The following is a 72,089-nucleotide window of genomic DNA, read 5'->3' on the forward strand; positions in this document are numbered from 1 at the left end:
GGGTTAATGTGAATGGATATTAAGTTATATATGATAAAGTTGGATCAAGTGGGAGAATGTTAGTTCGAATTTTATTCTGAATTAATTTCATGTTGATATTAATCCAATCTGGATTAAAACTTAATAAAGTGGTTCATGATTTTATCTAATGGAATTCTAAATTAACTCTAATTGGTACTTTGGATAATGATCTACTTAAATTTTAAGTTGAATTAATCTTTTGATGGTAAGGATTATATATAGTACAACACCAGGGGTTTCCAATCTAATGTTTTCGAGAATACCCAGCCCCATCAACGGGAGAGAACGGAAGAGATTGGAGGAGCCCTTGGTTTCTTCAAATGCAGATCTTAGTCCCTTCGTTTGTCTTGTTTGATTTACTATGGGTGGAGATAAGTGATCCTACTTCCGCTACATATTAATTACTTAATTAATCTGATATATTAGATGTCATACTCTGGTTTTATAATATGACATATTTACATGCTTAGATATCGTATGTAGTACTCTGATTAAAATTCTAACACCAATTTCTTAACATTTTTGGATTTTTTGAAATAAATTTGCCTACTTAATTATTGTGAATATATTATTTCCTAACTTATCTATGTTATTATTTTTCTTATTCCCATATCTTCCCGTGCTATTTCTTTTTTCCACAAACAAAGGAAGTGATTAGAAATTTGGAAAATAGGTTTCTATGAAAAAAAAACTATTTTAAATATTCAAATGTGTGAAATTTATTTATTGGAGGACATAAAAAATAACAAGAAAATAGGTGGGATAAAATGTTTAATATAGAAAAAGAGTAACATACCAAGGAATATTATATTAAATTTTTAAATTAATTTTTGGTGTGTAAATTGTAATAAATTTATTCCAATTTATTCCAACACCCTCAATCAAGATTTCATTTTAATACGTTCAAATAAAATAAATACATAAAAAGGAATCAAGAAATTCAGTTCCTTTTTTAAGAGTCAATAATCTACAAATTACTGAAAATTTATAGTCCTATATATCTATGGAAAGTAATTTTTATGATATATTTGGTCTGATCCTTATAAAAATCATATTATTTATTAGATCCTATAAATTTTAAGATTAGCGTATTTGGAGAATTAATTAGCATATGATTTATGCTATATAAATCCATTTTAACCCTTTCTAGCTCTCATTCTTTTTTGGTCATAGACACCGGGATTCCCTCTCTCATCCTAGGCCAAATCTCTCCCCCTCTTTTCAAAGGTTAGGTCTTTATTTATTTATTTATTTATTTTGCATATTAACAGTTTGAAAATTTTTAAATTTCTTGTTTTACCTTTTTATTATGAGCATTATTTGTGTGTGTATATATGGTGTTATTTTTATTATTTCTATTTATTCTTTTGAAAATGTTTTCTTGTGTGTATATATATATATATATATATGTATATTTAAAATTCAGTCTTTTGTGGAGTTAAATAAAACAACTAAAAGGATTGGTCTTTATGTGGTTAGGTTGCTTATACAGATACAAGACGTAGGTTGAAAAAATCTATTATATTATAAGACTCTAAGTATCTTACATAAGATTAATTTAGATATCATACCTTTTAGAAATACAGTGACAAATTCTATGTTTTTTTGGTAATATATGAAGAAGTATGTGATTATGAGATTCTATAATCGTATTTATGGAAATGCCATATTTTGGGAAGGTATATATAAGTATTATTAAAACTCATCATATTTTGGCAAACGTATTCATGTAAAATCTTAGTTTTATATAGGTATAAAATTATGAAAAATTTCCTCAAAATTTATTCAAGTATAAGTTTTTTGTCCTCTTCCAAATTGTGGTTTCCCTCTCAAATAACCACGAGGGAGTTCGAACTTTTTTCTTAATCTTACGGAAAATTTCATTTTAATCTCTAATTAAATATATATATATATATATATATTATTTTCATCCCTAATCAACACAAAAACATTTATGTTATTTTTTTAAAATTTAGTTCATTTATATTTGTCGATAAAATCTTTAATTTTAGCTTTAAATTTCATTATATATAACCAAAATATTTAATTATTTTAATCCCAAAATTTTTCATATAAGTCCCTGAACTTTTTAAAAATACATTTGTTCTCTAAACCACACAAAAATATTTACTATGATTTTTTAAAAATTTTTATTTTATTCATTAATAAGGCATATTTAATTTAAATTTTTTCCCAAAAATAAACATATTTATATAATAAAATGTTCAATATAATAATTAAATAATCTTTTATATACTTTTATTAATATATATATATATATATTAATAATAATATTTAAATAGAATTAGTAGTCAAAATGATATGAATGTTTAGTGTCATTCACTTAAATTTTTTTAATAAAAAATTTAATTTTCATTTATCATCTAAACAAACAAACAAACACAAGCTTCTATCCCGTTTTATAATGTGTCGCTATAATTGTTCTCAGGCTTTTTTCTTAGAGTCATCAATGGATTCCGGCAAGCTCCCTGGCCGGAAAAACAAGGTCATCTTCATCATGGGCGCCACTGGCACTGGCAAAACAAAGCTTGCCGTCGATCTCGCCCTCCACTTCAATGGCGAGATCATCAACTCCGACAAGATGCAAGTCTACGATGGTCTTGACATCATCACTAACAAAGCAACCCTCACCGAGCGCGCTGGCGTCCCCCATCACCTCCTCGGCGGTGTCCCTCAGACCGCTGACTTCTCCGCAGAGGACTTCCGCCGTGACGCCATCCTCGCAGTCGATTCCATAATCTCCCGGGGAAAACTCCCCATTATTGCTGGCGGCTCCAACAGTTTCATCCAAGCTTTAGTCGACGGCCACGATGGCCTCTTTCGCGCCAAATTTGAATTATGTTTCATTTGGATCGACGTAGAGTTGTTGGTTCTATTTCAGTTTACCGGACATAGAGTCGACAAAATGGTTGAGCTTGGGTTGGTTGAGGAAGCAAGAGGAGTGTTCAATATCAAAGACGATGATTATACGAGAGGAGTTCGGAGAGCTATCGGTGTGTCGGAGTTTGATAAGTATTTCAGGGAGGAAAATAGGGTAACTGATGATCAAAAAGCCGGGATTTTGGCAGAAGCTATTGAGCAAGTGAAGGTGAATGCTTGTAAGCTTGTGACTTCACAGTTGATGAAGATAGAGAGGTTGAGGGTGGAGTCAGGGTGGGATGTTAAAAGGTTGGATGCCACCGGAGTTTTCTTGAAAAGGGGATCGCCGGAGTTTGAGGGAGCTTGGATGGAGATGGTGGTGAAGCCGGCTTTGGATATAGTGAGCAGGTTCTTGGATGGTGAGAGTGAGGACATTAAAGACTTTTAGGGTTTTAGAATGAAGTTATTATTCTTTGGGGGCTATAGTTTTCGTTGTGGAGGTGAACTGTTTTGTTAATTTTGTGTGTTGTTTGGGGGTTATTCTAAAAATGGAAGGGAGACGATATTAATATATAGATATTATAATATGTGTGATTCCAATAATGAGATATTATTATATATACTAGGATAATTCCTTTCTCTCTCCTCTCAAGATTTTTGCAATTTTAATAGTTTTAAAATATGTATGTTTGTGTAGAATTAAAATTGATGATAATTTTCAATTATAATAAAGTAAGTGAATACAAAATTAATGTTTACATTATGTTCATGTAAATACAAAAAACATACTTGGGGAGGAATGATGTAATAGTTAAATATCGCTCATTTAACTTCATATCAAGTTCTAAAAGCATTTCAATTAGAAGATCTTCAATGTCATGGCCCATGTCCATTAAAGTTTATCTATTCAAAACAATTGTAGTTAGATATATATTATGTGTATACCATTACGTTATTTGAAATTATGCAACATACCTGTAGATATTATGGTTGTATAATATTTGCATTAAATTTGTTAGTATAAAATCAAGGTTGAAATGAGCATATGCAACCCTATTCGACTAATTAAGCTCGAGTCTTCCATAAAGGACGTGAAGCCCATCATCCTATTCATGTTCCAATAATTAGTAACATGAAGTAAAAAATTGAAATAAAAGGTTCTTTAATTATGATTAAAGAAATATACAGAGGGATATACAATGTTAATTGGGAAGAACTTTGAATGTTTCTTAACAAATTTCCTCTCCCTATCCAAGGTTAACTAATTGTTAGTAAGCAGCTAAAAACGGGAACAAACTTGGGCATATATGGACAGTATAGTTTACTTCGATGATCCAAATTTCATAAGTTTTGAATTGATTTTTCATTTTGAATGTACGTATGATCTGTCAAATACTTATCTGAATTAGCTAGTGATTAAATCCTTTCATCATCCATAAAATTAAAGAAGTGACATGGAAAAGGTGGTGGATCATCTATTGATCGAACAACTTTACTGAATCTATTTAGGAAAATAACCAGATCTCTATCAACAATCAAATGCCTAATTGTTGGCTTCGCAATTCAAATCTTCATGAAAATATAAATTCGTCATTTTTTACAAAATTCTGGTGCATCGATTTCTTGTATATGCATGTGAATTGTTAACCCTATTAAAAGAAACAATGATAAGAAAATAAGCAATGGAATAATATGGGATTCCAAATAAGTATAAACTAAGTGATGTTGAGCATAGTTTTCATATATATATTTTTTATAATCACTTATATCAAAGTTTATTCCAACAAAAGCCAAACCGATAATTTGTGCGAGATTTGGAATAAAATAATCTCAAAGTCTTATGATTCAAAGCTTCGCTAGTTGATTTAGCATGCCTTCAACCAATTTTGAAATTTTTTTTGTACACATTCTTGATCAAAATATAAATGAGTACAAAACTCAATTTTCTGCTTTTAAATTTGACAATATGAATTTACAAAACATTTGGTAGAACACTTGGTTTTTCACTATTTACAAATTTATCTAAATATGAACATATATGATATATGTGATATTTGCAACAAAAGGAACACAACCAAAAAACAAATGAATGAACAATCAAATTATAAAAGATACAAAACTATGACAAACTAAATAGTAACTGTTAGTGCAACCGCACTATTTATTGGCATGATTTGACACCTAGACCAAGTGACGTGGCAACTAAGGTGACAAAGCATAATTGATGATGTGGCAAGCATTGTGACATGGCAAGGAGGCTTGGAGTGCAAGGCAAACATCTTGAAGATCTTGGTGGAGCTATTTTTAGTAAGTCTATAACATGGAGGCAGATATCTTGAAGATCATGGTGAAGCTATCTTAAAGATCTTGGTGGAGTTATTTTTGGCAATGCATTACATTTTGAAAACAAGATCATATCAAGACCATACTTAGAGAGATATGATTGAAGAATAAATATGGTGGAGCTTAATTAAAGAAAGATCTATTCATGGTGTGAATGAAGACTAATTGAAGATATGATTTGAAGAATCCTTGATGAAGATTGATTGAAGTCTATTGAAGGCAAGATTTGAGGACCAAACTTGGGTGAATTAAAGATCAAGTTTGGAGAATCTTTGAAGACCAAATTTAGGTAGATTGAAGACTAAGTTTGGCAAGTTTCATGAAGACGCACAAGGACGTGCACCCCTTGCGAGGAGATTGCGTGATGAGGAACTGAGGAGGAAGGCTAGTTGCCGGCAGTCGGGATCGGGAGATTTGGCTGCATCGACTCGGACTAAGCATGACCGGGAGGTTGATGGGTCTTGTGGTCATCCGCAATGTAACCAGAACTCAGTCAAGTCAGCATTTAGGGCCATGTTGCAATTCATGTTACAACAGGAGTTGCAACAGCTAATTTCGGCATGTTTTTAAATTAGTAGCCGCGAAGATTCTAAAAGAGGTATGAGCTATATTTGGGACGTTGAGGCGTCTATATAAGCTACCTTGCTCGTAGATTGTAAGTGTGACTCTTGGGTGTCTCTTGGAGGAGAGTGAGTGAGCACTAGGCAATTTAGAGAGGGTAGTGATCTTCATTGTTGAAAGTGTGAGTGACAAGTGTTTGTACTCATATATTTTTACCTCTTTTAGTGGATTGTTTATCTCTGGGCTTGGCCCCCCAGACGTAGGCGAGTGGATGCCGAACTGGGTTACCAACGTTGTGTGTCTCCTTGTGTTTATTTGTGTGTCTCTTTCTTTGTTGGTTTGTGTGAGACTTCTATGAGTGCTTGAGTGTTACCTAATACCCACAAACCACACCGAAGGAACTAACAAGTGGTATCAGAGACTTGGTCACCGTGTTATAGCTTTGGGTTCAAAGTCGGCGAGGTCCTAACGAGTTCCATTGATGGCCGGAAAAGAAGGAGCTTCCGTCACACGACCACCGTTGCTAAATGGATCCAACTATCCATATTGGGAGGCACGCATGAAGGCGTTTATCAAATCCATAGATGAGAGTGCATGGATTGCCGTAGAAGAAGGATGGACTCTTCCTACTCTAGTTGATGAAGACAAGAACGTGATCATGAAGAAGAAAAACAGTTGGAGTGTCGAAGACACGCGCAAAGCTAATGCCAATGGGAAAGCTCTCAATGCAATCTTTGGAGGAGTTGATGAGAACCAGTTCAAGTATATTGCAACATGCGAGTGTGCCAAGAAAGCTTGGGAGATTCTTCAAACCATACATGAAGGTACCAACTTGGTAAGAGAATCCAAACTTCAAATGTTAACAACTATGTTCGAAAATCTCAGGATAGGAGAAGATGAGACGATAGCCATGTTCAATGCCAAATTGATGGACATTACAAATCAAGCCTACCAACTCGACAAGGAGTACTCGGATAAAAAGCTAGTCCGGAAGACTCTTAGATCACTCCCAAGAAGATTTGATGCAAAAATCTCGGCAATAGAAGAAGCAAGAGATATTTCAACTATAAAACTGTATGAGCTGATAGGGTCTTTGCAAGCATATGAGATGAACCTTAGCCTTGAAGGTTGAAGCAATAAAACAGAATGAGTTACAACATGCTGTTATAACAGAAGATGAAAATAAAGAGGATAGAGAAATTGTTTTCTTGTCAAGAAAGATGCATGACATGCTCAGAAGATACAAGACACAAGGCAAGAAATTTCAAAGAAAAGATGGTTTAAATAAAGAAAAGGAAGAAGTCGAAGATCATCACAAAAAGGAAGAAATTGAAGATCGTCTCATGAAGATCAAGTGTAGAGAATGTAGAGCCTTTGGGCACTATCAAGCCGATTGTGCTAATACTCTCAGGAAAAAAGGAAAATCACTGAATGCTAGATGGAGTGATGACTCAGATGGTAGCAATGAAGAAGACGATGAAGGAAGTCTGAGCAACCATCATATGTCCTTTCCTGCTGTGATGAATGGATCCACGCCTGTTGCAGAATATGTTGCAACATCAGCTACAACATCCACTAAAACTGACAAGTTGAGTATATGTAAAGAAAAGCTGTGCAATGCTGAGAAGACCTTGGACTCCATGAACAAGGGTACTGCCAAGCTTGACGAGATTCTATCAGTTGGAAGAACTAGTAAAGCTCGACATGGTATTGGGTATATTGGAGAAAGCTCAAGTGTCAAGACATAAGGTTCAGGAGTTGTGTTTGTCAAGTCAACTGCCCAACAAAACAATAAAGAAAAACAAGTCAAAGTAAGGAAAGAACCAAAAGGTGAAGTGCCTACATGCTTTCATTGTGGAGAGACTGGCCATATAAGACCCAAGTGCATCAAATTAAAAGAAGACTTGAAAAGTGGAAGAATAGTTGGACATGTACAAGCCGTTATCAAAAGGAAAGTCAGAGGGAAGACCATAGTAATCAAGAAATTATGGATCCAAAAGAACAAAAAGCCAAGAGACGATGTAGAGGTCTCCAATTCTGATCTGAAGATGGTGAAAGTTGGACAGCTACAACATTATGTTACAACCAGCAAAGTGTTGACCGTGGTCCTATGAAGTCAACAAGCAAAACACTGCAACGAGTGAAAATCTCTTGATGTCTCTCAAAGTTTTAAAAATAATAATAATAAAAAACAAAAAAAAAGGAAATAAAAAGGAGGGAAAATAAAAATAATATTCAAAAAAAAGAAAGGTATTATTTTTTGAAATAAGATTTTTGAAATGTGAAAGGGTGCCTTGGAAGTTATAACTAATTAAAGGGGTATAAAAAACCCTAAAATCCTAATTTGTTTCCACAGATTGTTTTTGAAATCAGGAGAAAGAGAAGAAGAAGACGAAGACAGTGAGAAAAGATGAGGACAAAGAGGATGGCCCGCCGTGCTCCAGCGACCCCACAAGAAATCGCTGCCCGAATTGCAGAAGTAAGGATGAGAGAGACCGATTCTGGTGGGAGTCCATCAAGAGGAGAAGAACCAGAAGATTTGTCAAAAACTATCGTCCCCCTTGTCTCTCCTCAGGATGCTGGCAAAGTAGTAGAAGCAGGAACATATTCACAGGATGTGCCCACAGGTGTTAAGGACATAGATGATCTCCTAAGATGGGTGCGTGAGTCATTCCCAGGAGCTTATGTTCAGAGAACAGAAGAAGATGAACAGGAGGGCTCCATTACTGTTCCAGATGTAGAAGGTTCGGGAAATAACCAGGTTGGGGGTGAAGATGCTGCAGAAAAAGAAGCAAACCCACCACAAGCAGAAGAAACTGTTGGAGAAAGAAGTACAGATGCTCCCACTAGTGCTGAAGAAGAGGCTACTACTATTCTAAGTGAGGTTTTGGAAGATCTACACCGACATGCTGAAGCACCTATAGAAACAGAACATGTCATAGCACCTGTTATAACATCTTCTGCAACATCTGACAGTTCACATAGTTCTGATGAGATCCCACTCAAAGATCGTGTTGCCCAGATTGCTAAAGGGAAGAAGATAGTGTCTAGAAAGAAGGCCCTGTCAAGGAAGAAAACCCAGAAGAAGGAGAAGGTTAGCAAGTCCAAGAGGAAGTCTTTCTCAGATGTAGAAGTAGAAGTCTCTCCAAGGCTCAAGAGGAAGTGTACTGAAGCTACAAAACAGGGGGAGAAACCATCAGTAAGTTCTAAGAAAGAAAAGAAGAAGAAGGCAACTCAACAGGCAAAAGATGGTGATGAAGACAGACTCCTTGATAAAGCATCCAAGAAGAAGTTTGAATCTGTTGAAGAGAGAGGTATTGTGGTTGAAAGAATGATTGATGAGATTGCATTTGAGAAGTTTGGGCTGACCAAGTTATTGCAAGAAAGAAGTCTGTACAAGTCTGCAACATTTCCAGAAAGTTACAGTTTGTCTCTAGTGCAAGAATTTTACAGTAATTTGCTGTCATCTGACAAAGGTATCACGAGAGTCTATGTTCGAGGTAAGTGGATTCCTTTTACTCCCGCTTGTCTGAACAGATTCCTGGAGTTTAAATCTGAGGTGAAAGGTAACTATGAAGAAGGGTTTGAGTTGAATGAAGAGGTTTTGAAAGAAATTACTAGAGGAAGGACAGAGTCATGGGGAGAAGAAACAAGGCTACCGGCTTCCATCCTCACAGCCAAGTACAATGTTCTGTTTAAACTTGGCATTCAGAATTGGTTCCAGCCCCACACAACTCCAGCATAGTAAAGGAGCTCGCGCTTTTATTATTTGCTATTGGAACTGGAAAAAAGTTCAATCTGGGAAGGCTGATCTTCCAGAATATTGTGAAAGAAGCTGATTGTACAAGCTCCTCAACATCACTTGGGTATCATGCACTGCTGTCACAGTATTTGTTACAACATGAAGTATAACTCAGGAAGGGCGAAGCAGTCATAGTAGTGAAGAAGCTGAAGATTTCTCAGAAGCTGTTCATCCTAGGTAAAAAGATTGATTTACCTGTAGGAAGGGTGTCTCCACCACCAATGCCTGAAGATGAAGAAGAAGCAAATCTATTGGATGAAGAAGAATATGAGAAGATGTTGAAAAAGCAACTAGAAGATGAGGAGAGAAGGCAACGAGCATTATTTGCAGAATTGTTCATCATTGCCCGACAGAAGCAGAAGATTCTATCTCGCCTGGAAATTCTTGAGAAGAAGAAGAAGAGAGAAGATGATGGCCACGATTCAGGGGGAGATGAAGACCAGGAAGCCTGAAGAAAGGGGGAGCTTCCGGAGAAGGTGTAACAAGTCTTGCAACAATTCATGAAGACTTCGGCATCAATTATGTCACAAAGGGGGAGAAGTGTGCTTGCACCAGACTGACTAGTTATTTTTTTCATTTCTTGGACATTTGAAACATTTAGTCTTATTGTGTTGAACACTGTTATGTTTGTCAGTTCATTATGCTTAATCGTATTTTGTCTCACTAGTTGCAGTTTGTAAAATTTTCACAGCTCTTGTAAGCAACTAGTTGAAATCTTGTGTCAGTCCTGGTTTTTGTTCTCCAGTTAATGTTGTAACTAAAAGTTGTAAAATTTTCACAGTTCAATTTTCGCCCCGATCCACCCCGAACGGGATGGTTTTTTTAAAAAAATCGAGGCACGGGGCAGGGCGAGCGGGTTTGGTTTTTCCTTTGCCCCGCCCCGCCCCATTAATAATTCAATTGATTAATAAATATCATATATTACATTATTACAGGGGTTAAACCGTTAAATGGTTAATGATTTTTTAAAAATTTAAAAACTATAAAAAAAATCCTTAAAGAAAAACAAAAGCAAAACTTTTGTTTCTCTGTTGCTATCGTGCGGTGGACTTGTGTACCGGACTGGGTAAAGAATCGAGCTCCGAAGTAGATCTCGGCGAACGAGCTTGGAGGGCCGGCCATCACTGCATAAGTAGATCTCCTCAGCACTTCAATCAGCAATGCCCTGCTCCCTCAACCATCGATCCCTTGGCTGGCCAGCAGTGACTCCTTGCCAGATCTACTCAGCACCTCCATCGATTCAGCAAATCTCCTCAACACCTCCATCAGCAGCAGATCGGTAGATAAATAGTCACCCTTCCAACTTCCGTTGCTTCCAGAGTGTCACCATTCCAAGCTTCACCGCTTTTAGGTATCTATTCAATCTTATACGCAGAGTTTCAGACCTTTGATCTAATTTGCTCACCGGCAACGTGTTCTGATGAATGTTTTTCCATATCTTATGAATTGTTGTTGTTTGGGACTATTGTGTCTAAAAAATTTGATTTTGATCATCTTGAGAAAAATTTATATGCTAACTATTGAATCTGATGGAATTTTAATTTTCTTGTTAGAATGTTAGAAAAATGGATATATTTGGTGAAATGAATTGTGAGATGCTCAATTAGAAGAAGGATTAGATGCATTTACAAATATTTTGTGTTTTATTTGTTTTGATGCATTAAGAATGTGGTTCTTTGCTTTCTTTTACTATTTGATTTCTTTGCTTTCATTTTGGTTTTCACTTTCATGACAAACATGATCTGATATTGGTTTCACTTTCATGACAAACCTGGTGTTTGTTTATAGAACTATTTGTCATGGAAGGTGAATCTCAATCTTCAACACCAATTGAAAAGATCAATGAAAAATCAACTTTTACTCTTTTATCAATGGATGTGCCTGGTGCAACTGCAACTCCAATTTCAACACCTTCAGTGGATAATATTTCCATGTACAACCCAAAAAAATGAAATCAGTTGTGTGGGAACATTTCACAAGAGAACAAATTAATGGGGAATGGAAAGCAATATACAATTATTGCAAAAGGATGCTTGGTGGAAATTCAAAGAATGGAACCACTCATTTGCATGACCATGTGAAGAGATGTCCAAAGCTAGCACACAAAGATGTTAAACCACAACTTCTATCCATAAAGCAAACCAAAGAAGATGGACCAAAGCTTGCCGATTATGCCGTTGACCAAGCCTTGGTAAGGAAAGAGCTTGCTTAAATGATAATAGTTCATGAATATCCTTTATCCATGGTTGATCATGTGGGGTTTAGGAAGTATTCATCTCTTCTCCAACCATTGTTTAATGTTCCTAGCCGAAACATAATAAAAAATGATATCCTCAAAATTTACAAAGAGAATAAGTTGAAAACAATGAAGATGATAGAGATGAATAATAGTAGAATTGCAATTATGACTGATATGTGGACAGCAAATCACCAAAAGAAAAGGTACATGGCTCTCACTGCTCACTTCATTGATAGCTCTTGGACTTTGCAAAAACGTATCTTGAGGTATATATATTATCATTGCCCAACACTTTTATTCTTATAAATTGTTATTTGGTGATATGTATATTTAGGTATTGTTATGTTCCTACACCACACACAAAAGAAGTCATTGCAAATGAGTTGATGACAATTATTTTGGATTGGGGGCTTAACAAAAGGTTATCCACTATTACTTTGGATAATTGTTCAGTTAATGATAGAGTTGTGAACCTTTTGCTTGATAGACTTCATCCAGATTCACTTATTCTTGGAGGTGATTTCTTCCATATGCGTTGTTGTACTGATATATTAAATTTGATTGTGAAGGATGGGTTGAATGTTATTAGTGATGGTATTCATAGAATTCATGAAAGTGTTCAATTTTGGACATTTACTGCAAAACGAATGGAAAAGTTTGAAGAGTCTGCTCGACAATTGCGTGTTCCAACTACAAAAAAGTTGTGCCTTAATTGCAAAACAAGATGGAACTCGACATACTTGATGATTGAGATAGCTTTATTCTACAAAGATGTGTTCACCGAGTGCAAAGTTAAGAGATCCAATGTGCAAGATTTGTCCAACAAGGAAGATTAGGAAATGGCAAAATTACTTGTCGAAAAGCTACGATTATTTTATGAGGTAACTGAGATATTTTCTGGTTCTAAATACCCAACTGCAAATACTTATTTCCCGAAGATTTGTGAGATCAAATTGGCTTTGTCTGAATGGTCGTCTGATTCTAATATGACTATTGCATTAATGTCTACAAAGATGCTTGAAAATTTTGGTAAATATTGGACTACAGTTCATGGATTAATGGCGATAACCACAATGTTTGATCCAAGGTACAAGAAATGTATGTTGGAATATCACTTTTCCAATATTTATGGAGATGATTGTGATATTGAAATAGACAAAACTACAAGATTTGCCATAAACTTATTGTTGAGTATAAAAACAAGTTTTCAAACCTTGGAGTTGAGAAAAACATTGCTTCCACTTTGGTTCAGAAAAAAAGTATCACTGATGGATATAAAGAATTTGTCATGAAGAAGAAAAGTAAAATTACACATGTGAGGTCGGAATTTGACTTATATTTGGAAGAAGATGTTATCCCAAGATCTTCTAATTTTGACATTTTGCAATAGTGGAAGACGGCTGGTATAAAGTATCACATAATGCAAAAGATAGCTAAAGATATATTTGCTATACCTGTATCTACAATGGCTTCAGAGTCTGCATTTAGTACCGGTGGTCGATTGTTGAGTCCATTTCGGAGTAGATTTCATCCAACCATGGTGGAAGCATTGACTTATGCCCAAAATTGGTTATCAAATCAAGCATAAGGTAAATTTAATAATTTTAACTTTCTATTGTAAACTTGATCAATAACTTAGCTTTTTTAAAAAAAAAAAGAATTATTACTTAGATCCCAGTTCAATTTGATCAAATATTGCTTCAACTTGTGAAGAGAAAGATGATATTGATTCCATTATTCTTGATTTGGTATGGTGTATTATTATTTATTTATCTTCTATTTAGCCATCATAAAATTCTTATAGTATTTTTTTAACATTATTTCTTTTGATGATGTTCTCATAGGATTGATCATTAGAGTTGAGTATTCACATTTAAAGGAGAAAGTTGGAGACTTGGAGACTTGGCCCTTGGAGCTTCATTATATAAGAGGATTCTAAACAGCTTTATGATCTTTGTTTGATATTTTTCCAGTTGTGGCTTCACTAAAGAAACTAAGTCTTTTTTGTGTTTGTTTACCTTGTGATCTTAGTTTGTTTGCTTGACTGTTTGTGATGATTTAACAATTTTTTGGATTGATCATTAGTGTTATGATCATTAGCTTTATGATCTTTGTTTGATGCTTTTTTGGATTGATCATTGGTGTTATGCTATTTTAATTTTTTTGACTTGCTTATAGAGGATGTTACTGGAACAATATCTAATAATTTTTATTGGATTGATCATTAGTGCTATGCTAATTGATGATGATGATGTTGATGAGGATCAGGATATTCGTAATGCTTCTGCTGTTCATAGAACAAGTCATAATGAAATACATAATCCCCCTGGTGATGTTCCTTTTGAATGACAGAATTATGCATTAACATTTTTATTAACTTGGGCATGTTGGTAAGTGCTTAATTGTTTGTCATGGGCATACTTCCTATTTTTGTGCTGCTTAGTCTTCCTCATATTTTTTGTCATGGGCAATCGTCATCTTTGGTTTAGTATTATTACTTATCTGTTGCTGCTGTTGTTGTTGCCAGAGGAAGTCTTACTCTTACTCTCGTATTGCGTATGCTCTCTCATTGATTCTGCTTATTATCTTCACTGTCGCGGCAATATAAGTTTTAGTCTTTTGTTGTTGAATTTTATGTTATTATTATGTATCGAATAGATGAAAAACTAATGTTTAATGACCAAGAAATTCTGTCAAATAAATCATAAATGAAACACAAGTTACTGAATGTATTCAGGCTCAGGCTAAGATTGATATGGTTCAAAAGAAGCTTAAATCAGCTGCAGATTAACTTGCATCCAGGACAAAGGATAACTCAAGAACTATTCAGACTATGCTTCAAACTGTGTATGCCTTTAGATTCTCCGGTCTGAAACTTTAAGGATTAGCTGGTGGATTAATATCAAACTGTTATCCTCTTTTTATTTTTTATATTACAGCCACTTAGATTTGATTATTCTTTCAGCAGTGATGCTTGGTTTGGCATTTCTTGGATTCTGTAAGAACATATCAACCTCATTCCAATGTGATAACATTTCTTATGCTTGCATTGTTTGATTTGTTCTCATATCACCCATGTTGCTAATTTTTGCAGTTTGCTCTGTTCTTGGACTGCAATGGCTTGTTTCAATGTGAGTAAAGAGAATTCGTCATTATGGGCTTCCTCTAACTTGAGCATTTCATTCAGTTCTATGAAATTTTCTCTTCAACTTTGCAATTGCTTAATTTTGCAGTTTGGTGATCCTCTGATGGATTTAGGTTACAATCACATTTATCTCGACATGTGTTTTTCTTCTTTTACACAAGTGTGATTAGTTTTACACCATATGATTAAACATTTCTACATTCTCATGAGAATCATAACACTTCAATGTAATAGTTTTTGGATGAATATGCTTTGTGACATGCTATTTATCGAAGTAACATTAAACATCTTCTCACAAGTATAATCTTATTAGCGTTGTTGCAGATACATGTGATGCAATGGTTTCTCAACACTTACTAATATAAACTTGAGCTTTCAGGAAGATGAGTTACATGAGTATCTTGTAGCACTACCAATTTTAGTATTGCCTGAAAATGTATACATGTTTATAGACAGATAGTTTATTGTCTTTTAGAAATATTGATAAGAAAAAAAACACTACATTGCAATCTTAGATGTGGGGACGGGGCGGTTTATGTTTTTAAAAATAAAAAAATAAAAAAGGGGTGGGCGGGGCGAGGAGCGGGGCAGAATATGCTTCAGGCGAGGTGGGGCAGGGATAGTAGAGGCCTGCCCCGCCCCATTGCCATCCCTAGACTCTCACACTTGTCTTTCATAGTAGGGCCAATGCTACAACTGAACCAATACCGGGGAACCATTGCAACCACTGTGTCCAATGAAACTTAAAGCAGGATATTTAAACGTCTTACACTCACCTTTTACTATGGGACCAATGCCCCCATGGGCTATGAACCCTTTGACTAACAAAAAAATGAATGAGTAGCACATACACAGCATGCATAATGTTCAATTTTCATTTTAACTAGGTATTATCCTTAACTTTATTTTCTATTTCTAATTGGGTTTCCATGCTCAATATTATTATAAAATTTTTAAAATATAGACACAATTTTTTACTCAATGAGATCATGTTTATCCTATAATTATGGTTCAATTATGGTTCAACGGACCAATGAGATATTAGAATTAACTAAATTTATATTTGAGAGATATTTGGTTCGGGATAATGTAATGATATTAAAATATTATTAAAAAACTTGATAATCACGTAATGATCAAAACAACTAAAACAAATGTCTAGATGGTCATCTGAGAAAAAAATTTTACAAATTTACTTTTTTTTTTTAAATAGATGTAGGGGTGAAATATACAAAAATTTTGCTTATCTCTTCTTATTCACGGTGATAAATCCTAGTTTTTCTCTTAACCAAATGTTGATCTTAATCTTCACAGATAAATCCTAGTTTTTTCCTTAACCAAATGTTAATGTCAAATGTTAATCTCAATCTTCCGGTTTCCCCGGTTTTTATAAACACTGTTAAGTTGACAATTATGTAAATATTTTATTGAGAATTATAGAAAATGGATTTGACTTCTTGATCACTAGATTCATTGTGCTTTTAATAAACTAATTCAGTATATATCTGATTTTGGGGTGACTTCTGTTCTTTTTTTTTTTTTAATGAGATGTGGGGTGACTTTTTTTCAATGGAGACGTGGTTCTCCCAATTTGGATTTGAAATTATTAATATCTAAAAAAGGTAAAAGGTGTTTTTTTAATGAAGTTTTGTTTTAGTTTTTACCTTTTGTTATGCTTGAACATTGAATTATTACAAGAGTTTTGTTCTAGCAATTTATACATACATATATATTTATATATATGGTATACATTTTCTGTAGATGCTCTACGAGTGGGTTGGAGCTTGTAGGAGTTATATTTTATAAGAAATAGTTCATAAAGAATATAGGGAAGAAGCTTTACAAAAACCTTTGGTAAACGATGCACTTGGGAATGAAAAAGTATAATATAAAACAGTATTTCGTAGAAACTCTTAAATTCTTAAGATATATAATAGGAAGAATGAAAGAATTTATCTTAGCATGTATTAAATTCATAAAGTATATAATATTAGTATATCTTAGCATACAAAGTATAAAGTAAGTTATCAAGGTACATAGCTTATCAAGAGGAACCAATCTTTACACTAAAAAAAGAGAGACCTAGCCTAATCTAGTTTAAGGATGGCAATGGGGCGGGACAGGAGCGGGGCACGCCTCTACCATCCCCGTCGGTGAAGGCAATGGGGGCGGGGTGGGGGCGGGGCACGCTTTTACCATCCCCGCCCGCTTTTTCTTTTTTCATAAACCGCCCGCCCCGCTTTGCTCATAATTACAAATAAATAACTAAAATTCATAAAAATATATTTAAAATAATTTTTTTTTATAAAACATATACTTATAAAAAACAAGCTCATAAGAAATTTATTAAAAAATTTTAAAAAAAATCATTTAACCCCTACCCTATATAATATTTATAATAAGTAAAATTATTAATGAGCAATGCGGGGCATGGAAAAACCAAACCCGCCACGTTCACCGTGGATTAGGTCAAAAACCACGGATCGGTTCGATTTTTGCCATCCCTAGTCTAATTATTTTTCTTCTTCCAGAAAGATAAGACATTTGCACCTAGGAATGGCGGTGGGGCGGGGAATCCCCGTTCCCCACGGGGCCCCGCCCCGACAGGGCGGGGATTCCCCGAAACGTCCCCCCCACGGGGCGGGGAGCGGGGAAAAAGTCCTCCCCGCCTAGCGGGGCGGGGCGGGGGTGGGGAATGGTCTCCCCGCCCCACGGGGATCCCCGCCCCGCTCCCCGCGGGGATTCCCCGGCCCCGTGCCCCGCGGGGATTCCCCAAAAAATATAATATATATTTTTAATATATTTATTAAAGATTATTTCAACATTAACATAATATTATATATATATATATAAAATCAATAATTATTTATTTATTAATATTTTTAGTTATTATTATGGAACTCACAATTATTTTATACAACTTGTTAACTATTGAAATTTATATATTTCATTAAAACATATTTATTTAATAAAATCTTAAATTATTTTAATAAAATAATTATATAATATATCTACAAAGTTTAAATTCAAACTTCTAATTTTCAAATTTCTAATATTCACAAAAACTAATTATTTATTTAATTTAAATGAATTGGATAATTAGGTAATTGTCTAGATTTTTTTATTCAAATATCCATGTGTTGCTACATATAAGAGAGTACTGACATATTAATAGATCTTCAATTTTTTTTTTATTAATCATTGGATTCTAAAGTTATATTCTCTGAAACTATCTCACATGATGAAATTACAAATGTGAGAATTAAGATAATTTTATAGAGAATGTGTGTTCATATCAAACTGTTAAATTAACTTTATATATATTTCAATGTCAGTTTTCATTAAAATATAACAAATATTGTAATTTTACTTTGCACGAAATGTGATTATAGCAAAAATTTTGTTCACTATAAAATTTTTCACTACAAAACGCCAAACGACCAACCGACCATTTGATGGCAAATCTAATGTATAATAATCCATCATTAAATATTTTTTTAATTGTTTTTCGATTTAAGTGATTTTTATGTTTAAAAATCCAAAAAAATCACATACCTTCTCCTCTCCAAAAATCATCCAACAAAACATCTAATCGATTTAAATATATCAATTGAATAGATACTTATAAAATTATTATTTGTATACATCACATTAATGAGAAAAAGAATGGATGGTCCGATCGTAAAACAAACATGACTTTTTAAGATATATACCTACAGCTTTTTTTCATATAAATAATTTGGAGAAAAGAACAAAGAAGAAACAAAATTGATGGAAGCATGAAATTATTGTGCTAGTTTTTGCATTATGAATTTTTATTTAATGGATTTGTAATTTTAATTTAGTTTTTAAACTTTATGTTATTTTGTACCTTTAATGTTGTTATTTCATCAAACATTATATTATGACTTGTTAGGAGAAATATTTTGTGTGAATTTTTTTATTTTTATATATGATGTACGTCCCATTGTAAAAAAAAACTTTGGTTGAGAATTTTTTTATTTTTATTTCATCATACATTATATTTTTTTATTTTTCAATTAGATATAGATCTTTAGATGCAGTAATATAAATCGCATTAGAAATATTATAGTTATTTATAGAAAAAAATTTTTATATTAATGTTTTTGGGCGGGAGGGATTCCCCGTGGGGCGGGATCCCTCATGGGAGTGAGCGGGGAAGGATTTTTTTCCCATGGAATTTTAACGGGAATCCCCGCCCGTGGAGAGTGGGGATGGGGACGGGGATTCCATTCCCCGCCCCGCCCCACCCCCATTCCTAATTGCACCATTCCTCATAAAACAAGTATTTTGTGAACTATTTCCATGAACATAGAAAAATTAGTAGAAAAAATAGATTTTGTGTATAAAAACTTAATGATAGTAAAAAGCCAATTACCAAAAATAGAAACTATCTTAGCCAATTTACTAATTTAGACTATATTAATAGTATGGAGAAATTGGAAGAAAATAATATAAATAATGAAGTAATAGAATGAATTATGTACTTATATGAAAAAATTAACTTTAGACAAACAAAATAAAATTAGAATACCAATATCTCCTTATGTTGTTTGGACAAAAAACAATTAAATAAACCACCATGATATAGAATGAAATTTCCAAAGGAGTTTTTACAAGAAAGAAAATGAAGTACTTAATTATGAAAATACAAGAATCATAGCAAAATTAATTAATTAATTATAATTATCATAAAATAAGAATAGGAAATATTAATGAACATAAATTAGAAGACCAAATAAAAGAACAATTAGCATGGCTAGATGAAATATATGACTTTTTAAGAATAAAAAATAATACAGAAAATACAGAAAAATATAATAATAATAATAATAATAATAATAATAATAATAATAATAATAATAAGAACTTAAAAATGGGAAAAAGGTTTAGAATTAAAGTGGGATAATATAAAATCAAGATATTCTTAAGATGAGTGGTCAACCTATTACAAAAATAATAAAAAAAAATGTTAATAATACCAGAAGATTTTCAATATGAAATTTATGTTTGAGAAATTAAAAACCAATAAGAACTTTAAAAAATCTATTGTCTCCTCACCAACAAATAGAAATTATAAGAGAAGAAAATATACAGTTAATTTCTGGAGAACTCTATAAACATAAAATATTATAATTTAAAAATAAAACATATGAACATTATAGTGAAGTTCAAATATGCAGTCCATGTGAAAGGGAAATCAAATCTTATTAATTTAATATCAGAAAATCATATAAAAAATGTTTGTATAAATCTTATTACGCCCCACGCAGGGACTCAGTGTCAATAAACTAAGAAGTTATTGACACACTTAATTTTTGTATAAAGCTTAAATATGATACATAGTTTAGATCGAATGGAATACTTTAAAAAAAAGTTTTTTTTTTTTACGTTTAATACTTCTGAATTAAAAAATATTTTTTTTAAATGCGTAAATTTGTTTTTTTCAATTATACATACATATGTATGTCATTTATACATTATAAGCTGATAAACTAAGGTTTATATTTATATCATTTGTAATATACACTATTGTCCCACTGATTTAAAACTATATATAAAATTTCATAAAATTTATATTTAAAAAAATCCATAAATTCATGAGTGTTCCCCCCCTCTTTCGAAGGGTATCATGCTTACACACAACATTATGTTAGGATTGACCTATTTCATTATGGAAAGCCTAAAGTTTACCAGTGGGATCATCAGTCTTTTTCTCGAAAATCATATTGATATCTCAACAGAAGAACGACTTCGCAGATGGAGAGCTTATGCATTAGGAGTAGCCCCCAAGAAATTCACAACAAATTACCTTATTGGTGAACAACCAAACTTGAAGATATTCACTGCAGTAAATTTAAGAAGTTATCGTTCTCCACTACAAGGAACTCTAATTACAGACCCCAGAATTAACAGAACATTTCAAGAAATGCAATGCCTGTTGGTTTGAAACTACTATTGGAGACAATAAAATTTTTGTTAGTGAACTTGATGATGATATCCTAGATTATGCCATGGGAGCATACGATTCAACTGATCTGGAAGCTCTAGATGAAATTGGTGAAGCAAATCTAATCAATGCTATGGAAGGCTAAGATAATGCTGCTATCAAGTTTGTACTATATAAAAATATAATATGTTTCCTTGCGTTGTCTAAGTAAAGAGAAAGCACAGTTTAAAATAGGCTATAATGCCTATTACTTGTACTTTTTCTTACTTTCCTAAAAATACCCCCATTGTGATAAAAATTAAGGGGTACTTTGGTCTTTGTAATATTCTGCTTAATTGTCTATATAAGCAGACTCTTATGTGTGTAAGGTGTGTACAAGTTTGAATGAAAGTTTGAGTTCTCAGAAATCTTCTTGTGCAAAGTTTTCCTCTCCAAAATTAGTTTCTTTCTTTAGTAGAAATTCTTAGTAGTAGAAGTAATTCTTAGAATTATTCTCTGTTATAGTTTACATGTTAGCTTAAACTTCCTTCCCGAAAGGGAAAGGGAGGTTCTGTCGAAATAATCCTTGTAGGGTTTGTGCTAAGTATGGGTTTTCCTCTAACCATTCCGATGATATGGTGAAGATAACTACTCCATCGCGGTGAAGGGCAAATATGCTAAGTACCCTGTTATGCTCATCTTAAGGTATGAAATCTTTTATTATATATCCTCTTAGCTAAAGGACCGGCGAATAAGTACCCGTTGAAGGCAAGGAAGCCGTGTGAAGGGGAAAAGTAACGTAGGTATGATGCCAAAGGGATATTATAAACTGATTATCATATTTCTTTAGAAAAACAGGAGAAAGGCTGATGCTTGGTAACATGAGGTGTTTTATTAGAGGACAAAATGATCAAGAAAAAGACATGGAAAGACAAGGATTATTTTGATAAGAGTTCTCCTGAGTACTGAGTACGGACTTTTAAATATGAATTTCCAAACAATCTTAGCTTTTAGTAGTTTACTTTATACAGTAGTTACGATAACCAAAGTAGTTGTCTTAAATTCAGTTCTTTTAATTCTATCTTTCATTACAACTTCTATTATACTTAACATAGTAGGATACTTGGTTATTATTATACGTTCCCTTGGGTTGCGCTACGGCTATAATCTATGGAACTAGTAGACATGATATTAGATTTAATTTTTGCAAATTTAAATTCAGTTTCTATTATATATAACATAGTAGGATATCTAGTTATTATTATACGTTCTCTTGGGTTTCGCTACGAACTAGTAAGAGTATTAATAGTTTTTATCTCTCTACTTTTTATCTTAAGATCTTTTAATTTAGCAAGACTAGGTTTAGGTTTTGTTTCTGCATTATTAATTTCAAAATTGTTTAGCTTACTTTAATATGGAACTAATAAAAGTAATATTAGTCTTATTTTCATTAAGATTTATTTTAAAAGTTTTTATATTAGCAATAATAGTTTTAGATATTGTTACTGCAATATTAATTTTAAAATTGATAAGATGGTCTTAGTAGAATTATACAATTATATTAGAGATATTTATCTTTATAAGTATACTCAGTATATTTTAGAAATAGATTCACAGAATAGCTTAAATTTATATTGTCAATTAGAATTATTATATTCTATTTTAAAAGAAATTAGGAATAAACACGAAGATTATGGCCCGTACACCAGTACAGAATCTTTAAGTTATAGTTTAGATTGATCCTAGGCTCCCCTCTTATTGCATTTCATTGGCTTTAAGATCGGTAGAACATTTAAAATAAGATGGCAATCCGATGCTCGAAATGCTTTAATAGCAGCCATTGAAATAAATATGGGAAAAAATTATGGCTTGTTTTATTGTAGTCCAGATTTGTCAATAAGTGTTAAAGACTTAAATTTAATAGAAATAGGAATACAGGCAAAAGGATATGAAGATTTAGTAAAACACAGTAACTTTCTAATAAATATAGGCTTCTTAGGAAAATTAACAGATAATAATACTACTAAGTATAAATTAGATATTAATGGAATTATAAGTGCTATAAGTAGTAAAGGTATTAAGATGGTAAAACCAATGGTTAGTAATTCAAATCAATTTGATGGTTTAGAATGGAACCTATTTAATAACTCACCAAGAAAAACCACAATTCCTGAAACCTCTGTAATTTATAAAGACCTAAAAAATAATTATAGCATTAGATTTGGTAATTACAAATCAATTCAAGATAAAGAAGAACAACCTGAAGAACAAGATAATGAATAGACTCCATTTTCTCATCAAAATGAATGTTAACACAAAAAATAAAACAAAATAACAGTGCATGCTCATATAGTCCTTAATTATGAAAATTATATGAAAAATGGTGACGTATCCTTTAATTACTAAATATTACTTATTCCATATATATATAATCAACAACAAAAGAAAAAAAGGAACTACAAATACTTACTGTAACTTCACAATGTCAAACATGATTCTTGTAATTTTTCATTTTTTTCAGCATTCTCATCCTTGGGTGTCATGATATATGACCCAAAATAAGCATAGATAACTAATAATACAAGACAAGTAAGGCGATAAGATGAAGTCCTATTATCCGATAAGATTCAAGGTTTCTCTAACAAATATACACAGTGGAATTATACCAAGTAATCTATTTGGGAAAATTTCTCATTAAAATCTATAAGGTACAGCTCTTACCTGCTTTGTAGGAGATTCAGGGTCTGCTATCTCAACCGAGATGAACCTACCTTCGAAAAACTGGAAGGAAAGGCCTAATGTTAAGAGTATAGCAACTCAAATGAAGTAAATGTAATGTAACAAACACAAAGAGTACCTTTCCATCCATCTCACTTATAGCCAAATATGCATCTTCTTCGTGAGCAAACCAAATGTAAGCGAATCCTAAAGATTGCTTCGATCCTTTACTAAGAATAATTTTAACTGCAATATGGTGGTGAAATAGTTATTGTGTAAACCACCAAAAAAAATGTATGAGGGAATTAAACATAACTACATGAATATCTGCGAAAATCATCTGAAGATTCTTTTATATTTCTGTGAAAGGTTAATTGCATAATACCATAGATAAAACTAAATCAAACTCAATTTTTAAACCGTGATACATCAAACAACAGATTAATCATAACCTCTTTTAACATCTCCGAAGCTTGAAAAAGCTTTTGCCAAGGATCCCTCAGATGTTGAGTGTGACAGACCTGCATTAGAGAGCTATATGCATGTAAGCCACAAAAGTTCAAAAGGATCATGTAGGATGAATAGAATTAGAGGACAAACTTCAACTTGGAGTTTAAAAGTCAAACAATTGTCTTTATACAAGATGCTTCAAGTTCCTCAAATTTATAGTTCCACCCATCATTAAAACCAGAATGAGATGGTATGTATGTTTGAGATTCCTTCATGCAAGCAGTGTTTTTTTTATTCTACAACTCATAATTTGCATTTTTCTTTTTATTACCTTCTATTTGTTCACTTGGTCTTTCACTCTTACAAGAAACAGATGATTGTATGATACCCACAACAGTAAAATAAAGATTTTAAAATTTTCATCTAGCACTTAAAATCAGGGATCTTTCTCAACAAAACCTAGTTTAAGAAATTCTGCTTGGAGAAATGAGTGCTCTAATCCTCCTAGTTTTGTACAAAGGTATATCTCGACTAATTACAACAACTTGTCAGTCTTCACCTACTGGTTCAACTCTTTTTTTTCCGCTTTAACCATTATTTTATTCTCACCCAGCCATTTCCATTTGGAATAAAAAGTTGTTACCCCAAGAATTTTAGATCATTAAGTATATTTTCTGTTTATGCTATAGGAAATTTCAAGGAAATTTTATCCACGAAGTCCAATTTAACTTCCAATGACCAGACCCACCAACATCCATATTTCATAAGATTAATTGGGCACCTTTGGCCTTAGTTGAAAGGGGAAATGCATGCCGGTAAGTTTAGGTTTCATTGCTCTCTCCAACGCACTCTCTTGCTAATGATGTCTTATCTCTCTATAATGCATCTCCACAACTTCAAAAAAAATTGATATTAATTAACATGCTTCATTTGAGAAAAAGCAATCTCAAAGGAAATCTTCAAACATAGGAAACAAGAAAAATTTCTCCAAAGCAAAGACAAACTAAGTGTTTAATAATGATATCCAAGTTATTGAATTAGATCACAACACAAGCACCACATATCTAAATAAGAACAATTATCTTTATTTCATCCGCAGCATATATATGATTAGCATCCGCAGCACAGTTAATTTTATTTCATTTAAATAAGAACAATTATCTTTATCTCATCATATGCATCTTAGCATCTTACAATGCAAGATGAAAGTACAAACAAGTTGTTCAACCAAAATTGCTGACAGTCATGTCAGGTAAAGCGTGGCCATTTTGCATTGAACACTTCTCTATTGTCCAACCTTCTTCTAATTTGTCTAATGTTTAGTTAAATCAATCACATAAAAATCAGTTTATTTTCCTCTACTTTGATTACCAGAACCATTGCATGATTTCTTGCAGGCTGTTTAAGCAATCAAAGTAAGTAAACGAATGGTTGTGCCATGGTCTACATCTAAAGCCTCTCCAACCACAAGAATCACAGCAAGGCAACCATTTCATGAAATCCCAAGTTATTCGTTTCCAAAGTCAGAAAGCAAAAAAAATAAAACATTAGAACACACAAATCAACTGCGTGAAAGTCAAAACATTTTCATTTATCTGACTAACAGAACTATTGAATGATTTCTTAAGAGCAAGTCTAAGCAATCAAAGCGAATTCAACAAAAGTTTCCAGCTTTCTCCACGCCTAAAACCTCTCGAACTACTAGAATCACAGCATTGCAAATTCAAACAAATTTGTTTCCAGACTGAGAACAAAAATTTGAAAATTCGCTAGTAAATAAAGGTCATCGTTTTGTCAATTACTGTGATTACGAGAACCATTGCATGACTATTACAATCATAGCGATGTAAACTCTTCCACGAATCCGAATGAATTCATTGAAGAAAAAGAGAACAGGAAAAAAAAATTCAGGATAGGAATAGAAGGTACCTTTGATGAAGATCCTGGAAGAAGGAGAGGCGGCGGCTTCTGGTGTGGGAGAGGACTGGGAGCTCGTAGAGCAGTGAAGAGGGAGAAGAACCGAGTGACTTCGGTTCTTCAGGATGAGAGCATGATTGAAGGGGGATCGCAATGGAAGCCATGGAGGGATTGAAGGGGAGAAGTTGAGGGTTGGCATTACTGCGATTGAGAAAAGAGTCATTCTTTTTTTCTGTTTGCAAAGATGAAAAGAGCTTTTGAAATACCAAAAAGGGATTTTGCATAAACACTTTCGTAAATATGAATATTTAGCCAGATTGGGAGGAGTGAATATTTTACGTTTTTTAAAATGATTCTACTAAATTATTTTTTTATTATTTATAAGTATTAGCTAGGGTTGCAAATGAACTAAGCCATTAATAAGTGACTCCAAGCTTGGCTCGGAGAAAGCTCATTTATTAAGTAAACAAACCAAGCTCGAGTTTAACTTTTGAGCTCAAACTATTAAATGAGCATAGCTCGAGCTTAACTTTTGAGCTCAAATTATTAAATGAGCCAAGCTCTAGCCACATGATACTCTGCTTATTAAGGCTGACGAGCATGTTCATGAACTTAATCATTTATTAAGCTTCTAAGTAGGCTCGCACACTTACTAACGAGCTTGCTTGTGAACTTGCTAGACGAGCTAGCTCGTAAATCTACTAACAAATATGTTTAATAAAGCTAATAATAAACATACTAATCGCGAACCTGCTAAACAAGCTTGCTAAATGTGTGTTTTTTTTCCCCTAAGTACGAATGGATTCATGTATTAAAAACAATTTATTAATAATAGTTATTATGATTTATTAATTTTTGAAAAAACTACATAATCTACACAAATTATTTTTTATAAATTTGAGTTGAATCTGAAAATATAAGTTATAGTAATATGTTACAAATGTTAAGAATATCAATGTCTTTGAAACATTGAGAGTGTTAATAATAATAATAATAATAATAATAATAATAATAATTATTATTATTATTATTATTATTATTATTATTATTATTATTTAAGAGCGTTAATCATGTACATCCCATATTGATATTATCCCAGATGAAGTTGCCTCTTGAATATTATTTTCTCCCACTAGCTGCAAATGGTATCAAAAAATAATATTCTTGGGATACAATGCCTACTAATTGAAAAACAAATTTTGTACTTTCTGTTTTCCAAAAAACTCACTTAAACTTAGAAGGATTGAAGAGGGTTAGCAATATAGAAAATTTATTCGAAAAATTAATTTTCTTTTTAAAGAAGTACAAGATATAATTTTTAAAGGATTGGAGGGGTATTTATAAATTTGAGAAACCTCTTCCCATCCCAACTGCTATGAAATGAAAAGGTATGAAAATGTTCAAAAATAACCCTTAAAAATATTTTATTACTTTATTTTTTATTTTTAGGAAATTTTTACAACAATCCCCCACTAATTTCCAAAAATAAAAGAAAAAAACATTTTTCATAAATGTATTCTATATGCAAAGGTTTAAAGTTCCAAAGATGGCCAAGGCTTGAAACTTAGGACTGGTTCATGAGATCCACAAAAGGCAGCGCAATATTTTTCAATGGGCCTTGGCTTTTGATCCTCTAGCAAGTACTACAAAGGTTTCACTAGTTATCCTTTTAGAAGTGGCCTCTCACTTCTATACTTGTGAAGTTTGACTTATCTAGGGTATTCCACAACCTCATTTTTACTTCACCTTACCATATAGGCTATAAGTCTATTAAGGACATGAAGTCCAACCTCTTTTTGTTGTGGAAATATCAACACATCTAAGTATGGAACTTTAATGGAATAGTCTTTATTTACCCCCCACTATTCCAAATGATTGATACATTGTGAACACTACTACATCGCATATACAGGCTCCTAGATAACCTAGTTAAGTTTGCCATTGAACTCTCATACATACTAATCATTGATTAGAGAAGTATCTTTTACTACATAAAACGATCAACTTCTCAAACAACATCAATAAGATAGAGTTGGGTTCACATTAGGTTATTTATTGTAACTGTTCTCAATCCCATACTTCTCATTGTTTTGGTGATTTGTTCACCACTTAAAGGTTTGGTGAGCAGATACGCTAGCATATTATTAGTGGGTAAATACTTCAAAATCATCTTACCCTTCTTCACAATGCTTCTCACATGGTTATACCTCATTGCAATATGCTTGCTATTATTTTACAACTTTTCATTCTTTATGTTGTGAATAGCAACTTGGTTATCACAGTATATAGCGATTGGTTCTTTGGTTCTCTCTAAAAATGGTATACTTTTTCAAAACCTTCTTAACCAAAGTAAATCCTTTGTGGCTTGTGATAGAGCTATGAACTATGATTCCCTGGACGACAAAGCCACACAGCTTTGCTTTTTTGGAGAACCAAGTTATAATAAAGCCTCCAATTGTGAATAACCAACCACTTATTAATTTTGAGCTTCTTTTGTCTAAAGCCTAGTTAGCATTATTGTAACACTCAAGTATTGGAGTCTCACAATCAAAATAAATTCCAAAGTTGAGAGTATACTTCCAGTATCTCATCAACCTCTCAAGTTCACTCCAATGCTCTTTACTAGGACTATTGTTGAACCTACTTAGAATGCCACAACACAAGATATATCAGGTCTTGTATGATTTATAGCATAAGTCAAGCTTCCAATTATTTTGGTATAATTATTTTGATTAATACTCTTACCTTGATTAGGTTCCAATTTTACATAAGTACTAATAGATGTCTTACTTGGTTTACAATCCCAATCGCCAAACTTCTTTAGAAGTTTCTCTATTTAGTGTTGTCGTGACAACACATACTTATCAATAATTTTGTAAACCTTTACACCTAATATTACATCTACTGGTAAATCCTTACTATCGAAAGCTTGTCTAAGATAAAACTTAGTCTCATTCACTACAAGAAGATGTTGAATTAGAAACCATAATTTAGCAATGGACTTATTTTGTTACTAATTACTAACCGATTAGTAATGAATTAGCAATCTGTTTCAGTTTTACAAACGGAATTTATATCAATTTCAACATTTGAAACGTAAATGTCATCCGTTGGTAATCTGTTTCTATTTTAGCAAATTTGGCTTTTGTATATGAAAACAAGAAGGATTGATATTGATGGATGTTATACCATGTTGAAGATTATCTAATGATGTTTAATGTGTCATTCAAAATCATTATTTTAGTTTCAAAATTAGAATTTGTGGCGTGTGTGATTAATATTATAATGTTCTGAGAATAATTAATATAGCTATTTTTTTACTTAAATAGTCTTAGCTAGAAAGTATAAATATCAAACTCATTTCACAATACTGATTAACTTAGTTAACATAATGATCCATGGAGACATTAAAATTAAATAAATATATAAAAACTCAGTAATTACCTTCATATATAAATAATTAAATACATTGACAATAACAAAATAAAGAAGAAATCAAAAAGTACGAACCAATATAATCCAAAAAACTTAATTTCGAGGAGATATATATATGTATAAATCAATTAATTATGATTTGTTATTTATGGAGACTAACAACAATATAATAAATAGATTGAGACGTACAAACAACAAAGAACAGAGCTCGTCTACATATATATATATATATATATATACAAACAAAATATATAAAAGTATATTAATCATCCCTCATAAATAACAATACATGTGAAGCATATAACCACATAAACTATGGATATAGGGAGTAGTGCAAACTAGGTACAAACAACATAAATCACATAATTAATATCCAAAATATAATAAATATATATATATATATATATACAAAGACAGAGAGAGGGAGAGAATGTGTGTGTATAAATGAGAGTGATGCACTAATGAGTTATAACAAGTCTGATAGCAATTGTGAATTGGACTTGGGCCAATCTAATCAAATGTCCTTGGAAGCTTTATGAGCCCGGACCAGCATTGCATCCTTGCAGATTCCATTTGAGATTGCTTCATATACATGTCCATAGTACATCATCACATTGCTAGCCTCATTAATTTATACATAGTACATGATCACTGACCACGAACACGCTTGTGTTTGTGTATATACTTAATTCCCACAACCATATGTCTCTTCTTCCAATCTTCATTTGTCTTCATACATGTTAATTAATTTGCTTTTGTATATATATATATATATATATACACGTACTCTGTTCATCATTAATGCATAAATATAAACTATAACTAATTTAATAATGTTAATTTCTCACTATAATGTGCATAAACACATGGGAGCCTTCGTAATTTAAGAGGAGTTTAACCTCATCAATATATATATAGTATGTTTTTAGGGTTAACACCAGTGAAAGTAATGAGATATTGATTGCATGTTTTTCCACCAGATTAGAATATAAATTATAGCATCGAATTAACAAAAAAAATACTTTGCAATTATTCAAACTGAGAGATGATTTTTATGTGATATTTTCAATATTTTAAATTTAAAAATTGTTTTTATAAACAATGACAAAATGTTTTTAATATTATTGATGTTTAAATGCTATTTATTAAATAGTTAAATATTATAAACAATGGTTTACATAATGTTAATTTGATTGTGCATGATTAAGGTTATCCCCCAACTAAACACTTTATATTTGTTTTTCTAACATCTTTTAATGCATTTTGATGTTTTATTTAAAAAAAAAAAGTTTCACTGCATTTCCTTTCAACAGACCACAACTGCCAAAACATCGTATTACATTAAACGAAACCATTCCAAATGTTTTACTGCTTCCATTTTTAGGGCATCAATGAACTTTTTAAAAGCTTAAAAACAAAAATAATAATAATAATTATTATTATTATTAATGAGGCATGATGATATTTATCCATGCTACACATAGCATGGAAACCATGAATATCTATCCATCTGTTTGTGTTATAAGCCATGGGCTTGTGTGCATACAATAGCATGTCTTGTTGGGTAGTACTATTGATCAATCTAATTTTGTTGCGTTGTGACTTATGAGGAAAGATGAATGGTTTTATTGGTACAGTCTAGGGTTAGGGGTATTTATTTACTTATTCATTTATTTTGTGTTCATTTGCATGTGAGGATGCATGTGCATGTGTTTGTTTTACGTAGAGTTATTTTATAGCTTTTGATTAAGTTTTATATATACGCCAAGCCAAATGCAGACATGATATTTTGGCATTGTTTTGATTGTAGGATAATAGCCACATGATAGAGTGTGTCAGTTTCAAAGGTCAAGTTTTTAGGTGTGTTTTTCACATGGTTAAATAAGCATGAAGGAGATGGATGGTGACAGGGAAACGCTAGCATGAAGGTAAATGCATTTGATATATGACGCGTACACGTCTTGTCACTAGTTACAAACACATTTCCTTATTTTATTACCTTATTTGGAGAATTAGAAGCTAATTTTATGAACTTAATCAACATTTCTCAGTGCAAATGCTAATTTTATAAATTTAATCCTAAAAGTATTTTATATCATTCTTTCATATTTTGTTGCAGCCTATTGATTAGTTGAATTTTCTTTGCTACCACTTGATGTGTTTGGTTAGTCTTATCCGGAATATTGGTAATTTGGCATTTATTCAAGTGAAGCACATTGCAAAGGTAAGTGCTATGTATTTTTTATTTATATGAATTTAAAAATCAAAATAGATTTTATGAACTAAGATAGGGTCACATGTACATGATATTTCATGGCACTAGACATACAACACTTAACCATTCCGGTGCATTAAACCATCACTAGAAATTGTAATGTTGAATGTGAGCAATAATTCGATATGCATGCTATTTTCTCCTTAAACACAATATTTTAATTGTTAGAGGTCCAATAAACAATGTTCACTGATTTCATCCTTTTATATCACAGTGCTTAATAAAATGAATTTAGAAAGAAGTTGGATGTATGTAAGGCTTAAATATGGCTTTTTGAACCCTAATTTTTTACAAGGAATCCATGAATTTGTTGAGTTTGCAAAGAGGTGCCCAGAATGTATGGATGGAATCAAAATCAAGTGTCCCTGTAATCATCGCAAATGTCAAAATCGTGCCTTTTTGGATGAAAATACAATTAGATATCATCTAATGAAATATGGATTCATAAAGTACTATTACCGATGGATTCTCCATGGAGAATCTAATGAGCCACAAATCGATGCTCATGGCGAAAAGGATGTAACCGCTAAACCGTTTACAAGTGTTGGACCATCATCATATAATATATATGAATAGATGGTCATAGACGCTGGAGGGCTTGATTTATCACCTAGTTCTATGAAGGAACCTCCAAATGCAGTGGCTTAGAAATTATATGATATGTTAAGAGACGCTAACCAAGAGGCATGTCCGGGCTGTGAAAATCACTCACAACTATCAGTGGTTGCAAGAATGTTAAATATGAAGGCAAAACATCATTTATCAGAAAGGTGTTTCAATGACCTTTATCAATTTTTGAAAGAAATGTTACCGGCCAATAATGCAAAACCAAGTGACTTTGACAGCACAAAGAAGTTAATTCAAGGCTTGAGTCTACAGGTTGAGAAAATTCATTGTTGTCATGATAGACTGGGGAGGAGACAGTGAACTAATGAGTTGTAAAATTTGTAAGCATCCTACGTATAAGTGCCAACAAGGTAGCTCATATATTAAAAAAAATATGTTCCGTACAAGAAAATGTATTACTTTCCTTTAACAGCAAGGCTACAAAGATCGTATGCATCAAATGCAACAGCAAAAGAAATGAGATGGCATGCAAAGCATGAGCCTGAAGAAGGAGCCATGCGCCATTGTTCTAACTGTCATGCGTGGAAGCATTTTAGTAACACCTATCCTTCATTTGTAGCAGAAAGTCAAAATGTAAGATTGGGGTTGTACACTAATGGATTCCAACCTTTTGGGTAGTCAAGTCAGCAGTATTCCTCTTGGCCAGTAATTGTCACTCCTTACAATTTGCCTTCGTCGATGTGTATAAAAGAGGAGTATATGTTTCTAACGGTGATAGTTACAGGCCCAAGAAATCCGAAAGATATGTTAGATGTGTATTTGCAGCCTCTAGTTGCAGAATTGAGGCAATTGTGGGAAATTGAAGCTGAAACCTATGATGCATCAAGAAAGAATAATTTTCAAATGCGTGCTGCACTTATGTGGACTATAAGTGATTTCTCAGCATTTTCGATGTTGTCTGGATGGAGCACTGCAGGTAGAAAAGCTTGTCTATATTATAAGGAAGATTCAGATGCATTTACTTTAATAAGAGGGGGAAGCAATCATGATTTGATAATCATCGCAAGTTCTTACCTCCTAATCATCCATTTAGAAAGAATAAAATTGCTTTTCAAAAAAAAATAGAATGGTCACAAAAATAGCTCCTGCTATCCAAACTAGTGAAGAAATCCTTAAAGAAATACAAGATCTGAAGCAAAAAAAGAGTAATCAATATTGGTGCGTATGAGACCAAAAGTAGCATTGCTAAGACTGTTGGGTGGAGAAAATGCAGCATTTTTTTGGGATTTACCCTATTGGCGAACAAATCTAATCCGTCACAATCTTGATGTTAAGCACATTGAGAAAAATGTGTTTGAGAACATATTTAATACTGTGATGAATGTCGAAAGGAAGACCAAAGATAATGCTAATTCAAGAGAAGATTTGAAAGAATTCTATTATCGGCCTGAGTTAGAAAGAATTGATGCTACGAGGAAGTATCCCAAAGCATGTTATACTTTGGATAAACAGTCAAAAATTATGCTTTGTGAATGGCTTCGAAATCTTAAATTCTTAGATGGATATGAGTCAAATATGAGTAGATGTATTGACATGCAAAAGCTGAAGCTTTTTGGTATAAAAAGCCATGATTGTCACGTCTTTATGCAAAGGTTACTTCCAATAGCATTCAGAGAATTGCTTCCATTAGGTGTTTGGCGGGCATTAATAGAATTGAGTAATTTTTGAAGGAGCTCACTTCGACTATACTCTGAGAAGAAGATATGTTAAGGCTTAATGAAGAAATTCCTTTAATCTTCTGTAAGATTGAGCATATATTTCCTCCAAGATTTTTTGATTTAATAGAGCATCTTCCTGTGCACTTGGCTTATGAAGTATGGATTGCAGGTCCGGTACAATATCGGTGGATGTATCCATTTGAAAGGTAAGATACATAATTTATTGTTTATCCTTTAACATAAATAATATTTATCACTTGACACATATAAATGGAATTTTGTGTGTATCTAAGAAAATTAAAGAATAATGTCAAAAATAAAGCTAAGGTAGAAGGCTTCATATGTAATGCCTACTTAGTCGAGGAAGCATCATTATTTTGTGCACATTATTTTGAACCACACTTGAAGGCAAGGCTTCAAAAAGTGCCACATAATGTTGACATTGAAGAAGATATAATAGAATGTCCTGGCAATTTATCAATTTTCACACGTCCTAGAAGGACATTTAGGAAAATCAAGAATCAAGTATCTTACAGAAAAAGAATATTCGGCAGCAAAGATATACATTTTATTAAATTGTCCAGAAGTGCAACCATTCATAAAGTATGGCAATTTATTTTCAAATTCAAGGCTTGGTTTGCTTTTGATTTTATACTAATTTTTTTATTTGTTTTAATATGTGAAGTATCTATGTCGATGAGGTATGTTCAATGTATCCGCAGATTGAAGATAGACACATTGATGAGAAATTAGAACATGAATTTGGAATGTGGTTTTACAATTTTGCACATGATCTCTCCAAAAATATTTCCAATCAATTCTTGAAAGACTTGTCAAAAGGACTGCTGAGAAGCTATAAATCTTATAGTAGATGCATAGTGAATGGCTATAAATTTTATTCAACAAGTCACAATTTAGATAGCACAATAATGAATAGTGGTGTATGCATAAAGGGTACAAACTATACTACAAATGAAAATGACTACTATAGCCAATTAAGGGAGGTTCTTTGCTTAGAGTACCCAGGGTTACCAATCAAGCGAACCATTTTGTTTAAATGTGATTGGTTTGATCCAACACCAAATGCAGGAACAAAATGTCAGTTGCAATATAAACTTGTGGATGTCAACCATAAGCAGTTCTTCAATAAATATGAACCTTTTGTTCTTGTCGTTCAACCAACACAAGTTAATTATACAGTGTACCCTAGCTTAAAGCATGACAAAGTTGATTGGTGGGCAGTATTCAAAGTAAAAGGTAGATCCATTGTAAAGCTTCCTAAACAAGTTCCTGGGACAACATCAGTATCATGTGAAGCACCTTTTCAACAAGATGAAATGGAAGCCCCTTCGATACACATCAATGTTTTTGATGTAGAACAGTCTCTAAATGATCCAAATGGAGTAGATGTTGAAATAGATGATGAAGAAGTAGAGAGTGAAGAGGAGCCTTTACTTGAATCAGAAAATAATGATGAAAGGGATGAAAATGATGAATTTGCAGAAATTGAAAGCGATATTCAATGAATTAAGGTAAATCTATAAACGAAAGTTCTATGGGTAAAAATCAAATTAAATAATAATAATAACAATAATGATAATAATAGCATTAATTTGTATTTTTATTATATTTGTATATATTCTGATGTTGAAGTGAATGTTCAGGAAAGATGAGAGGAGGTCGTAGAGGAGGTTCTACTTACAGAGGCATGCTAGATCAGTTTAGACATATCATTTCATCTGCTGATCAAGACCCTACCTTTACGCACCATGACCATGATGACGGTTCAGCTTCCATGACACGGCAGATTCCAACACATGTTACTTCTACTCCTTGTGCTAGTGGAGATGCTACTCATGATGGTGATTTTCCTGTTACACCTACTAGTGTAAATCCAACATCATCACTGGATGATTTGGACCATGCTATAAGTTTGGGGAGAATGCACATACATGTAATGAATGGATTGCAAGTTTAAAATTGATTAGTTTTTAAGTGTAATTGTTTGATGCAAGTAATTTATTTTGTTTATTGTTTTTAACTTTTATATTTGGTTGTTATTGCCTTTTTTGTTTATAGTTTGCATCCTTCTGATGTTTGTACTCAACAGATCATATCTATCTTTAAGGAAAGAATGGACGAGAATAGACACTGTTGGAAGAATGTTTTTAAAGACACGAAAGGCTTCTACTAGAATGAATTTCAGGTTTTTAAATAACCACTAGTTAAAAAGAAAAATTAATGTTATTTATTTTTTGTTTGTTTTGGCATATATAAATTTTGTTTCTTTTGATTTAATTAACTTGGAAATTATATGTATTTATTTCTTTATTTCTTTATTAGAAAAGTTGATTGCTTAATCTCCTACTCTCTTGTCTTAATCAATTAGTGATAGGATTATCAAATGCATTCTTTAGGCCAAAACCTTCATTTATAAACAACAACAACAACAACAACAACAACAACAAAGATAAGTTTAATTAATCTAGAGTTATAACTTTGACTAAATATCTAATCAACTAATTATTTAAATGATTAATGAAAAGGATAACAAGCATGAACTTACATTTGTCATAATTTCATTTAATTTATTTTAATTGAAAAGTAACATGGGTAGATGTATACATAGTTGATGTATTCATTTTCATGTTAAACTACAGAAACACTTCATCTGGGATTAGTCAATTTCATCTATTATCAAGATGGCATGGCAGCGCAAAGCTGCAGAACGTTATAGACCATTGATGTGTGTCTTTAGAAAAGGCAAAGAAAAATATAGGTATGTGACTGACACTGCATGGTAAATATAGAATGAAGTATGGAATTCCCCAGAGTTTAAAGCTCGAAGCCTGAAATTTTCTGCAAACCATCTTACTGAGGCTGAAGGACCCGAATCTAGTATATTTCGGCCCTCAGGAGGCTCCATTTCCCACATATGTCATGCAGAGAAATTGGTAATGCATTTTTATTTGTATAAATATAAGTTTATTCTCCACATAATACTTCTAACATGAATTTCAACTTAATATAAGTTGCTATATTATTGTAGCGATCGAGGCTTGGTCGTGAGCCTCTTCCATATGAGTTTTTCGAAGCGACACATACAAAGATAGGTATCTCTAACCTTATTGATGCAAGAGCTCAGGCCATCAAGGTAAATAGATCAAATAACTCATTATGTGTATTTGAGTTATGGATGAGTAGTTTACTTATATACATTTAAGTTGTAGACTTTGTTTACAATTCATGAGTTTTTAATTGATTGTGTTAATCACAAATTAAAATTTGACTTCTCAAATTTATTGTGGCAGGATCGTTATTTGAATCTTGTGGATCAAGCATCACAAACACAAGAAGAGGGTAATGAGCCTTCTATTGTGGACAAAGCAAATATAATCCTTCAAGCTGTGGGAGGGGAAAAGAAGCGTCGGGTTTATGGAGTATACTCCCAAGCATCTATTTTTTGTCCCCAATTATTGCAAATCTCATCTACAGGTACATCATCTATGGACCTACATGCTAATATTAGACAAGCATCCGATATTGTTGAATTACTTTTTATTTACAGGTACATCATCCAAGGAGCTACAAGTTAAAATTACACAGCTAAGTGAGATTGTTGATCAGCTACAAGATAAAAACAAAAAGCTTCAGGAGAGTTTGCATGAGATGAAAGATGATAACAAGGGGCTTCAGTAAAGTCTACATAAGATGAAGGATGATAGTAAGGGGCTTCATCAAAGTCTACACAAGATGAGAGAGGAAAGAGATCAGTATTGTGAATAGATGATGCGTTAGATGCAAGATATAATGATGGAGCTAGAGGCTAAGATCCTTCAGCGCTCACAGTTCACTCTGGACTCACAGGCAGTTAATGATGATCATGATATTGACCATTTAGATGAGTTGTAGTTTATTAGTTACTTGTTAGCAGGTTTCTCTTGTTAAACATTGTTTTTGGACATTTATTTTCTATATGCATTAATGAATTCAATATTTGTTAGCTTTATTAGTTGGAAAAATAAAGTTGTTATAACAAGAAATGTATATATCAATTATATAAATAAATAAAATATTTTATTTTTTTGTTTATTAGGGTTTTAGCAATAGATTAGAAATAGATTAATATGTTTTAAAAATATAATTATATATATATATATATATGTGTGTGTGTGTTTTTTAATTTTAGCAACGGATTTGTAACGGAATATTTTTTTTTTGTTTCCAAATAAAAAATAAATTTATAACATCCCCAGATCCATTTCAAATCCATTTCTACATTTTGGAATGGAAATTATTCTGTTGCAAATCTGTCGTTAAATTCTAAAACGGTTTACCAATGAATTAAATTCTGTTGCAGAATTCAGTAACGATTTTGAAATGGAATAATTTCCATTGCGATTTTCAAAATTTGGAAACGGAATTTATTCCAATACAAATTTGTTGCAAATTTCTTAAACGAAATCCTATTTCGTTTGTAAAAAATTAGCAGTGCCCTTTTTAGAAATTGAAAAATTCTGTTTCTAATCCATTGCTATAGTGAGGTAGCAATGGATTAGAAACGGAAAATGATGTTTGTAAAATGCAATTTTCTTGTAGTGATTTATGCACTCTATATTAGATCCAAAGATTAGTAGGTCATCTACACATAAAATAATTAAGACTCTATATTCTTTTGTTACTTTAATAAAAACACATGACTCTACTTTACTACTCTTAAACCCAAATCTCTTTATTTCCTTTTTAAACTTCTTATACCATTGTTTAGATGCTTGTTTAAGACCATAAAGAGACTTGTTGAGTTTACATACCTTGTGCTCTTGTCCTTGAACAATGTAACCATTTGGTTGCTCAATGTAGATCTCCTCCTCAAGATCCACATTCAAAAAAGTTGTCTTCACATCCATCTGATGTACTTCAAGTTTGAAAATCGAAGCTATGGAAAACATTATTCTAATAGATGTAAATTTAGAGACCGGAAAAAGTTCTAAAATAATCTAGTCCTTCCTTTTTATTAAAGCCTTTGGCTACCAATCTTGCTTTATATTTATCAATTGAACCATTGGTCTTGAGTTTTCTCTTTAAAACCTATTTAGTGCCTATGGCTTTAGTGTTAGGAGGAAGATCCACCAAAGTGCATGTATTATTTTGATACATGGACTTAATCTCTTCATCCATAGCTTGTTTCCACAAGTGTGAATCTTGCCTACTCATGGCTTCACTAAAAGCATATGGATCTTCATCAATCATATAGGTCATCATATATGGTCTAAAGTCCTTTTCTATTCTTTTCCTTTTCCTTCTTCTTAGGATGGGAGTTGGAGACTTTTTTTTTTTTTTTAGATGTTTCTTCTTTTGATGCACTAACCTCTTTATTGGTGTTTTCTTCACAAAGGCCTTGGTTTATTAATTCTTTTGACAAATTTTCATCGAGTTCATGTAAACTTGCCTCCTTTATGAACTAGAAGAAAAAATGCTATTTGTGACACATAAATTTGCGACGTGTAAAAGTGTTGCAAATTTGCGACACAAATTGCAACAATGCGTGACAAAAAATAAAAAATGGTTGTAAAAAGAATCAAATTGCATTGCACAAAAATGATCATTCAAGAATGTTGCAAAATGTGTCACAAAATTTTGGGACCCATAATGTAATTGTTTTGCGACACAAATTGTGACATATTATTTGCAACGATCTATTGACATCGCAAAATGTGTCACAAAATTTTGGAGCCCAGCATGTACTTGGATTGCGACACAGATTGCAACACATTATTTGTAATGATCAATTGGTGTTGCAAATTGTGTCACAAAGTTTAATAATAAATAATTATATTCCTCACGGCCAAAAAAGTGGGTTTTGGTTTATAGGTAATTGCAAGACAACTCTTCCATAGACACTTATTTTCAATCCTCTAGCTTCACCTTTCTTCACTTCTTTAACAATTTTTGAAGATTTTTTTACAAATAAACATAACTATTTAGTATTAGTGCCTTCAAAACTTTATTCACAGTGATTTAAATTGGTATGTCTATCACTCTCCTCCTCAATCTCTTTAATTTACATTTAGGGTTTGATTTAGTATATTTAGCAATTTTATATGATTATACTAGTTAATTTTTGTAAAAGAATTATAATATTTTTTCATTAATACCGATTATATACCACCAGGGTTGATTCAAGCTGCAAAGGTTTGTATTGATAAAATAAGCAGTTTTGAGTTCGAATTTTTGTATACATGCGTTGGGAAGGAGGTCCCTCTTTATAAGCCTTTTAACACCCCACCATAAAAACCAAGTCAAATATATATTAAACTTCTATGATTTTTAATTAAAATTAATATTATAATATTATCTAAATCAACTATAGACTCAATTTTTTTGTTTGTTTTCCATGGTTGAATAGCTTACAATTAATTTTAATAAAAAATAGGGAAAATTACTGTTCACCCCTCGTAATTTTCAAAACTTCCCAAAAATCCCCTCCTACTTTTACACACCCCGGACAGCCCTTCTGTTAGTGTTTAACTTCTCTTTTACCCCCTACCGTTCACTTCAAATGGGTCCATGTTGTGAAATCCCATTTTTGGCCTTAAAAATGGTGGGAAAGGAAAGCGCCAAATCACATCATGTTCAACCTTTTCAAGGGCTTTTCGCTTGGTTTCGATGAGACAATGCCTAGGAGTTGCATTACATCTTATTGTTCTCCTCATTTCTTCTCATTTGAGTTGTTCGACTTCGATTCCGCGGTTTCGTGAATACTGGTGAGAATCTCTTCGTTGCTATCGGTTTGACCATTCCGCGGTGTTTATTATGGCAGTTCATTTGTGGTAGTCCGGGTGAAGTTTATCATACCCAAATATATAAATCGGTTTCTCCAACGTAAAAATGAAGTTGATTTCCATCGGATTGGTCAAGTGCACTTCATCTTCAAATGAAAGTCGTAGTCGATTTTATTGTCGAGGCAGAGCATGTGCCATTGTCGTCTCCGTTTGAAAACGAGTTCATTTCGTTGTAAAGTTCTTCTCGTTTATGGTTATCTATTTGTATATTTTAAATAATGTTTAACTATTTGCTATTATCCGTTTAAATATATTACTAATATGTTTAATAATTATCATCTCCGTTTAATACTTGTCATCTCCGTTTAACTTTATCTTTAAATGTATAACTATTCATATTAACGTGTAAATTCTCAAAGTCTCTGCGTAAAACGGTGATCTTTTTCGTTTGATCTGAATTGTTGGCAGGTGGCACGTGGCAGGTGGCAAGGTTATGATATCCCGTGCATAAGAATTAATGACGGCATTAATTCTTATGCACGGTAACATAAATATCCGAACACCCGTTCGTTGTCATCAGTCAATGTCGGTCCACTGTGCGTTTAATTTTTTTCTCGGATATGAAGAGTCAGCCTGCTTGTGGACTTCACACCATAAATAACCAGGAAGAACCCTTCCCATGGACAACCACTCCTCGTCGTCCTCATCATCCTCCTTCTCTTCCTCTTCCTCCTCTTCCCATGGACAACCACTCTATCTGAAAGGATGTTTCGTGAACCTTCTTCCTTATCTTGAGAATCAATCAGCCGTAATCACGCAACAAGTTAAACTATCTTTTCCTGCCCAAGGCGAAATGCTCGCATAATTGCCTGAATGCAGAGGATTCTCCAGCGGTGGATGACGGGCAAGCAATTAAGCGAGCATTTCGACTTGGGTAAGAAAAGAAAGTTTTCACGTATTTTGTGATTGAGGAGGATTCTCTAGAGAAGGGAGATCAGGAAACATCCTTTAAGACAGGGTTGATATTTATCACTTGAGACTTTTTGTTACCGTTTAAGAACATTACGTCAGTATACAACTATTACGTTCTGTGTTTAAATATCAGTACCTTCGCTTAAGTCCGACCATGACACATTGATTAATAGTCGTTTTCATGAATGTGTTTGTTTAACCTTTTTTTTAATGTTGTACGTTGTGCAGGTTCAAGTTGATGCGCATGTTATGCAACCGCTGTGAGCATTCGAATGTACAGACACTTGTTTCGTTATACGAGGGTCGAGTCGTGAGTGTCCAAAGTCCGAGAGGACGTTGTAAATGTGGTAAATGTTGTAAATGTTGTAAATGTTGTAAATGTTTTGTAAATGTTGTAAACGAATGTTTTATTTGAATGTGAACTTCTGAAATTTAAACAGAGACCTAGTAAAAACAATGTGGGAAACAAAAGAACGTCATTGTAAACAATAGAAAAAGTTAAACAATACTCAAGTTACTCTTTAAACAATGACAACGGTGTTTAAGAAAATACGTAAAGATGTTTAAACAATGACCCAGGAGGTACCCATCTTCAACGCGATGTCAGTGAAAGCATTCAATTTAAACAATAACATATATTTTAAACAGTTAAATCACTATATTTAAACATTTTACGTATTATTTACATGATATAGACTTTATTTAAACCGGTAATCGTTATGTTAAACACTATATGTATCTGTTTAAACATAAAAAGCTTGACGTTTAAACAGATACTCATGTCGAGCGATGACAATACGTCTTCATCGCGACAGTGGCATATATTTTTCCTTTTTTGCCCTTGGGATGGAGGGAAAAATACCGCCCAATCACATCACGTCTAGTCTAACCTCTATGCACTTTTTTGTCTTCATCGCGACAGTGATATATATATATGCACTTTTTTTGTTTGCCTATCTGACTGCTGTTTGTTGTTTACATCTTCTTCTTCTTCTTCTTCTTCGGCTTATTTTTGTTCTTCATTTCATTTGGTTTGTACAATTTGGTTTTTGGCCGATATATTATGGAGAGTTTTTGTGGTATTGCTAGATTTAACGAGGAGGGAAGAGTGCTAATGTTCACGGCTCAGACTTCTTGGGAGTTGGTGTTAGCTGAGATATGTGAGTGATGGGGTCTCGAAGTTTCTCTTGTCAGGGTTAAGTTCATCACACCAGATGGATATAAAACGGTTTGCCCAATAGAAAACGATGTTGACTTCCAGCGGATGTGTCACGTGCACTCCATCTTCAAGTGTGATGTAGTTGATCTTGTCGTCGAGACAGAAAATGTGCCATTACCGAATCCTAATGGAAACGAGTTTTACTCGTTGTAAGTTCCTTCTCTTTTAATTGTTCCAGTTGTCTGGGGTCATTAGTGTTTAAATATGTCCGTCACTAGTTAACATCTTGTATTAGTCGTTTACGTTATTAGTTAACTGCTTAAGTATTTAATTTAACGTTTAAATATTGTCATTATCACTTAAACATTATATTCTCCGCTTAACATATTGATCTTTTCATTTGACTGAAGTGTTGGCAGGAATTCAGATTCTGCGAGTCCTCCCGTTCATCCCCATGGTGACCCTGACGGTGTGGGATGTCTTTCTTCCTCGTCAGATCATTCTGAAGTGCTGTCATTGGATATTGGACAACGCTTTGACGGTGTCGAACATTTCAGGGATGTACTTCGAAATCATGCAATCAAAAGGAATTTTGACTTCAAATTCATAAAGAATGAAAAATATCGGGTGACTGTGGAATGCGCTGCCGATGGTTGTCATTGGCGCCTTCATGCATCAAAAGAGTATAACAAAAATACTTTCAGAATCAAGACAATCAACCCGTCACACACTTGCGGTGGTGGCATAGGTTCGGTGTCACATCCGAAAGCGTCCAAAAAATGGGTTAGCGCATGAGTGATTCAGAAGCTCAAGGACCGTCCCTTGTACAAGGCCATCGACATTCAGAAGGACATGTTGCGGGAACATGGTGTCCACATACCATACAAGCAGGCTTGGTTAGGAAAAGAGCATGCCCGGGTGGTCCTCGACGGCAGTGACATCTCCAGCTACGATTGTTTGCTTTGGTATGTGGATAAGGTGGCTGAGACAAATCCCGGCAGCGTTGCGATCGTGGAAAGAGGCGGTGATCGGTTTTAAGCGTGCATTCTTTTTCTTCGGTAGCGTGTATTGTGGGATTCAAGAGGGCTTGCGAGGCAGCTAGTTTCTCGATGGTACCCACCTCCTTGGAAAATATCGGGGTACATTACTGGGTGCCACAGGGAAAGATGGAAATAATGGTTTTTTCCACGTGGCCTTCGGTATAGTCGATAACGAGACCGATGCCAATTGGACTTGGTTCATATCTAAGTTAGGCGATGCTTTATACGAGGATGGAGATTATCATGAGATAATTACTTTTCGTGTCGGACAGGTCCAAGGGCCTCGTGAGCACAATTGCAGAGTCTTCCCTTCTTCGCCACATGCATACTGCTCTTCAACATTTTGAGGCCAATTTTATGAAAAGCCAATGTCGGACTTGGGAAGGCATTGAGGGAGGAGTGCTTGGTCTATGCTTCCGCATTGCGTGGGCATCTACGGCTAAAGATTTCGATGATACCGTGAATGAACTGCAGGCCACATCACCCGAAGCTCATCACTAGTTGATTAATAAATCGGATATGGCACATTGGTCGAATTATCTGTTCAGAGGTGATCGTTGGAGTGAGATGTATTCAAACGTCGCGGAGTCGTTCAATGCTTGGATCAAGGAAGCTCGTCATTTACCGGTGACGAAAATGGTTGACTCTATAAGGTCTGCGAATGTTGGTTTACACTTAACATTTAGTGTTACCCTTTAAACATTCTCAATCTTTGTTTAATTACACTTGTCGACTTTAAATATTAATCCTTTCGTTTAAATATTTACAATAATGTTTAAACATGTTTTACTGAATTATTTAACCATCATCGTCTTTGTTTAACCTTATTTGCCGTGTTCGAGTTGATGCGATGTTATGTAACCGGGCGTGAGCAGCGTAACAAATGGGAGACCTACTTATGCCCAGACATACATTCGAAGGTAGAGATCATTGTTGAGGATAGCCGAAATCTTCGTGTTGGTCATTGTGTCGATGATCGTTACGAAGTGATCGACCCGGTCACGAGCAACTTCGTAGATCTCGCCATCGAACTTGTTCATGTCGAAGGTGCTAAGTTTATGGTATCCCTTGCAAACACGCTTGCTGCTAATAATGCATGCAGACACCAGCGTACATCGATTTATTAGGGGTACTTCACCGTCGACAATTACAAGCCGACGTACTAAGGAAGCTATATTCCCATACCCGACGATGACGGGCCTTGAGGGAAATCGTGAGCTTCGTTTGCATGACGACTGTGGCGAGAAGGCGACTGGGCGGCCTAGAGCGAAAAGAGGATCGAGTCATGGCGTTTGATGTCCGCGAGTTACATTGCAGCTCACTGCCGATGGATCCGGTCACGATCGACGATCTTTAGTAATGAAAGCTCGTGGCCCGACTAGGCATTGTAAATAAAGCCCGACGATGACAGGGAAACATTGTGTGATGATGGGCAACTTTCCATATTTAAACTCTTACTCTTTACAGACGAATTGAATGTATTTAAAGCAGGAGACATTGTTATTTTAAACGGATCTGCTGTAATTTGAAATATTTCAACCGATGTTTTAAAGCGATATATGGTATATTTAAACAATTAAGCGGAAATGTACACAATTACAACGTAAATTAAACAATGAAATGAAAGCCGAATGGAATTTAACCTGCCTTACAATTGAAAAACAAACAAAATTTACATTGAGATATACAAGTCATGTTATTCGAAAGCGAAAACAATGAATTGAATGTCCGAGTTTACGTTCGAAAACAAAATTGACATTGAGATATACAAGACATGTTCTTGGGTCATCAAATCTTAACCCGCTTGTGGCGACCCCCTTTGTCATGGACGCACGCCCTCCCTCCTAAGTATCACGGGTAACATATCTTAATCGAGGTAAGGAATATCCCGTCATGCGGTAGCCATAACTTCTCACCCTCAAAGTAATTGCTCGATAAACCGCGTGATGTGAGCAGGCGCAATCGGCGCTTCCTTGTTTCTCGCGTGGGGTTTCTATGTAGTAGCTGCAGTGGGTACTTTCTGTCGTGACTCGCTGAGCGCATATCGACACAATTGTCGAATAGATTCCATCTGTCGAGATATGCAGAGTTGAGATTAGAATACTCGATTAAATACCAAACACTATTAATCAGACATAATTAAAGATCTTACCATGTCCAACGCGTCTTTACTCGTGACCCGGGACATGAAGAATAATGCACTGTATTCTTGTTTATCATTGTCGAGGGGCGGCGACATGGAAGTGGCCATTCATGATTATCGGGAGGATGACAATTTGAACTTCGATGCGGGTTGCGCAGACATCCCGACCATAGCCATAATTATTTCATATGCGCCGTCACGCTTTGACATAAAAAGCGCCGCGATCTGGTGATGGAGCGCGCTTCTTGTAAGGATATGGCTCTTTTGCTCAGCGACTTTTGTATAATGCATACGTGGCGTCCATCACATCATCGTGACCATCTCCTTCCCCTCAGCGTGCATGTACTGATTTGTCCGTGTGGTCTTGTGACGTCATTCTTCCATCATGTGATCTGAGGTTAAGCGATATGAGATATAATAAGACCATATTGTAAATGTTTAAATGATATTATCAATTGTTAAATGATATTATATATAATTAAAGCGTTAAGTAGAAAAAAATTAAATGATAACATAAAGACATTAAACACCATTAGAAAATCGTTAAACACTATAATAAAAACTTTAAACACTATCATAAAAAAACTTAAGACTTACCCGTCCATAGAGCGAGTTGAGGAAGATCCTCATCAACTCCTCGCTTTCATGTTGTTAAAGACGAGACAGGCGACCCATTTTTGGGAATAAAAGCTTTTTCGAGCACGTCTGGTCCCATTGTTGATTGGCCTTGATCATCTCTCTCGTTGCTCATTTCGGGGGTCTTCAGCAGAGCCCTTTGCCATTGCACCTTCACGGTGTTCGAGCACTAGTGACATCTTCCTTCGATCGCGAGGGCGAGCTGCGACGAGCATCAGCTGCGGACACATCCTTACATGGTTGTTCTTGTTGTGGGATTGTGCACGGCGATCGCGAGACGACGGCGACAACATCAACCGCAGACACATCCTTACATGGTTGTATTTGTGGTGGGATTGTGTCTGCCGTTCGCGATGCATCGGCCCGCGACCACGGCCCGCGACAGCAGATTCAGACGATCTTCTCAACCGTGGCCATGGCGGCAACGTCATTGGGAGACACACCCTTAGCTTATTCTTGATCCGCGAGATTGTGTCCATCTTTGATGCCCTAATCTCAGACAGCCCGGTTCCAGCGGTCCATCGATCATTAAAAAGAGAGTTGGCGACCTTCTCGACCGCGAGCGGCCACATCATCGACTATGTCCTCCAACATCATGGCCATGTCATCAACGGCGACAATCTCGATATGACATCGGTCGCCCGATGGTGTTGCTATTGTTCATCGTCGGTCGGCGGTGGAGACGAGGCGATATTGTTCTCCTCTTTTTCGCAAGTCTCTTGAATGTGGCCGTCTTGGAATGACCTTCACGATGATGTCGTCGTCGCCAAATTCCGGCGCCTCGTTCGTCCGGTGCTTCGATTCTTTGGAGGGATGGCGCGATCGGTTGTGAACGATGCCTCGATTGCCTCAACACGGCGACAAGTCGAGAAACTTCGGTCGTCAATATCATGCGCGCTGCGTAAGAGTTCGCGGTGACATCTTCGCCTAATGTCGCCGGTTGGAAAGTGCCGTATGGTCGGGAGTCGCCCTGATCGGGGGCTATCGTTGTCGTGGTAGGGGGTTGTTGCGATCTGCCGGGGTGGGGAGGACTTCTCGCGTCGAGGATTGCGTCGTGGCGTGGTGGGGTGGAAGTAGGAGAAGCTGCGTCGGCGCCGCGATGAGAGGCGCCTCTCGTCATCGCGCCTGAGCAAGTGGTTCGGGGAGCGATAGCATCCATCCAGGTCGGTTGGCCCCGATAAATATTTCTTCTTCGACGTTAGCAGGAACCATTTCAGAAACTAACATATGTAAACCAAACAATGTCAGTGAAATCGATTCATTTTAAAGCTGTAAAAACTATATTTAAGCAGTTGGTTATATATTTAAACATTATAGAATATATTTAAGCGGAGAACAAAATATTTAAACCCGGTATGAATAAGTTTTAAACGGCAAATGCTAAAGTTAAACACTAAATAATATGTTTAAACATTAAAGACTTATGTTAAACATTGTCCATGATTTATTACCTCTTTCCCATCGAGTGATGACAAGCTGGTTTCTATCGTCGTTTGCTTCCGGTAAGTACTTTCACCGTAGCACAGCATCCTTGGGACCTTGCCAAAGCGGACTTTCTTCCCCGTTCGGTCACTTTCGTAAAAAAACCGCGAAGTTAAGCGCGACCTAGCAACCCTTAATGTACCACTATGTTGGTCTTCTTCCGGCGCATCTATCTTGCACTCGGGCGGCTACTTGAGGGAATATCCTCCATGCAGCCGACTAGTACGTCGCCTGCGCCCATGCGTATCGCCCCCATGGGTCGGTAGATCATCGGCGTAATCAGCGATCCGATTCGGAGCAAGAGCATGATGTATTTGGGAAGAGGGTCGTACCCATAAAAGTACACCATCGGGGAGTTTGACAAAATTATCTTCTTCTCCCTACAGTCGAACAAGTTACGCCAAAAATGCTCTTGATGGAGTCTCGCTGTCTCTCGTGGGTTTTTGATAAATCCAGCCCTTCGAGCGGCGGGTCTTCTTCTGAAACACGATTGCGTCGCCATCGCAATCTCGAGACCAAGAGCGAGGGTCACATCACGAGGGCCTAAAACTCGGCGAGGCTTTCCCCGATCCCGAATTTATTGGTGCGACCATCGTACCTGCTGCAAAAAGAGAATCAGAAGGGTCCTCTCTTGGTATATAGCTTCCGACTCGATGAACAGCTGCATGACGGTGTCCTTCGAATAATCTCCCGGTGTCGAGGGGTTATGTTATCTTTCAATTCATCTAAGGTCTCCTAGCCGGTGTCAAATAGCATCGCCCATTAACTAGGTTGACCGCCATAATCACAAGACTGCTGACAATAACAACACATTCGACATGCGAGTATTGACAAAAGTTTAAGCGGAAATATAAGGTTTTAAGCGGTAACCTCTCGGTTATTAAATAGAGATATCAAATGTTAAAGCGAGACCCATTTTCTTAAAGCAGAGGCGGAAATACTTAAGCAGAGACAACAAATTTTTAAAGCTGTAACATCTCATTTCTTAAGCGTCGACCTCGTTTGTAAAAAGCTGCAACCATATGAAAGCGAAAGGGAAATGTACATTATAAATATTACATAAATCATATAATCGAAAAAAACTATTTCGATAGTGTATACATCTGAAAAATGCAAAACAAAACAAAACCCTAGCAGAAATCTCCTGCAAGACTAACAAAAAAACCCAGTAGAAATCCCCTGCGAGACTTGATATCTTCCAACAAAAGCAGGAGCCTAAAACAAAAACCGAAAAAAATCTTTCTTTATGTGAGCAGGTTAACGTAAAACCATACTCAATACCTTAGATTGCAAGCGATGAAATGCCAACTAGTTCTTGGCGGGCGACTTCTCGCTTCGAGATCTGCGGTGGAAAGGGAAAAAGGCGATGAAATGCCAATTCGGGAGGCTGCAGGTGAGAGACAACTCGGAGGCGACCGGAAATGGAAAAGGCGAAGGCGTGAGTTGAGAAAAAGCAAGTAAAGCGAGCTCCGATAAATTAGTCTCTTGGGGTTCCCTATGGAAACCCACCCCTTCCTCTCGAACGCCATGAGATGGTTGCGTACGACTTTCACAAATGCAGGGTATTTTTGTTCGTAAAATTTGAAACTCATCTCGGATTCGCATCCGATTCTGAGACTTTTGGGGGTTTGAAAAAGCATGAGTGTTTAAAAAGGAGGGGTTTTTAGGGATTCTAGCTAACGAGGATGTTTTTGGTAATTTTCTGACTTTAGAGTTTTTTTGACAATTTCCACTAAAAAAATAATATAATTTTAATATTTTTTATATAAAAATGTATATATATATATATATATATGATATTTCTTTGCAAGGGTTAGGTCCACTAGGCCCACAGCCCAACGTAACTTCAAGCAACCCTTTCACCTCTTTCTCAGATCGCACACCCCATCCATCTCGATGGCAACCATCACCATCGCTCAAGGCCGATGATCACTCCCTCTCCCCACCGCATCTCTGCCACTCCGATAGCAACCTCACCACCATTGCTCCTCCCCAACCAACGCCCCTGGCCCAACGCGTCCCCTCCCCCACTTACCGCCCCATTCAAGCCCCCGCCATCAACGCCCTCGCCTCCAACACCGCCCCGATCATGCTCTTTCTTGTACCCATCTTCTCCCATCCTCGGTCCACCGTGAAACATCAGAGCTCTTTCTTCGAGTAAATGTTCAACTCTATCGCTTCTATTCTCCTTTGATTTAGTCTTGTTTTTCTTGTTTTTGGATCTGATTTTTTTCTTAGGTTTGTCTTTTTGTTTTCTTCCAGATCCAATAGCAGAAGCACGAGAGCAGCATAATTGGATCGTTTCATTCTTTGGAGTTTGCAAGTTGGCAATTTAGATTGTTGAATTTTCTTTTGTTCGAAGTTGTTTAGTATAATTGGTGTCCACTAACACATTCGGTGAACAAAAATGCTAGACTATAATCAATCTTAATTTGGTCAATTGGTATTTGCTTCATTAATTTCTGTGCCAATGATGTCTATGTGGTGGGTGGATCAGCCGCATTTGGATTTTTAGAGTAGTATGTTCAATTCTTTTTCCTTTGTTTTGTGTGTGTGTGTGTGTGTGTGTGTATGTGTGTTTTGCCTAAATAATTCATCTATGGATGTTTGCTTTATGTTGATTGGAACTTCTGAGTATGTTTAACGAGTAGGTTCTTGAGTATAATTCGAACTTCATTGATGTTGCACTAGGAGTTTTCCTGGTAGATTCGATGCTTGGATTTATGTTTTGATCTTTTCCCTAGAATTTTTATGAAATTGTGTTTTATGGACTTTTATAATTGTTGTCCTAGATGATTGGTATAGGTTGGAGATTTTTTTCCCCTCTTTTAGCTTCTCTCTTACCTATTCTTTTCATTATATTTAGTTGTTAGTGACATCAATCTCTAGCATTCTTTCATCAACAAAGTAACTATGCATTTAGAGTTTGAACTCGAATAATATTGAAAAAAATTAATAACACTGAACATAATATGCACACAGCTGTATAGAGTGCTTAATGAAATAATGGATATTTTGTTGTTGTAATTTTTTTATATGTATGATTATTTGTTCTGTTTTTCTATACCAATGCCTTTGTTATCAGCTATACTAAAAAAGTGCTAATTTTTCTTTTTCATGCTATTTCAGTGGCACGTGGAATGAGAGGAAAAATTAGATCAACCTTATAATGTTGTTGGTTATGTTGATCGGCAAGTACTTGGAATCAGTCATATGTATCAACATTCAGCCTGAGTATAGATTGAAGTTACTTTTTATTTACAAATCTTTTATCAAGGTGCTTGCAATTTACAACATGATATTCAGATAATTTCCTGAAATTATATGTTGATTGAAGTGATGCATGCTTATACGAAAAAAATTCTCCACATGAGAGACCATTCAAGAAGGATGCTCCATCATGGTGTCAAGCTCCATTTGAACCTGAAGGACTTTTAAGGTTTGGCCTTTCGTCAAAAAAATTAGAATCTTTCAAATGTGTATTTTTCCAAAAATATTAATTCTCCATATGTGACTTACGTGAGGTATATATGAAATAAAAATGTTCAGGCTTCCACGCTTGAACTGAAAACCTCACAGAGTCAGTAAGGCCTGAGGACTTGGTTTTTCTACACTAGTTCTGAGTATATGCAAAAACCTCACATGCCATCTTTTAGATGCAAATTTTTGTTCTTCACTTCCAAATTTAATAATGGGCAACATCAGGAGTATTAGGCATACACAATCACGGGGCTATAATATGAGTGTATACCTTAGATTTTAAAAGCTGAGATAGGTTATATTGAATGTATACTTTTTAACTTTGAAATCAATATTGGAGTAAAGAATAAGAGGTTTAGAGATAAGTTGGTGTGTGCAATGTTTTTGGTCAATGCTTGAGTTAAGTAGTCAGATCTCCCTGAAGTGATTCAGTTTTCACATTCTGGTTGATAATTTCTTTTTGTTTTTATTTCTAAAACTAACCGCTAACAAGGATTTGTGTGGCTAAATTCATGCTTCTAAAATCTATTTTTGTACAATAATACTGATAAAAACAAAAATCAAATCCTATGATATTAGAGATGAATCTGGATATGATAGTTCTTTCTATATACAACTCATTCTTAGAAATCCTAAGTACAATTATTGGAGTACATTTTGGACATGTGCTTGTGCATTTAATGGTATGTGTCTCTTTGAATATCTTAATCTTCTCAGTTTCCACTAATCTATTGGAAAACCAAACAAACAGAAAAAGTTGATAATGCTTTCTAATATATTTTATGACTGTTGTACGTTCATCTGGATAGACTTAAACATTGGGTCAGAATGGGTCTAGCTCTCCACCTCATCAGATTTATTCTGCATTTCACCAATGGTTTGTGAGCTTCTTTAGAAAATTATTTTTTTAATCCTTTTGTTTGTGTTTTTACATTTTAAGTCACATCCTTATGGATTCTATTTATTATTTATTTTGAAAATCATTTGAAAGTCATTCTTCTTTTTGTTTGTGTTTTGAAGTGGGTATATATTACTATTAAATGCAGTATGAATTATCTGGGGAGAAAGATGCAATCAATGATCAGATTGAAAAGGCTATTCTTCATGCAGATTGTAGAAGAGTTAGAGTTTGAGTCTTGGACTATTAAAACCAGGCAGCAGGCTGTTTGTACTCATTTGTTTAATTGTGATCATTGAAACTCTAATCTAGCATAACTGTAAGTTTTACTGTAGTGAAATTAATTTATTTCAAACACGATCTATAGGGTAGAGAAATCAATGGATACAGTAAGTTGTATCTACAGAAACACCCAAACCTGAATTTAAGATTGTTGATGGAAAGTAGTTTAGCAGCAACAGTTCTCAAAAAGTATTCCATCCAGAACAAAGCAAGTACTATTCCTTTTATATAGTACTTGAGAACATGCATTCTTGTGATGTAATTCTCATTTCAATTACAATGTCAAAACTATTCCTTTATATATATATATATATATATTTGAAATTAAACATCTTTTTTTCTGCTGTTATGATAGAATTGGATGCGAGAAGAGTGATGAGTGCATGGCTAATCACAGGGATAATTCATGCATTATAAGGGTTGAATGAACATGAGACACAATACTCGACATTGAGAAAGTATGATTCAGAAAAACAAACTACTAGCAATCAGTTGCTTTTTATCCCTCTAGAGGTTATAAGTAAGATGGAAATTTTAGAGAAAATATCACGAGGAGCAGAAGCAACACAACAAATACATCCTTTCTCTCTTAGAATCTCGAGGTGTTAAGATAAATTTGGGGATAACTCCTCGTCCTTAATATGCTACTTCTAGGACATGGGAGTCTTTTTCCCATGCCTCACACTTCAAAGGATGTTGAACAGCCTCAACATGTAGATGAAATTGCAACAAAATGAATGTGATGTTTTGGATTATTACATTAAATACTTTTGTAACTTTCTATTGTTGTATTAGATCTTTAGACTATCATATTTTATATTTGATGTCGTATTAGATGTTTGGACTATTACATTTTGTATTAGTTTGTTGTATTAGATGTTTGGAATATTATATTTTGTATTGGATTGTTGTTACGAATACTTATAGATCAGAATGTTTATTTTTGCAAAAATGTTATAAAAAGTTATTGTTGAGGATTGTAAATTAAGCTTTAAAATAAGTCTATAAAAGATGTCTTAAAAATTTTTGTATATAATCACAAACCGTGTGTTATGAATAATTAATTTGCAAGATAATTTGTGATAATAAAAATGTGCCGTAAAATGTTCTACAAAGTTGCAACATAATTTGCGACACAATTTGAGACAATGGAAATGTGTTGTAAGATTTGTTGCAAAAAGTCTCACATTTGCAATATAATTTGTGACACCAAAATTTTAGTGACAATCAAAATGTATCGCAAGATTTGTTGCAATCTCCCACATTTGCAACACAATTTGCGACACACAAAATGTGTCGCATAAAAATATTGCATATCGTTGCAAATTGAATTGCAAATATTGTCTTACAAGACCCATGAATTGCGATGAAATTTGTAACATTTTATTTGTGTCACAAAAATTTGCAACATCTGAAATGTGACATATTTTATTGTGTCATAGATTATGTTGCAAATTGAGATCTACGACACATTCTGAGTTTTTTGTGTCGCAAAAATATGTTGTAAATAGTGTTTTTTGTTGTAGTGATGGTTTAATTCTTAACGTAGATAGCATGAGCAAATTCAATAATACTATTTGTTTTTAAGATTCAAAAATCTACATGCTTTACTATTTTGAGAATAACTGACAAAGATACACTTAGTAGCTTTGCTACCCAATTTAGGCCTCTCGTTAATTGCGTCTAGAACATAGGCAAATGCACCCGAAAAACTCTAAAAATAATTTATTTTAGGTTTTCCTCCCAAGCATCGTCCTCGTATGGTGATTTCATACATCCTTTATGCAAAATTCTATTATAGATGTGACAAGAAATGAATAAGGCTTCTCCCCAATAGCTTAATGGAAGATCAGAGTAAATTAACATAGTACTTACAATTTCTATAAAAGTTCTATTCTTCCTTTTTCGGGCTAATCCATTTTGTTGTGGAGTGTTTGAGAAGACATTTCCCTTACTATTCCATTTTGTTTCATAACATGCATTGAACTCTAATGACATATATTCTCCTCCTCTATCGGTTCTAAGTCTCTTAATCGTTTTGTTAGTTAAATTTTCAAATCCTTATTTGAAAATTTTAAACTTTTCGTAAGCCTCATCTTTTTATTTTTAGTTTATAAACATAAGTAAATTTAAAAAAATCATCAATGAAAGTTATGAAATATCGTTTATCTCCTCTTGTTAAAATATCTTTGTTATCACACAAGTCACTATGAATTAATTTAAGTAAACAATTTATTTTGAAAACTCTCTTATAAAGAGGTTTTGTGATTTTTACTTGTGCACAATATTCACATGTTTTAGTACTTAGAATATTAGAGGAGTTAGGAATTATGTCATGAGAACTAAGCCTATGTAGTGCATTTATGCCAATATGTCATAATCTAAAATTCCATAAAGAACTAGAAAAAGAATCAACAAAGTAAGCAGAATCACTAGAAATTTTATTAATATTGAACACAAACATGTTGTCCTTGTTGGATATGGGCCAGCTCAAAGCCCAAAACCATATACACTCAAACCTATGACATATGAATAATGTGATTTTTATATTTATTTGAATTTCAAATCTTTTATGGATTTATAATTCTTTTTAATTTATTTCCTTGAGTAATTGATCTCATCAAATTATTTCCAACCATTTATTTTTGGTATCAATTATGGAGAATTGTGAAATAAATCCACGATTTATAACTTCCCAGATTGATGATTCTAATTGATTATTTCTTTCATTGGTAATCAATATTGATTCTTTCCTTAGATATTTTTTATGTGTTGGATCCTTCTTGTATTATAAAAGGAGTTGAAACCCTAACCCATAATATACAACATTCTCTTCTCTTCCTCTACCAATATCTCATTCCATACTCTTTGAGATCTATTCTCCTAGAAGTTTGAACCTTGATGATACTTGAACAAAGGCTCCTTGCTGAATGTGCTAAGTGACGAGCGGATCTTCTCGGAGGGATTTGGTGTATCCCCGGCATTGGAGTAAGGTTGTTCTCCCTGCGCGAAGGAGGCCGATTTCGTGTTAGGGTAGTGCTTTGCACGCCTAATCCTAGGCTAAATCATTCTTTTGTTTTTTTAACAATTTTATCAAAGCTTATTTTTTATTTAATTGCATGCTTATTGAGTTCTAAAGTTTTCCAACAATCTAACACTAATTGTCTTCGAAATATTAGCATGCTTCTTTTGATCTTAAGTGCATTATAATCTAGTTTATAACTTCGGTGAATTTCTTCTAAATTGATTTCTATATATTTGCTGGATCTTTTACAAATCTTTTGGTTCAAAGTATTCAAATTATTTATTTTAAATCTTGATCAATACACGCCATTAGCATCTTGATTTGCATGCTTATATAATTAATTACACTTTACATTGGTATAGTTATCCTTGTGATTATTATACATCTTTAGTCTTGATTCACATGCAAGTAGTCCATTTTGTTTTGTGATTTTTGCCATTTGTGATCAAATAAAATTAAAAAAATTAAAAAAAAAATTATTTTCTTGAATTCTGAGCACATTAATTCTTGACTTAATTGCCTATTTTCCTACTATAGTTAATTTCTATTTAAGTGATTATTTTGCTTGAAAAGTTTGCATTTACTTATCAATTTCTTGGTTAATATTTCTTCCCGAAACTTGACATCTTAGTGACCCTTAACCTCGATTATCACACACTCTACTCATCATGTCTACGAATCACAATCCGACACATCATGCAAACCTCTTAAGTTTGACGATGAAAGATTAACTTTAGGAGGTGGAAAAGCCAAGACGCAATTAGGCTCTTCACCTTAGGACTTCACATAGCTCTTTCTAAACTTAGATCATGATTCATCCGATCATAGTCCAGATGGAGCATGACGTCGATTATCCTTTTCAACCGTAGATCAAACCTCTAGTTCTTCAACTCCTAGCAAAACTCCATAAGAGATTGACTTTCATTGTCACCATAGAATCCTTAGTATTCTTTCTGATCGTCTTTATGACAAATATTTTGATTTTAAAAATGCTAAGGATATTTGGCTTATCTTTGAGAAAGAGTATGGTCCTAACAATGCTACTAGGATTAGCCACCTTAGTATAGAGTTTGAAAACTACAAGATGGTAGATGGAATTGATATGGGAGAGCGAATTCACACCTTTCAAGATTACCTAAGTGCAATAGAAAAGTGTGACACCATTTATAATGATAGCCATATTATTTCTATCCTCCTAAACAAACTCCCACCATCTTGGTCAGCCTTTGCCAATGGTCATAGACATAAGATTGATTCTTTGAACCTTATGGGAGTCTACAATACCATTAGGATTGAGGAAGCAAATTGAATTTTCTCTAAGAGTGTTGATCCTCATAAGGGCAAAGTTTACTTAGTCAAAAATATTGATAACCCTAAGACTTCACATCCTAGAGATCATCGACAATTTCCTTTTAGAGGAAAATCTTTCAAGGCCAAGGGCAAACCTCCTCTTTCTCGTTCTCAAAATTCTGAGCACCCCAAATCTACTATCCCTAAACCTTCTGAGAAAAATCTTAAACATTGTTTTGTTTGTGGTAGGACCAACCATGTTGCTCGAGATTGTTTGGGGAAAACTAAACATGTCAAGAAAAACTGGGTTCACCCAAACCACAAATGAATGTGTCGAAAATTGGTGCACCTTCCACTGAGACTTCCTTTAGGTCGGTTTCTTTTCATTCTTTCCATTAATTTAACCTTTTCAAAATTTAGAGTGGTTTCTTGATTATGGTCCCCTAACATCCATGTGTGTGCCGATCAAGTTTCTCGGGTTCTCCACTTACCGTGTCACAAGTGGAGGATGTGTGACTTTAGGGAATGGATCATAATAGCACACGTGCTAGGAAGAGGATAAATTGACTTAAAAATGACATCTGGAGAAGTCCTTACCCTATCAAATGTTCAACATGTACTTGACATTAAGAAAAATCTCATTAGTGGTTTACTTCTTATCCAGTTTAGTTATAAAATTGTACTTGAGTCGAATGATCTTGTAATTCTTAAGGAAAATCTTTTTGTAGGTAAAGGTTTTGTATTTGGTGGTCTGTTCAAACTCAATGTCTGTGAACCTTCTGATTTGTCTTCTAATAAAAGTTATGATTGTTTCTTTTCTTCATCTGTTGTCTTAAATGTTGAGTCTTGTGATATTTTGCATGGAATATTGGGTCATATGAATTTTGGAACTATTAGAAGATTAATAAACCAAGACTTGATTCCCCAATCCAAATTTGATCAAAGTTCTAGATGTCAAATTTGTGTTCAAGCCAAATTACCAAAGAAACCTTTCCAACACATCCATCAAAATTTTGAGTTACTTGATCATATTCATAGTGACATCTGTGATTCTTGTAGACCTCCTACTAGAGTTGAAAATAGATATTTCATTACATTTATAGATGACCATTCCCGATTCTCGCTTATATCTACATGATCAAAATCCAAAGAAGAAGCTCTTAGCAAGTTCATGATCTTCAAAAACTAAAGTCTAGAACTAGCTAGGCAATACCGTCTAAGGTTCTTAGATCTGATAGAGGTGGGGAGTATACTTCTAATGCTATGTCTTTCTTCTGTGAACAGAATGGGATTGTGCATGAGTTTACTGTTCTTTACACTCCTGAGTCCAATGGGGTTGCTGAAAGGAAAAATATGACATTAATGGACATGGTAAATGCCATGCTATTAAGTTCTGGTGTACCCGAGAACTTGTGGGGGAAGGCTTTGCTCTTAGCTTGCTTTATCTTAAATAGAATTCCTTTTAAGGATCGTAGCATAATATCCTATGAACTTTGGAAAGGAAGAGCCCTACAGCTCAACTACTTGAAAGTGTGAGGGTGGCTAGCTAAGTTCAAGATCCCTAATCTTAGAACCAGGAAGATAAGTCCCAAAACCCTAGATGCATTGTTTGTAGGATATACTCTAGATAGCAATGTTGGGAGATTCCTAGTTGTTAACTCAGAGGTGAGTGAAATAGTTAGAAACACCATTATTGAAGCTAGAGATGCTATTTACTTTAAGAACATCTTCCCTCTGAGATCAACCTCTTGTCCCACTCCTTCTATACCTCTGACCTCTAGCTCCACTTCTAGATTAGTTCCTACTCCTGTAGAGGAACTTAGAAGAAGCAAGAGGAAAAGAGTTGAAAAGAACCTCGGTGATGATTTTGTTACTTTTATGGTTGAGGACACTCCTACCACCTATCAAGAGGCTATGGCTTCTCTTGACTCAATGTTTTGGAAAGAAGCAATAGATGATGAGTATAACTCAATCATAAGTAACAATACTTGGATCCTTACTTCCCTACATCCCAGTAATAAACCACTAGACTGTAAATGGGTTTTTAGGAAGAAACTAAGACCAAATGGATCCATTGAGAAGTTTAAAGCCAGGTTAGTTGCAAAAGGGTTTAAACAGAAGGAACGTTTAGACTACTTTGACACTTTCTCACTAGTGGGTCACACCACCACCATTAGGATCCTTATAGCACTTGTCTCTGCTTTTAGCCTTGAAATCCATCAGATGGATGTAAATACTACTTTCTTGAATGGTGATTTATAGAAAAAAATTTACATGAAGCCTAAATACTTTGTCGTCCTCGGGCAAGAGCATAAGGTTTGCAAACTTGTAAAATCTCTTTATGGACTGAAGCAAGCCCCTAAGCAGTTGTATGCTAAGTTTGACTCTACAATCATCTCTTATGGATTTGTTGTAAACAATTATGACAGTTGTGTTTACACTAAATTAGTAGATGTCAAATGTGTTATTGTGTGCCTATATGTTGATGATTTGCTTATCTTTGCGTCTGACCTTGATCTTGTTTGTGATGTCAAGAATTTTCTGAGTAGTAAGTTTGATATGGAACATCTAGGAGAAGCTAATTTTATCCTAGGAATCAAGCTTACTAGATCAGCGTATGGTATCACTTTATCTTAATCTCATTACACTGAGAAAATGTTGGAGAAATATGGATATCTGGATTGCAAATCTGTTGCTACACCTTTTGATCCTAGTATACACCTTAAGAAGAACAAAGGTGAACCTGTGAATCAGGATCTCTATGCTCAAATCATAGGATCTCTGAAGTATCTGTTGAACAGAACTAGACCTGACATTGCGTATTCTGTATCTAGACTGAGTAGATATACTAGTAACCCAAATCAAGAACAATGGTTTGCTCTTGAAAGGGTTCTCAAATTCCTGAATGGCTCTATGTAATTTAAACTAAGGTATACTGGATATCCCAGTGTGGTAGAGGGATATACAGATGCTAACTAGATATCTGACTCAGTAGATCTGAAATCAACCTCAGGCTAAGTATTCCTACTTGGAGGAGGAGCTATCCAATGGAAATCAGCCAAACAAACGCTCAATGCTCGGAGTACCATGGAAGATGAATTGATTGCTCTTGATTCAGCATGTACTGAAGCTGAGTGGATTAGAAACTTGCTTTCTGAGATTCTTCTTATGCCTTCTCCTATGCCACATATTACTGTACATTGTGATTCAAAATTTGCTATTAAATTGTTCAAACGTGAAAGTACTAATGATAAGATAAACAGGCATATGCGGATCCATCACAAGTCAGTATAGAGACATCTGAAGCACAACATTGTGAGCATCAATTATGTAAAGTCAGAGCTAAATCTTACGGATTGCCAAAATAAAGGGCTATCTAGGTAAATGATAGCTGAAACATAGAGGAAAATGGGGCTTAGCCCATAAAGGTTAATAACAGTAGTAACACTACTTCTTTGAATGGAGATCCTAGGATAAAAGTTCAAAGGGAAGCTATTGATTGGTTAACTGGGAGAGCACCTCGTATATATTTGAGTTACATACATCACCCCATTCCTAGGATGTGTGCTCTCATGTAGTGGTTTAAGGTTGAGCATAGCTCTTAATGAGGTCAAAGGTTGTGTCATAAGCGAGATATTACACTATAGATATCTCTGGAGATCTCACCTATGTGGAGATAGCTGTCAGGCCGCAGTTATGAAGGTATTTGGGCAAACCTTCTAATAATCTCCATGAGATTCTCATTAAAGTTGAATTCTGATTCAAAGGATTGTAGTTCAAGAACTAGTTCACTTCTTTCCTATCAATTGGAGACTTTAATGAAAGGTTAAGGTTCAAGTCTTTAAAGACACCTTAGTTTGATCTGTGGAAATTCAAGGTTGAGATTGTTCGCTTGTAATTTTCCTGTATATTCATGGTTTTAAAGTTATTCGTGTGATCGTATACTTAACTGATGTTTTGTTCTCTTTCTTTGGAAATTTTCAAATCATTTATCTATTTTATTATTTATGTCTAGGTTGTCAGTGTAGTGGGGGATTGTTGGATATGAGCCAGCCTAAAGCCCAAAACCATATACACTCAAACCCATGCCATATGAATAATGTGATTTTAATATTTATTTGAATTTCAAATCTTTTATGGATTTATAATTCTTCTAATTTATTTTCTTGAGTAACTGATCTCCTTAATTATTTCCTACCATTTATTTTGGTATCAATTATGGAGAATTGTGAAATAAATCCCTGATTTATAACTTCCCAGATTGATGATTCTAATTGATTATTTCTTTCATTGGTAATTAATATTGATTCTTTCCTTAGATATCTTTTATGTCTGTCGGACTTCTTGTATTATAAAAGGAGTTGAAACCCTAACCTATAATATACAACATTCTCTTCTCTTCCTCTACCGATATCTCATTCCATACTCTTTGAGATCTATTCTGCTAGAAGTCCAAACCTTGATGATACTTGAACCAAAGCTCTTTGCTGAATGTGCTAAGTGATGAGTGGATCTTCCTAGAAGATTAGCGTATCCTGGCATTGGAGTGAGGTAATTCTCCCTGCATGAATGGGGCCGATTCCGTGTTAGGCCAGTGCTTTGCATACCTAATCCCAGGCTAGATCATTCTAATTATTTTACAGTTTTATCAAAGCTTATTTTTTATTTAATTGCATGCTAATTGAGTTCTAAAGTTTTCCAACAGTCCTTGGCATATCTCTTTCCCACAAATACTTCTTTTCTAATCAATATGACTTTGTGGGATTTAGATACAAGTTTGAAACCATTGTCATCAAGTTTCTTAACAAATACATGCTGGAGAGTAAGAGTCTTGCCACTAGTTAGATGGCGTTTGATTGTTCCTTTCCCAACCACTTTGCTTGAAGATGAATTGCCCACATAGACAATTTTTTCTTCTTGAAACTCCTCATAGTTGGTGAAGGCTCCACGAAATGGTATCATATGGCATGTTGCCCCAAAATTGAACTACCAATCTTGTTGGTTCTCAATCATCATGATCTCAATTACCATTCCTATAAAGTCCTCTTGGATGGTGTTGGCCTCTTCCATCTTGTTTTTTCGGAATTGGCACTCCTTGGCATAGTGGCCCATCTTGCCACACACAAAGCAAGGATTCTTCTTGTTCTTCTTTTTGAATTTCTTGGCCATCTTCTTAAGTTTGGCATTATCCTTGCATTTGGTATCAAATTTCCTATTTTGACCCTTATCCTCAATGATATTAGTAGGCCCCTCCATACTATGGATAGCATATTCTTTCTCCTCTATGGTGGATTCAACCCTTGCCCTTGCTTCACATTCTATTTGAATGTGCTTCAAAAGTTCATCCAAAGAGAGTGTCCTCTTTTTATGTTTAAGTTTCATTTGGTAATCCATCCACTAATATGGGAGTTTACAAATGATGGTAGAGACTTGAAAGGTTTCAACAAATGGTCTCTCCCACTTCTTAACACTCATCAACAATATTATTAATGGCATAAATCTAATTCATAATTGGCTTAAAATCCACCAATTTAAATTCCACATACCTTTCGACTAAGAAAGCTTTATTACCCGCACCCTCATTCTCATATCCCTTTGCTATAGCATTCCACCACTCGATCCTTGTCTTGTGATGATGGAAAGCATTAAAGAGATCATTGGACAATGAGTGAAGGATCAACATTCGACAAATATAGTCATCTTCTAACCATTTCTCTTGCTTTTCCGTCAAGCCTTGATTGTTGGTCATTCTTTTAGTGCCCCCACTATTTGATCCTTCTCCACCAATGTTGTTAAATGAGTGGCTTCCTTCTCCATTATTGTTGTTGGTGGTGTTGGTGTTATCCACGAACGGATAATACCCATGGAGAACATATGCTACTTTCAACAAAGATAATTGGTAATATATCTTCATGCTCCACCACTTGTAATTCATGCCATTGAATCATTCTCGACTTTCCACTTCATAAGAGAATGGCTTGATTGAAGGAGTTGCCATTGGAAGAATAATACTCAAAAATGGTCTCAAGAATAATATTCTTGGGATACAATGCCTACAAATTGAGAAACAAATTTTGCATTTTCTATTTTCTCAAGAACTCACTTGAAGCAGAAGGATTGAAAAGGGTTAGCAATACGGAAAAAAATTAATTTGAAAAGTTAATTTTCTTTTTAAAAAAGTACAAGATAAGATTTTTAAAGGATTGGAACGGTATTTATAAATTTGAGAAATATCTTCGCATCCCAACGGCTATGAAATGAAGAGGCGTGAAAACGTTCAAAAACAACCCTTAAAAATAGTTTATTACTATACTTTTTAATTTTTTGGGAAATTTATACAACAAATGATGTAATCATTTAGATTTGGGTTATATATGCTATATTGCTACTACCTAAAGTTATTAATTAAGATTTACTAACTACTACCAAAATCTATTGGCATAAGTCATTAATTAATATTGATATATTAAGTTATTTACATAAACCTATTTTTTATTACCATAAATAAACATATAGGGCATATACATAAGTAAATATATAATTAATATTTAAAACTTATTACATATTAGACCATCTCCAACCATGACCCCAAATCCAAGATTTGGGGTCATCTGGAGACTGGAGCTCTAACTCACTACAATTTTTTTGCCCCCAAATTTGGGGATTGGGGGCCACAAATTTGGGGTCAACAAAAAGTTAACCAAAAAAATTTGGGATCCCACACATTTAATATTTTAAAAAATATATATTTTTATTATTATTGTCATAATTAAATTATAAAGTTAACAATTCATGAATATAACTATAAGCAGTCAATTTATATAATTTTAAATTTTGTGTGTAATTAATTAATTAATAATAAAAATATTTATTAAATTAATTTATGATAAATTTAATTACTAAACTGAAATAGTTAAAAATATATTAAAAACAATGGAAGAAACATGCACTACGAATTTAGAAAAAAATACATTCATAATAATATTGATAATACTGCATAAACATTCACCGATAATAAACAAAGCTATTAAATAACCTTAATAAAAGCTAATGCAATATAAAAACTAATTATATTAAAACAATAAATCAATATTCTTGGAAATCAGCACCACTTCCACTAAAATTATCGAAATAATTTACAAAGGGATTTGAGGTTGAAAGAGATTGTTGTTGAAAATGTCCTTTTTTTGCTTAATTTGTGCTTGTTGAGATTGAATATAAGCATTTGTTGTATGTTTGTCTATGATTTTTAAGGTAATCTAATTAAGTAATTTTTTTTGTTGTTAAAATTGTAATCAACAATGTGTTTAAGTATTAATATTTTCGTGCTATATGAAAACAATAATTTCATTATTTATCAAGCTAATTAAGAAAGTCATAATTGTATTTCTAAATAAAATAAATCATAAATTTAAAATATTTAAGTCTTTCAAATATTTTAAATTATTTTTATTAGTAAAATATTACTTTGTAATAAATATTTGATTAAATCATTGTTAAAAATAATTAATTTTAAGTATTTTGTGATTGAATATTTATAATAAAAAAATGGAATGTGTAAAAAATATTTTGAGAATATACCTTTTTGGGGTAAAATTTAGGTTTGTGGTTTGAGTATAATTTACTGTAATGTAACCAAATTTTGGATTTGGGGTAAAATTTTGGGGTTGTGGGTTGGAGATGCTCTTAAACCTTATTTACAGATTTATGTAAAACTTATAAATTAATACATAATAATTAACAAAAGGCCGGATTTTATATTAGAGGGACTAAAAAGGTGGAAAACGCAAAATAGAGGGGCCATTTTGATATTTATACCTTTAAAAACATATTATATTATTAAAAAAAATTATTTCTTTCCATGAAACCCTAGCATTAGACTCGGAACTCTTTCTTTCTCGATGCCATATCACCATAACCGTCCTTCTCACCATCTCCATCACTGCCTCGCCAGCAGTTTACTCTCAGCCACCTTCACCACCACCTCCACGCTGCAATCACACTCGCCATCGCCACAAGCTCAACCCCCTTTGTTCATCCCGTGCAACGCTTCCACACATTGCTCTTCCTCCACTAAACTTGTTTTCCGAAACATCTCAACAATGGCCCACGTCGACGTTCATCAATGTCGTGCCTCCCTCCATGCATCCAGCAAGCCGGCACACCACCATCATCGCCACCAACCCCACCTCACCGCCCTCCTTCACCACAGACACCACCGTTCTAGCCCCTTTCACTACCTTTTCTCTATTCATTCCTATTATGAAGAGATGGTAAATTGTCTTTGATGGCCTCGCAAAAAGATGGAGCAAAAGGGGCACAATTCCGAGCACTATGATGGTGGCCTTGTTGTTGTTTTCCAACGATTGACTAAAGATGACACTGGCCACATGGTCCCGCGCTTTGTCATGCCCATATCGGAGCACTTCCATTAGAGCCGGCACAACTCCAGACCACACCACCGGCATGCTCAGTTCCAGTGAGAGGTTCACCAACTCCACCAGAACGTTGCTATGGATCTTCCAATAGCTTAGCTTTTTATTGGTGGAAAATAGTTTTTTAATAATATAATATGTTTTTAAATGCCACGTAAGCCTCCCATGGATGGAAAAATAAACAATCGTCATGCCAGGAATTTAATTTTACTCATTTGAATAATAAAGGGATCGCGCAAGGGCAACTAAACGAGAGGAATTAAAGGGGCACATGTCAAATAATACAAGGATCAATTAGGGTATTCAACCTTATTTTAATATATAATTATTAAGCAACTGCCAAGTGCCAACTAATCAATCTAAAAACTATTTTTGTTTAGACCTTTGGATCAAAATTAAACAGTTATCATTGATAGTTGATGGTAACTGTGAAGTGGGAACAAAGGCTAGCCACTCACAACCTCATCAAATCAAAGAATCCTCACTGTTGTTCCGCTCAGTGATCAGGCCATTTTTCTCTCCTTTCCTGTGCACTAGTGTTGTCGTGATTAGGCCATTTTTCTCTCCATTCCTGTGCCACTGTGATCAAGCCATTTTTCTCTCCGACCTTGCGCCCCCATAATCAAAGGCTAAATTTTTCTTTCATGTGCAACTTATTCACCAAAGGTCTATTTTTCTTTCTCCAGTGCACCTCTTTGCTATTCTAGCTTATTGAAACCTCAAGAAGGAATTTCTCTTTTGATTTCTCCTTTATTTTCAAATTTTTGGCTTAGAGTTGTGAGAGATGTGTGATGATTTTAATGTTACTATCTTTAAAAAAAAAAAATCTTATTTTGTTTGATTTATTATTATCCTTATTGGGTTATATTTTGTGTGATTTTAGTTCGTGGGTTTAGATTTATGGTTAAAGAGATTCAATTTTTTTTTTTTTTTTTTGTGATTTTGAATATGTGTTATCAATATTTTTACATTTGGATGTTGTCATTACTTAGTAAAATAATTTATTAATGTTGTTAGTGAATTAGTAAAAAAATTTTGTGTTGTTTGTGATTTAGTTTCTTAATGTTGGTAATTCTCTTGATGTTGATTTGGTGTCTCGATTATTTGAAGTTGTTATTAGTTATCATCCAATTATTACTCATCTAGGTTTTAATATTTTATTCTTCTTTGCTATTGAAGAATGGCAGCCACTACTGAAAATTCTTCCATCAATTTAGTTGAGAATGAAGCTATAGTTGGTGACACACCACTTACCAATTCTCTTGAGCAAGTGAACAATGATATGACCGAAGAAAATCCATATAGTTCAAAGAAAAGAAAGAGGACATCTAAAATAGTGAGTGAGTTTAAAGAAATTACTTTTTCAGATGGAATGAAAAAAATAGATTGTGTTCATTGCAAACACAAACTTCAAATAAGTAAATCCAGTGATGCCCATGAATAATTGTGTGAGAAGACAAGTGAACTTAAAAGGGCAACAACAAATTAGCATCATAATAACTTTAAGTGAGACGGAAAGCATCAATATTGTTTAAAATTTTAAATATGATCAAGCAATGATAAGAGAGATCTTTTCACACATGCTTCTTGTTCATAAGTTGCCTTATAATTTTACGGAGTATAATATTTTTAATTTGTTGATGAGGACCGTATCTCCACATTTTTAGAAGATTTCTCACACAATTGCAAAGAAAGATTGTGTAACTAGCTACAAGGTGAATAAGAAGAAAGTGAAAGCATTGTTAGAAAGTGCTACAAAAGTTAGTGTGGCTACAGACTTATAGAAGTCAGGCCAAAAGATTCAATATATGGTTCTAATATGTCATTTTATAGACCCTAAATGGCAATTCCAAAAGCGTATTTTGAATTTTTACGATGTTCCACCACCTCACACTAGTGTTGTGATTTATGATATGATGCATAAGTGTTTGGTTAAATGGGGAATTGAAAATAAAATGTGGACAATTTCTATTGATAATATAACTTATAATGATGGGCATGTTAGAATGTTGAAAGAGAATCTTTCTTACAAGAATTATTTCATGTTCGATGTTATGCATATATCTTGAATTTTCTAGTACATGATGGTATTTCTGAAATTTAATAGATAACAAGAAATGTATGTGAAGGTGTGAAGTACATAAGACAATGAGAGAGCTGGTTTCTTGTGTTTAGTGAAATTGCAAAACAACTACGATTGCCATCAAAGAAGCTTATTATGGATTGTAGCATGTTAATTTGGTGCCTTGGCTTTTCTAGAATATTCTAGATAGCTTGAAAACAAAGGATTCAATATTAGCCTTTGAATTTATCTTAATTACCAAGCACCATTGTTAGCCTTTAGATTAAACTTGGTCATCAAGACTAAATCTTAGCCATTGATTGTTTCTTTGGGAGCAAGCGTATAGAGGCTACATAAAGAAGCGTCCACCATTAGGTTTCATGAGATCACACATATCACAAGCATCACAACCCTTTTGAGTGCTTAGGCATAAATTTCATACACCATTCTCTTAGGTTGCGTTTGGGTCAATGTAACTATAAAGACAGTGGATTTTTAGTTATAATGTAAATGGAAATACATGGATTTTAAAATATATTGCAGTCAAATCTGATGTTTGGTTAGATATAACTGAAGATACTGTATTACAAGGATTTGTATTTGGTCAGAGAATTTGTAAATTTGAAATTAAAAACCTTTTACAAAACAAATATTTTAATGTCATTTTAATGATTTTAACTACCGTATTAATTAAATTAGTTTAACTATTAATTTTATTATTAAATTAGTTATTAAATTTATTAGTATATTTATTAAAATGTTTATTATATTTGTAATGTTTGAAGTTAATTATTAACATGAACAAAAAAGGCATTTTTATGATTTTAACTATGAATTTTATTATTAAATTAATTATTGTAATAATTATTAAATTTATTATTAAATTTTATAATTTTTTTCACTCGACAAAGATATCTATGAATGTTTGATAATTCTTGCTTTTCTTTAATTGGTCACATGTAGGTCATAAGTTACTCATGTGAAGAAGTCTAGATAAAAAAGATTTGGTTTTACAGTCAAATTGACCATAAAACTAAATCCCTCATTTGATGTAATCTGAGTTACATGAGTTTTTGGAATCTATGAACCAAACATTGGATTTCTACAAACTCAGTAACTTAAGTTACATACAACTACAAAACCCTCCAAACAAACACTACTTAGTATAGAAGAGAGTAATGGGTGAATTCAGATTGGAGTTGTGAAGTTATTTTCAAGTGCATCTGTGTAATTCTCCTATTGCTTATTAATAGTGAAAGTTCTCTACTTGCTTCCGCCCATGGACGTAGGCTATATGCTGAACCACATTAAATCTCCATATGTTATTTCTTTGTTCTCATTTACTTTTAATTTTATTGATTGGTTTCCGCATACTCGTGGTCGAATCTGATTACTGTTTTCATGTTTAAATCCTTACATAGCACAAGATGGAATTCAACATTTTTAATGTTGTCAAATGCTTTGGAGTTTAAAGATGTCTTCCCCAAGTATCAACTAAGAGATCCTTCCTACATTTTTCTACATAGTGAAGAAGATTGGAAAAAAAAAAAAGTAAAAGAAGTTTGCACATTCCTTAAAGAGTTTAATGAAGCAATAACCAAGATAATTTCAGGTATTGGATATCTGACTTTCAACTTTTTATTTTCTAAAAGTTATAATATATATGAATAAGAATTTTTCCTTTATTCTTTTTAGATTTAAATCAACTCTTAAATGTCATTATAGGAGTTGAATATCCAGCTTCAAACTTGTTTCTTCCTAAGATTTGGAATATCAAAAAGATATTTGATAATGCTTATGTTAATGAAGATAGCTGCATGGAAGCAATGATCAAGAAAATGAAAGATAAGCTTGATAAATATTGGGGAAAATGTAACTTGGCAATGTCTATAATAGCTGTTTTGGATCCAATAAACAAAATGCAGTTGATTGAATATAATTTTTCGAAGATCTATTCAACTATTGATCTATTGAGCACATAGCTACTGTTCATGAGACCTTGCACATACTTTATCAAAAGTATCTTGAGACACACAAGGCAAATAATGTAAATGAAGAAAATTCAAGATAAATCACAAAGTCATTAAAAAAAAAAAAAGTTGTAGTTCCATCTCTAGTGGGAAAGCGAAACACCAAGGAAGAGCACAATTTGATAATTAGTTAATTACATAAGAAATATTGACATTATGATCGAGCAATTGAAGTCCGAGCTTGAAATTTGAATATGTTGTGAGGTATAAGGTTTACACTCATTTTGTTGAGTTTTGCGTTTAATAGGCTGAAATTTGAATTGTAACTTATGATAAATACATGTGTCTGCTTGCCCTTGTTTATTTTAGTTGGTTTAAGTCAACATTTATGTTGACATGTTCAAATTATATTTGTACACTATTTGTTTTGTGTGAGTTTTATTGTTTGCCTGGAAATATTATGCCATATTACCTTCTGAGTTTTTGTTCTTGTTCTTACTAGTGCATGACTTTTATTGAGAGATATGACTTTTAATTGATTGATATATAAACTAGCAAGTGGAGATATAAAGTGGAGATATAAAGGTGACATTTCTAGCATTGAATTTCTTTTTAAATGATTAATTCTTTTGCTTTATTTTGATAAAATTCTGTCCTTTTTTCCAATAGATATTTGGATTTTTTCTATTTGGTGATTTATGGTTAAATCATGGATTTTGATGCATCAAGGATCTTTTATTTTGTGATAGTGTATAGAGGTTCTAATGTGATATAAAACACATGGAGGAGGCCAATAATTTGATGCTCTGGTAAATGTGTATATGTTGGTCAATTTAAAATAACATACTGGCAATGTAAAAGTTGAATAACGAGGATAATCTTTTTGTTTTGTTTTTGCAAGTTGGGGCTATCATTTTTGAAGGCCTTGTGGCTTCATAGCATTTTTGAATTTGGTCTTTTACTAGATAATTTTTCTTTTCGTAATTAATTTATGACTTGTATTAAATTATTTTGGCTTGCACTAGACCATCGCAGTCCAAAATATTTTTTAAATTTCATTTTGATTTGAATTGGATAAATTTATAATGTTTTGATTTAAATTGGAGCTCCACTCAAACTTTACAGGCTTAACGAGCTTAAACTCAGGCTTAATATGATTTAACGAGATTAACAAGTCGAGCCCAAATTGTTACCTTTTCGAGCTCAGAGTCAAGCTTTTTATGATAAATGAACTTCTTTCTAGTTTTGTCACGCCCCAAACCTAGAGCATTGACAAACGGTCGCATACCTACAAGGTCGAGACCAAGTAGGCACGCAAGGCCTCAAAACCTGTCTCACACTAGATAAAACAACCTTTAACAAATACATTAACTTTCAAAAACAACATAGAGGCACAATGCCCGATATATAATGGAAGCAAATAACAAGTGTCTCACAAGACATTAAACATAAGACAGAAGTTCTAAGTTCACAACAAAGAAAAGTTTATTAACTTGAAATATAACTAGGCGGCGACTTGCTCAACGACCCCGCTAAACTGTCCACCACCCAACCCTACTCCTGATCTGAAAGATAGAGAGAACAACTTAATGAGCTTGGGAGCCCAGTAAGCAACCACTAAAAATATCGGGATCACAAAAATGTTCAATAGTTTCTAAAAGTATATAAAATGTAACAAAGCGGAATAAATAACAAAGTGAAATTCAGAAATCAGAAATAAATCATAACATATTTACTTTATCAAAATAACAAGCATATATGTCCCCCAAACAACTAATGCCAAAACAAAATATCATAACTCATTTATTTAAACTCGGTGACCTGAGTCGGATTTCAGAACTCATAGGTTTACCCTCGGTGACCCGAGCCAGAATATCAGAAGTCGTTATTCTTCACAGACGGAACGGTGCGAAACTATAGTTTCTATGTCAGAAGTACGTGTCGACACGGTCAGTGTTTAACCCCCAGTGACAGGGTTATTGCACAGTTAATTGGGGACTACGAGTTTCTATAACAAAAATATGTCGGTATGTCTAAAATTATTGTCAACACAAAAAAATACTGAAATTCGGTGATCCCGTTTTTCTAACAAAAATTAATCCAATTATATCAAATAATCAACATAATATTCCACATAATAAAAAAGAATTTTATGTAAATCCGGAAATAGCATTAAAACAATTATAGCATTTCCCAACACTTCTTAAATGCAAATGTTCAGGAATTAAACAAATAAAATAATTCAAAAAAAAAAACAATACAGCCTGAATCCGGGTTTAAGCCCATCATAATTACAAAAATAAATAATTAATATATAAAAAAAATTCATAAAAGCTCACGGGAGTCAGAACATATGTTATTATAAATTTGATAAAATAAATAAATAAATTATCACAAAAGTCAGAATTTATG

At 33.9% G+C, this 72,089-nt stretch overlaps 3 protein-coding genes and 2 long non-coding RNA genes across 7 annotated transcripts; 4 read left to right on the plus strand and 1 right to left on the minus strand.

Moving 5' to 3' along the window:
- Positions 1–2,491: 2,491 nt before the first annotated feature.
- On the plus strand, positions 2,492–3,349 carry LOC120255821 (adenylate isopentenyltransferase 3, chloroplastic-like). The gene has a single exon (XM_039263593.1). The coding sequence runs from the start codon at positions 2,492–2,494 to the stop codon at positions 3,347–3,349; it is 858 nt and encodes a 285-aa protein (XP_039119527.1).
- Positions 3,350–8,230: 4,881 nt separating this feature from the next.
- On the plus strand, positions 8,231–10,059 carry LOC120255824. Its single transcript, XM_039263597.1, has 2 exons — positions 8,231–9,522; positions 9,723–10,059. Exons 1-2 carry the CDS (start codon positions 8,231–8,233, stop codon positions 10,057–10,059), a joined length of 1,629 nt encoding a protein of 542 aa, XP_039119531.1.
- A 4,724-nt stretch (positions 10,060–14,783) lies between these two features.
- LOC120255819 lies at positions 14,784–15,156 on the plus strand. Its single transcript, XR_005535108.1, has 3 exons — positions 14,784–14,844; positions 14,941–14,977; positions 15,080–15,156. It is a non-coding gene; the product is annotated as an uncharacterized LOC120255819 (long non-coding RNA).
- Positions 15,157–20,657: 5,501 nt separating this feature from the next.
- On the minus strand, positions 20,658–26,262 carry LOC120255820 (glycine-rich RNA-binding protein 4, mitochondrial-like). 3 transcript variants are annotated; one of them, XM_039263590.1, is made up of 6 exons: positions 26,039–26,262; positions 24,112–24,180; positions 23,799–23,905; positions 23,663–23,722; positions 23,094–23,137; positions 20,658–20,858 (listed from the first exon to the last, which is right to left on the minus strand). In XM_039263590.1, exons 1-6 carry the CDS (start codon positions 26,247–26,249, stop codon positions 20,789–20,791), a joined length of 561 nt encoding a protein of 186 aa, XP_039119524.1. In that variant the 5' UTR covers positions 26,250–26,262; the 3' UTR covers positions 20,658–20,788. The 3 variants fall into 3 exon arrangements, 2 of the variants coding, with proteins under 2 accessions (XP_039119524.1, XP_039119525.1); XM_039263591.1 differs by lacking the exon at positions 23,094–23,137 and having other exon boundaries at positions 20,660–20,858; XR_005535109.1 differs by lacking the exons at positions 20,658–20,858; positions 23,094–23,137 and having other exon boundaries at positions 23,408–23,722; positions 24,112–24,193.
- Positions 26,263–50,205: 23,943 nt separating this feature from the next.
- Positions 50,206–51,462, plus strand: LOC120255825. The gene is made up of 3 exons (XR_005535110.1): positions 50,206–50,392; positions 50,498–50,558; positions 51,365–51,462. It is a non-coding gene; the product is annotated as an uncharacterized LOC120255825 (long non-coding RNA).
- Positions 51,463–72,089: the final 20,627 nt, after the last annotated feature.

The sequence above is a fragment of the Dioscorea cayenensis genome, unplaced genomic scaffold (genome assembly GCF_009730915.1).
Source record: "Dioscorea cayenensis subsp. rotundata cultivar TDr96_F1 unplaced genomic scaffold, TDr96_F1_v2_PseudoChromosome.rev07_lg8_w22 25.fasta BLBR01001208.1, whole genome shotgun sequence".
NCBI classification, from domain to species: domain Eukaryota; kingdom Viridiplantae; phylum Streptophyta; class Magnoliopsida; order Dioscoreales; family Dioscoreaceae; genus Dioscorea; species Dioscorea cayenensis.

What these genes read in the sequence shown, in the direction of transcription:
- LOC120255821 (XM_039263593.1), top strand. Translation starts at nt 2,492, where the DNA reads ATGGATTCCGGCAAGCTCCCTGGCCGGAAAAACAAGGTCATCTTCATC.
- LOC120255824 (XM_039263597.1), top strand. Translation starts at nt 8,231, where the DNA reads ATGGCCCGCCGTGCTCCAGCGACCCCACAAGAAATCGCTGCCCGAATT. An exon ending in AAACTTGGCATTCAGAATTG is followed by an intron (nt 9,523 to 9,722) that starts GTTCCAGCCCCA and finishes AGTATAACTCAG; the next exon opens with GAAGGGCGAAGCAGTCATAG.
- LOC120255820 (XM_039263590.1), bottom strand. Translation starts at nt 26,249, where the DNA reads ATGACTCTTTTCTCAATCGCAGTAATGCCAACCCTCAACTTCTCCCCT. An exon ending in CTTCGGAGATGTTAAAAGAG is followed by an intron (nt 23,906 to 24,111) that starts GTTATGATTAAT and finishes ACCATATTGCAG; the next exon opens with TTAAAATTATTCTTAGTAAA. An exon ending in AGGAATTGTGGTTTTTCTTG is followed by an intron (nt 20,859 to 23,093) that starts GTGAGTTATTAA and finishes AATTTACTGCAG; the next exon opens with TGAATATCTTCAAGTTTGGT.